This window comes from Scyliorhinus torazame, chromosome 14 (assembly GCF_047496885.1).
Source record: "Scyliorhinus torazame isolate Kashiwa2021f chromosome 14, sScyTor2.1, whole genome shotgun sequence".
In the NCBI taxonomy this organism is placed as follows: Eukaryota; Metazoa; Chordata; class Chondrichthyes; order Carcharhiniformes; family Scyliorhinidae; genus Scyliorhinus; species Scyliorhinus torazame.
Window position 1 is genome coordinate 159,273,566 of NC_092720.1, and position 72,089 is coordinate 159,345,654.

The following is a 72,089-nucleotide window of genomic DNA, read 5'->3' on the forward strand; positions in this document are numbered from 1 at the left end:
CCTCACCGGCTGAATAACCACAGCATTCTGGGATAGAGAATTCCAAAGATCCAAAATCCTCTGAGAGATATAATATTCCCCTCGTTTCAGTCTTTAGTGACTGCCCCTTACCCTGAGACGGGGGCGGGATTCTCCCCTACCCTGCGGGACGGGGGGATCCCGGCGGGACGGAGTGGCGTGAACCACTCCGCCGTCGGGCTGCCCCAAAGGTGCTGATTCCTCCACACCTTTAGGGGCTAGGCCCACCTCGGAGTGGTTGGCGCCCCGCCGGCTGGCGTGGAAGGCCTTTGGCGCCATGCCAGCCGGGGCCGAAGGGACCCTGCCTGCCTGTGGGAGTCCGCGCATGCGTGGGAACGTCAGCGGCTGCTGATGTCATCCCCGCGCATGCGCAGGTAGGGGTCTCCTTGTGCATCGGCCATGACGAAGGCTGACGGCCGCACGTAGGAAAAGAGTGTCCCCACGGCACAGGCCTGCCCACGGATCGGTGGGCCCTGATCGCAGGGCAAAACATTAGAGCAGAAGAACAGTAAACAGTTTATGGTGTAAATAGTGTTCTTTATACAAACACACAGAGTATGAAGAACAGATTGAATGAACTCCAACCACAAATTCAACTTGGGGGTTACAGCATGGCAGCCGTTACAGAGACGTGGCTGCAAGATGCTCACAACTGTAAAGGGTGACAAAGCAGAGAGTAAAATCCACAAAAATGGAGCATGAAAATAAACTCGCATTGAGATGAAAATCATCACATAAAACCTTTACAATTATATTGGGGAAAGGAGTGTGGTCAGTGGGAATGTGGTCCCTTGTTACCTGATAATGATTTTGTTGTCAATGACAATAAGGAGATGACAGACATGCTGAATAATTTGTTTCAATATTTGCAATAGACGAAGAGGTCAACATGCCAGAGATCCCAAGAAAACTATTATTGAACCAGGAGCAGGGACTCCAGTGCAGGATTGAGGTAGCGCTGCACTGTCAGATGGGTTAAACATAGAACATACAACAGTACAGCATAGAACAGGCCCTTCGGCCCTCGATTTTGTGCCGAGCCTTCTCCCAAACCAAGATCAAGCTATCCCACTCCCTGTCATTCTGGTGTGCTCCATGTGCCTAGCCAATCACCGCTTGAAAGTTCCTAAAGTATCTGACTCCACTATCACAGCAGGCAGTCCATTCCACACCCTAACCACTCTCTCAGTAAAGAACCTACCTCGGATATCCCTCCTATATCTCCCACCCTGAATCTTATAGTTATGCCCCCTTATAACAGCTACATCCACCCGAGGTAATAGTCTCTGAATGTCCACTCTATCTATCCCCCTCATCAGCTTATAATCCTCTATTAAGTCACCTCTCATCCTCCTCCGCTCCAAAGAGAAAATCCCTAGCTCCCTCAACCTTTCCTCATAAGACCTATCCTGCAAACCAGGCAGCATCCTGGTAAATCTCCTTTGCACCCTTTCCAATACTTCCACATCCTTCCTATAATGAGGTGACCAAAACTGCACACAATACTCCAAATGTGGTCTCACCAGGGCCATGTACAGTTGCAGCATAACCCCGCGGCTCTTCTTCTCATGCCCCCTGTTAATAAACGCTAACACACTATAAGCCTTCTTCACGGCTCGATCCACTTGAGTGGCAACCTTCAGAGCTCTGTGGACATGAACCCCAAGATCTCTCTGTTCCTCCACATTCCTCAGAACCCTGTCGTTGACCCTGTAATACGTATTCAAATTTTTTCTACCAAAATGAATCACCTCGAACTCATGTAGTTAGACTGCAATCTGACCCTCAGGTGAATATAAAAGATCCCATGACACTACATCGTACAAGAGCAGGGGAGTTATCACTGATGTCTGGTCAATATGGATCCTGCAATCAACATCACAAAAACAGATTATCCCGTCCTCATCACACTGTTGTCTGTGGGGTCTTGCTGTGTGATTTTTGGCAGCCACATTTTAAAAATGTTTTTATTGATTTTCATCTCTTTTGGTACATAATTCCGTCATCTCTGACAAAATCAGAATTTGCATTTTAACATATTTGCTTCTTGTGGGGGAAGGGGTTTGGAGGGGGGAGGGCAGTGGTTCGAGACCCCCGAGCAGAGTGAAAAAACAAAAATTGCTTATTGTCACAAGTAGGCTTCAAATGAAGTTACTGTGAAAAGCCCCTAGTCGCCACATTCCGGCGCCTGTTCGGGGAGGCGAGTACAGGAGTGATTTCAGAGGCTGATGAAGTGGTTCGAGGCTGAGAATGTAGTTCCTGGGGTGGAGCCCTGAGACGAGTGTACATACATACGTGTATCGAATTGGAACTTTTTGGCTGTCTACCTGTTTCTTTCCCCCCCCTCCCCTGTGGCTGCGGTCTTATCTGGCCATCCTGCCCTGTTTGGGCACTTTGTGATGGGCCTGGCGTGCAGAGCCCAGCGAGCTGTTTTTGGCCCTGTACCCTCTCTCTTGTTTTCGGGCCCCTCCTCCACAGCTATGCCGCTTGCGTTCTGTGGTCTGCCTGTAGAGTCTGCCCCACTCCTTCCTGCCCCCCCCCGCCCCACATTGTTTCACACCCTCACCCTTCCTTTACGTTTTTGTGGCATTCCTGTAACCCCCCCCCCCCCCCTTTTCACGCTCTATTGGCTGCTGGCGACACACAGGTCTTTTGGGCATGGCTTCACCTTCACTGGCAGGGGGGTGGGCACGGGAGCAATTGGTCAGAAGGTGAGAGCATTGAGGGAGAACTAGGGAATAGGGACAGTGTGGCTCTGATGCAGAGCAGACAGGGAGAGGTTGCTGAACACAGCGGGTCTGGTGGCCTGAAGTGCATATGTTTTAATGCAAGAAGTATTACGGGTAAGGCAGATGAACTTAAAGCTTGGATTAGTACTTGGAACTATGATGTTGTTGCCATTACAGAGACCTGGTTGATGGAAGGGCAGGATTGGCAGCTAAAGGTTCCAGGATTTAGATGTTTCAGGCGGGATAGAGGGGGATGTAAAAGGGGTGGCGGAGTTGCGCTACTGGTTAGGGAGAAGATCACAGCTGTACTACAGGAGGACACCTCAGAGGGCAGTGAGGCTATATGGGTAGAGATCAGGAATAAGAAGGGCGCAGTCACAATGTTGGGGGTTTACTACAGGCCTCCCAACAGCCAGCGAGAGATAGAGGAGCAGATAGGTAGACAGATTTTGGAAAAGAGTAAAATCAACAGGGTTGTGGCCATGGGAGACTTCAACTTCCCCAATATTAACTGGGACTCACTTAGTGCCAGGGGCTTAGACGGGGCGAAGTTTGTAAGGAGCATCCAGGAGGGCTTCTTAAAACAATATGGAGACAGTCCAACTAGGGAAGGGGCGGTACTGTACCTGGTATTGGGGAATGAGCCCGGCCAGGTGGTAGAAGTTTCAGTCGGGGAGCATTTCGGGAACAGTGGCCACAATTCAGTAAGTTTTAAAGTGCTGGTGGACAAGAATAAGAGTGGTCCTAGGATGAATGTGCTAAATTGGGGGAAGGCTAATTATAACAATATTAGGTGGGAACTGAAGAACCGAGATTGGGGGCGGATGTTTGAGGGCAAATCAACATCTGACATGTGGGAGGCTTTCAAGTGTCAGTTGAAAGGAATTCAGGACCAGCATGTTCCTGTGAGGAAGAAGGATAAATACGGCAATTTTCGGGACCCTTGGATAACGAGAGATATTGTAGGTCTCGTCAAAAAGGAAAAGGAGGCATTTGTCAGGGTTAAAAGGCTGGGAACAGGCGAAGCCTGTGTGTAATATAAGGAAAGTAGGAAGGAACTTAAGCAAGGAGTCAGGAGGACTAGAAGGGGTCACGAAAAGTCATTTGCAAATAGCGTTAAGGAAAATCCCAAGGCTTTTTACACGTACACAAAAATCAAGAGGGTAGCCAGGGAAAGGGTTGGCCCAATGAAGGATAGGCAAGGGAATCTATGTGTGGAGCCAGAGGAAATGGGTGAGGTACTAAATGAATACTTTGCATCAGGATTCACCAAAGAGAAGAAATTGGTAGATGTTGAGTCTGGAGAAGGGTGTGTAGATAGCCTGGGTCGCATTGAGATCCAAAAAGACGAGGTGTTGGGCGTCTTAAAAAATATTAAGGTCGATAAGTCCCCAGGGCCTGATGGGATCTACCCCAGAATACTGAAGGAGGCTGGAGAGGAAATTGCTGAGGCATGGACAGAAATCTTTGGATCCTCATTGTCTTCAGGTGATGTCCCGGAGGACTGGAGAATAGCCAATGTTGTTCCTCTGTTTCAGAAAGGTAGCAAGAATAATCCAGGGAACTACAGGCCGGTGAGCCTTACTTCAGTGGTCGGGTCACACTTGGAGTATTGTGTTCAATTCTGGTCGCCACACTACCAAAAGGATGTGGAGGCTCTAGAGAGGGTGCAGAAGAGATTTACCAGAATGTTGCCTGGTATGGAGGGCATTAGCTATGAGGAGCGGTTGAATAAACTCAGTTTGTTCTCACTGGAACGAAGGAGGTTGAGGGGCGACCTGATAGAGGTCTACAAAATTATGTGGGGCATAGAGAGAGTGGATAGTCAGAGGCTTTTCCCCGGGGTAGAGGGGTCAATTACTAGGGGCATAGGTTTAAGGTGAGAGGGGCAAGGTTTAGAGTAGATGTACGAGGCAAGTTTTTTACACAGAGGGTAGTGGGTGCCTGGAACTCGCTACCGAGGAGGTGGTGGAAGCAGGGACGATAGTGACATTTAAGGGGCATCTTCACAAATACATGAATAGGATGGGAATAGAGGGATACGGACCCAGGAAGTGTAGAAGATTATAGTTTAGTCGGGCAGCATGGTCGGCACGGGCTTGGAGGGCCGAAGGGCCTGTTCCTGTGCTGTACATTTCTTAGTTCTTTGTTCACCCCCGCAATCTTGGACATTCAAAGAAGGTTGTCCAGAACCCGAAAATGTCTGGAGCAGGCCTGAAGCATGTTGGTGTGGTTGGCCAGGTCTCCCTGGCGCCAGTCACATTTTCCTCCACCTCCTCTAAGAAACTGTTCATTCAGGTTCTGGTTAGGTGTACTCTGTGCACCACCTTTAGCTGGCTGAGGCCTGTGCATGTGGGGTGGAGTTTGTTCTGTTTAGTGCTTCGATTCAGAGTCTCCTCCCCGACTTCGATCCCTTGTTCTTCCTCCCATTTTTCTCCCATCTAGTGGGGGGAATGTGCCTCCTCCAACAGTCACCTATACACGTTCCTGTAGATCCCTCTCCCTAAGTCGTCCGTATCCAACAGTTCCTCTACCTGTGAGTGTCTGGGCGTCCCTGGGTACGTCATTGTTTTCCTCTGGAGGAAGTTTTTACTTTGTATATCCTGTGAGCAGTTGAAACCTCTCCGCAAGTTCTTCCAGCGTTGCTACTCCATCATCTGTCTAAAAGTCACTAACTATCAATGTCCCCCCCAGTCCTGTCCCCACCTTTTAAAGGTGGTGTCCATTGTTGCTGGCGTGAACCCCGAGGTTGTTGCAGATGGGGGCCGCGGACATTTCAGTCAGTCCGAAGTGTTGCCTCAATTAGTACCATGTCCGGAGCGTGGCTACCACCACTGGGCTGTTTGAATGTTTGGCTGGCGGGGATAGGAGGGACGTCCCCATGCAGGAACTTTCCTCCATCTTCACCCACTCTCCTCCCGCTCCTTCGCCCATCCCCTCACTCTCTCTGCTGTGGCCAGCCAATGGTAGAATTGTAGGTTTGGGAGGGCCAGGCCTCTCCTGCTTCTTTTCCTTTGTAGGACTCATTTGTAATCCTCGGGTTCTTCCCAGCCCTCCCTTCCCCCAGCACAAACACCATGATAGGTTTGTGCACCGTGTTGAAAAAGGCCTTGAGAATGTAGAGGTAGGGATCTGAACAGGAAGAGGAACCCTGGCAGTATCTTCGTATTGATCATCTGTACCGTGTCCCACTTCTGCAGGTCCTTTTTAACATCCTCCACCAGGCTGGACAGGTTCCATCCTTGTCCAGTCATGGGCAATTTGGATCCCCAGGTAGTGGAATTTGTATTGGGCTTGTTTGAACAGCTTTCCCTCCAGCTCTGCCCCTCTCCCTTGCTGGTTCACCTGCAAATTTTCACTCTCGTTCAGGTTGAGTTTGTAGCCAGAGAAGGCTCCAAACTCTTTCAGTAGCTTCATGATTATTTCCATGCTTGGTTCGGGGTCTGAGACATAGAGGAGCAGGTCACCGCATAGAGTGAGACTCTCTGCTCTCTGCGCCTTGTCTGGATACCTCTCCAAACTTTTGGCGCTCTGAGGGCGATCGGCAGCGGTTCGATTGCTATGGCAAACAGAAGCGGGGTCAGCGGGCATCCCTGTATTGTGCCTCTGTGCAGCTGGAAGTATTTAGAGCTGGTGGTATTAGTCCGCACGCTCGACATGGGAGTGCTGTACAGAAGTTTCACCCAGGCGATGAACCCTGAACTAAGCTGGAACCCCTCCAGTACCTCTTTGAGATATTTCCACTCCACTCTGTCAAAGGCCTTTTCTGAGTCCAGGGAGAGGATTACCTCTGATGTTCTCTCCCTGGGTGGGGTCATTATCATGTTCAGCAGGCGCCTGATGTTTGATGTTAGCTGCTTACCCTTGACAAAGCCCGTATGGTCCACTACAACCATCTCTGGCACACAGTTCTCCAGTTGCCTAGCCGGGATTTTGGACAGGATTCCCGCGTCTACATTGAGCAAGACGCATATTTAGGACTCGCACACTTTGTCTTTCCTGGGTATCGGTGATATTGAGACCTGTCCCCTTACTAGCGAGTCTGCGAACATCTCTCGCTAGTGTGGGTCCAGTAGTGAATTTTTTGCAGAGGTCCGCTAGGAATCCATTGGCGCCTTGCCCGCCTGCATCGAGTTGATGCTCTCCATGACTTCCCCTAGTTCTAGATGTGCTCCCAGTCTCTTTTCCTATTCTCCCCATAACTATCATGTCCAGTCCATGAAGGAACTCTCTCATCCTCGAGTCCCCCTTGAGAGGCTCAGAGGTGAACAGCCCCTCGGCTATCAGCCTGCTATTCTTGTCCCTGATCTGTTCTATTTGCCTCATGGCTGCCTGCTTTCTCAGCTTGTCGGCAGGTGGCTGGCTTTGTCTTCTTGTTCACAAAAGGTCCCCTTGTGCCTGGCGGAGTTGGTGCACTGCATTCCTAGTGAAGAGCACGTCAAAGTCTAGAGTCCTCAACTGTTCCTTATACGAAAAGTTCTTCATTCTAGGGATCATTCTTGTGAACCTCCTCTGGACCCTTTCCAAGGCCAGCACATCCTTCCTCAGATACAGGGCCCAAAACCGCTCACAATACTCCAAATGGGGTCTGACCAGAACCTTATACAGCCTCAGAAGTACATCCCTGGTCTTGTATTCTAGCCCTCTTGACATGAATGCTAACATTGCAGTTGCCTTCTTAACTGACGACTGAACCTGCACATTACCCTTAAGAGGATTGGGAACAAGGACTCCCAAGTCCCTTTGTGCTTCTGATTTCCTGAGCATATCCCCATTTAGAAAATAGTCTCTGCCTAAATTCCTCCTTCCAAAGTGCATAACCTCACACTTTTCCACCTTGTATTTCATTTGCCACTTCACTGCCCACTCTCCTAGCTTACCCAAATCCTTCTGCAGACCTCTTGCTTCCTCAATACTACCTGTCCCTCTACAGATCTTTGTATCATCTGCAAACTTAGCAACAGTGCCTTCAGTTCCTTCTTCCAGATCATTAATGTATACTGTAAAAGTTGTGGTCCCAGCACAGACCCCTGAGGCACACGGCTGCCATCCTGAAGAAGACCCCTTTCTCCTCACTCTCTGCCAGTCAGCCAATCCTTTATCCATGGCAGGATCTTACCCTTAACACCATGGGCCCTTAACGTCTTTAACAGTCTCCTATGCGGCACCTTGTCAAACGCCTTCTGGAAATCTAAATAAATCACGTCCACTGGTTCTCCTTTGTCTAACTTTCTTGTTACCTCCTCAAAGAACACCAACAAATTTGTCAGACATGACCTCCCTTTGACAAAGCCATGCTGATCTAACCCTATTTTACCATGCACTTACAAGTACTTCACGATCTCATCTTTAATAACAGACCATAAAATCTTACCAATGACCGAAGTCAGGCTAACCTATAATTTCCCATCTTCTGCCTCTGTCCCTTCTGAAACAGTGGTGTTACATTAGTCACATTCCAGTCCTCTGGGACCCTTCCTACCTCCAGTGATTCCTGAAAGATCACCACCAATGCCCCCACAATTTCCTCATCTATCTCGTTTAGGCCCCTGGGGTGTAGTCCATCCGGTCCAGGTGACTTGTCCACCTTTAGACTTTTCAGTCTCCCAGAACTATCTCCACAGTGATGGCCACTCTACTCACCTCTGCCCCCTGATTCTCCTGGAGCTCTGTCATCCCACTGGTGTCTTCCACCATGAAGACTGATGCAAAGTAACTATTTAGTTCATCTGCAATTTCTTTGTTTCCCATTATTACTTCTCCAGCCACGTTTTCCAGTGGTCCAATGTCTATTTTTGCCTCTCTCTTACCTTTTACCTCGAAAGAAACTCTTCCTATCTTCTTTGAAATTACTAGCTACCTTGCACTCATCTTCTGTTCCACTGTCTTCCCTTCTAGTCTCCTTTTCCAATCAACTCTGTCCAGCTCCTCCCTCATGCCTTTACAGTTACCCTTATTTAATTGTAATACTGTTACATCTGACTCCAGCTTCTCCATCTCAAACTGCAGGGTAAATTCCATCATATTGTGGTCACTGCTCCCTGAGGGTTCCTTCACCTTAAGACCCCGAATCGTCTGCCTCATTACACATCACCAAATCCAGAATTGCCTATTCCCTGGTGGGCTCTAGCACAAGCTGCTCCAAAAAACCATCTCTTAAACATTCCACACATCCCTTTTCTTGGGATCCACTACCAACCTAATTTTCCCAGTCCACGTACATATTGAAGTCACCCATGATTATTGTGATGTTGCCTTTTTTACATGCTTTCTCTATCGCCTGATTTATTTTCAGCCCCACATCCTGACTACTGCTCGGGGGCCTGTACATAACTCCCATCAGGGTCTTTTTACCGTTGCGATTCCTCAACTCTACCCACACAGATTCCATGCCTTCTGATTCTATATCATTCCTTGCTATCGATTTAACTTCATTCCTTACTAACAATGCAACTCCGCCTCCTTTGCCCATCTGCCTGTCCTTTTGATACATATCCTTGTATATTTAGATCCCAGCCCTGATCCTCTTGCAGCTAAGACTCTGAGATGCCCACAACATTATACTGGCCAATTTCAATGTGCACAACAAGCTCATTTACCTAATTCCGTATACTGCGTGCATTAAGGTACAATACCATCAGTCCTGCATTTACCACCTCCTTTTCACACTTGTCACCTTTCTTGATCTGCCTGAGGGTGATGTTCTATTATTTTTGTTCTCTATTTCCCCTTCAGTTATGACACCTTCTAAGCTAACGCTCTGGTTCCCACCCTCTGCCATATTAGTTTTTTTTAAAAAAAACATTTTATTGAGGCATTTATAATTTTATAATAATAACAGTAAGCAGTACAAATACAAATATAAACATATTGCACAGACCGCCTCCCTCCCTCACAAGTCCCACCTCCTCTAAACAATAATCTAACTCCCCCCACCCCCCCAGCTCTGCTGACAATGTTTCCTCCAAAGAAGTCAACAAACGGCTTCCATCTCCAGACAAACCCCAGCATTGACCCTCTTAGGGTGAACTTCATTTTCTCCAGTCTGAGAAACCAAGCCATGTTACTAAGCCAGATCTCTGAATTTGGGGGCTTCGAGTCCCTCCACGCTAACAATATACATCTCCGGGCGACCAAGGAGGCAAAGGCCAAGACGTCAGCCTCTCTCACCCCCTGGACTCCCGGATCTTCCGACACTCTGAAAATGCCACCTCTGGACTCGGCACCCCCTTGTTTTTAACACCGTGGACATGACATCTGTAAAACCCTGCCAAAATCCCCTAAGCTTCGGACATGCCCAAAACATATGGACATGGTTTGCTGGCCCTCCCGCACATCTCGCACACCTGTCCTCTATCCCAAAAAACTTGCTCATCCGGGCCACCCATGTGTGCCCGGTGAACGACCTTAAACTGAATCAGGCTGAGCCTGGCACATGGTGAGGGCGTGTTGACTCTGCTTAATGCATCAGCCCAAAGACCTGCCTGTATCTCCCCCCCTAGCTCATCTTCCCATTTGCACTTTAGCCCCTCTGTCTGCGTTTCCTCCTACTCCATGAGTTCTTTTTAAATATCCAAAACCTTTCCCTCTCCCACCCCTGTTCTGGAAACCACCCTGTCCTGTATCCCCTGTGGCAGTAGGAGTGGAAAGGTGAAAACTTGCCTTCGCAAAAACTCCCTCACCTGCAGATATCTGGATCCATTTCCTGCTGGCAGTTCAAATTTCTCCTCTAAATCCTTCGAACAGGAGAAGCTCCCATCTATAAATAGATCCCCTATCCTCTCAATCCCTTCTCTCTGTCATCTCCGAAACCCTCTCATCCAGCCTTCCCAGTACAAACCGTTGGTTATTGCCGATTCGAGCCCAGACCGATGCTCCCTCCACTCTCACATGCTTCCTCCACTGCCCCCAGACTCTCAAGGCCGCCACTACCACTGGGCTTGTGGAGTACCGGGCCTGCGAGAATGGCAGAGGTGCCATTGCCAATGCCCCCAAACTTGTGTCCTTGCATGATGCCGCCTCTACTCGCTCCCATACCGATCCCCCGCCCCCCCCACTACCCACTTCCTTATCATGGCTACATTTGCCGCCCAGTAATAGTTGCTAAAGTTCGGCAGCACCAACCCACCCTCCCCTCGGCCACGCTGCAGCAACACTTTCTTCACTCGCTGGGTTTTACCCACCCACATTAAACTCGGAATCACCTTGATTACTCATTTAAAAAAGGCCCTTGGGATAAAGATGGAGAAAAACAAACAGAAACTCGGGAGGACCGTCATTTTCACAGTCTGTACTCTCCCTGCCAGTGACAGCGGGAGCATGTCCCACATTCAAAAGTCCTCCTGCATCTGTTCTACTAGCCGGGTCAAATTTAGTTTTATATAACAGCCCCCAGTCCCGTGCCACCTGGATTCCCAAATAACGAAAGCTCCCCCCGTACCACTCTGAACGGCAGCTCTCCCAATCTCCTCTCCTGCCCCCTTTCCTGGATTTCAAACATTTGCTTTTCCCCATATTCAATTTGTACCCCGAAAACTGGCAAATTCCCCATAAATCCTCATAATCTCACCCACCCCCCCTAACGGGTCGGAAATATATAGGAGCAGGTCGTCGGCGTATAGCGAGACCCTGTGTTCTACCCCCCCCCCCCCGGACCAACCCCTTCCAGTCCCTCGAAGCTCTTAGTGCCATTACCAGTGGCTCTATGGCCAAAGCGAACAGCAGTGGAGAGAGGGGGCATCTCTGCCTAGCCCCCCGGTGCAATTCATAAATGTCCAACGTCAACTGATTCGTTCGGACACTCGCCACCTGTGCCTGGTACAACAACCGGACCCAATCAATAAAGCCCCAACCCGAACCGCCCCAACACATCCCACAAATAGTTCCATTCCATTCGGTCGAAGGCCTTTTCTGCCTCCATTGCAACCACAGCTTCCACCTCCCTCCCCTCTGGGAGCATCATGATCACGTTTAAAGGACGTCTACCATTGGCCGATAGCTCTCTGCCCTTAACAAACCCCGTCTGGTGCTCCCCTATCACCTCTGGGACACTCTCTTCTATCCTTGAGGCCAAGATTTTAGCCAAGAGTTTGGCGTCAACATTCAATAGGGAGATTGGGCTGTATGACCCACATAGCTCAGGGTCCCTCTCCCGCTTCAGGTTCAATGAGATCGAGGCCTGGGACATTTTCGGGAGAATGAGGCTCCCTTGCCTCATTAAATGTCCTCACCAGCAGTGAGCCCAGCATCTCAGAGACCTTTTTGTAAAATCCCACTGGTTAGCTGTCCGGTCCCGGGGCCTTACCCGGCTGCATGGCTTCCAGCCCCTCTGCTATTTCTTCAATCCCGAATGGAGCTCTCAATCTCCCCACCAACCCTTCCTCCACCCTCGGAAACTCCAGCCCTCCCAGAAACTGCCTCATCCCTTCCACCCCAGCTGGTGCTTCCGACTTATATAGCCGGTTGTAAAACCCATTAAATGCCCAGTTCACCCCTGCTGGGTCCAAGACCATATTCCCTCCTCCGTCCTTCACTCTTCCTATCTCCCTGGCTGCCTCCCATTTTCGGAGCTGGTGTGCAAGCATTCTGCTGGCCTTCTCTCCATACTCATATATCGCCACCCTTCGCCCTGCTCACCTGCTCCACCGCCTTCCCCGGAGACAACAGACCAAACTCCATCTGTAACTTCCGTCACTCCTTCAATAACCCTGCCTCCGGGGCCTCCGTGTATCTCCTGGCTACCTGGAGTATTTCCCCAACCAACCTATCTATCGCTGCTCTCTCCACCTTCCTCCTGTGGGCCTGTACCGGTATAAGCTCCCCTCTAACCACTGCCTTCAGCACTTCCCAAACCATTGCTGTCGAGACTTCCCCCATGTCGTTTATTTCCAGATAGCTCTGGATTGACTCCTTCACACACCCGCACACCCCCTCGTCCGCTAACAGTCCTATGTCCAATCTCCATTGCGGTTGCTGGCCCCCCTCCTTGCACACCTGTAAATCCATCCAATGTGGGGCATGGTGCGACCCAGCAATCGCCGAATACTCGGTATCAACCACCCCCGCCAGTAGAGCCCTGTTCAGGGTTAAATAATCGATCCGGGAATATACTTTATGTACACGCGAAAAGAAAGAAAACTCTTTTGCTCTTGGCCGACCAAACCTCCATGGGTCTACCCCACCCATCTGCTCCATGAACCCCTTTAGTTCCTTCGCCATTGCTGGCACCCTCCCTGGCTTTGAGCTTGACCGGTCCAACCTTGGATCAATGACCGTATTAAAGTCCCCCCCCAATGATTAGCTTGTGTGAATCCAGGTCCGGGATCTTCCATAACACCCAAGTTCTAAACTCCGCATCATCCCAGTTTGGTGCGTAGACATTTACGAGCACCACCGGTGTCCCCTCGAACTTCCCGCTGACGATGATACACCTGAACCCCCCCCCCCCCATATCCGCAACTATTTTCCCGGCCTCTCACCCTTTTATTAATCAGGATCGTGACCCCCCCTAGTCTTCGAGTCCAAGCCCGAGTGAAATACCTGCCCGACCCACCCTTTCCTCAATCTGGTCTGGTCTGTTACCCTCAGGTGTGTCTCCTGTAGCATTGCCACACCTGCCTTTAATCACCTCAAATGCACGAACACGCGAGCCCTCTTAACCGGCCCATTCAGCACTCTAACGTTCCACGTGATCAGCCTGACCGGGAGGCATCTCGCTCCCCCCACTACCTGCTGATCCATCACCCTTCTTCGGCCAGCCTCCAGCCTGTGCCCCGCAGGCCCGCTCTTCGGCGCCCTCCGTCCGCGACCTCCCATTTGTCTCCCAGCAGCAATCCCACCCCTGTCAGCAAAGCAATCGCCCTGCCTCCCATTACCAGCAGAACAATTCCAACCCCCTTTAGTAAACATCATCTGCTCACCCACCACTTCGCTTCCGTGAGCTAGCCCGCCCAACTAGCCTGGTAGCTCCCCCCATGGTGCCAAACATCCTACCCACTATTGTTCCCCCCCTGCCCCGCTCGGACATACATATTCAAAAAACACAGTTCCAACAAACACAAAGTGAAGACAAAGAAGATCCAGCCACCTATCCCCCACCAGCACAGGTTAATTTTCAAAACTGAACAACAGCTCCAGAATCAATATAAAAAACATTTCACGCACAGTTCAAAAGCGAGAATAACTTTAACAAAATCGATACAGCATGTCCCGCCCAAGAGTTCAGTGTCCTCAGTCACCTGCCAGCCCTTTACTTTTAGTAAAGTCCATCACCTCATCCGGTGACTCAAAATAGAGTTCCTGATCTTCAAAAGTGACCCATAAACGAGCTGCATACAGCAGTCCAAAGTGCACATTCTTCCTGAAAAGGGCCGATTTTACTCGGTTGAATCCCGCTCTCCTTTTGGCCAGATCCGCACCCAGGTCCTGGTAGATGCGCAGCTCGCTGTTCTCCCACTTGCAGCTCCGGGTCTGCTTGTTCCACCGCAAAACTTGTTCCTTATCCAGGAACCGGTGCATTCGCACCACCATCGCCCTCGGCGGCTCGTTCACACGCACTCTCCTCGCAAGCGTTCTGTGCGCTCGAACCACTTCCAAGGTCCGAGCAAACGCCCCATCACCCATTAACCTTTCGAGCATATTTGCCACATAGGCCCATTGTAGAAGGGACTTTAGTTGGCAGAGTAGCTGCCTTAAGACTCTGTATTTATTTTAAACCAGCTGCTTGACTATATTTTATGGAAATAGGCACTTGGCAAAGCATGATGGATATTTTGCCTTATTTTCTAGTCAGGAGGTTCTGTATGAAACAGTCAGAAGGTCATACAATGTAAATAAGCATAGAGAGGCACATTGTTTTGCTGACAACAATTATTATTTTTCTTAAGCGAGGAACTCAAGGCCTGCCCGTTACTTCTGTCTTTCTGCTTATCTAAAGAATGTATTTTGTCCGAGATATTGCTTACTGTAACATATAAATTGCTAGTCTTACCTCAGTCAAGTGGGGACATTTGGAATGACTTTGGTCTATCTAATCCCCCCCACGCACTTTGTGTTAAATAAAGGACCTTTCGCGAAAACTCGAAGCGCTGACTATTATTTTCTTCAACACCCTTGCATCCGTTCCCTCGCAGCGCTCAGGGAGGCCGACAATCCTCAAGTTCTGCTGGCAGGGCGTGTTCTCCAGGTCCTCCACCTTCTCCTGCAGCCTTTTCTGCTGATCTTTCATCAGCCGCACCTCTAACTCAAGCGCAGTTAGGTGTTCCTCGTGCTCGACCACCTTCTCCTCAACCTTCTGGATCGCCCGACCTTGGGCTTCCAGCCCCTGCTCCACCCGGTCAATCTATGCCGTGATCGGGTTTAGACCTTCCTCCTTTTGCTTGGCGAAACCCTCCTGAATAAATGTCACAAGCTGCTCCGTTGACCATTAGGCCGCTGAGCCAGTACCCTGCACCTCCGCCATGTTTTTCTGTGCTGTGGGCTTTACACGTGCCTTCTCTGCTCGATTTTTCCTTCTTATACGACCACTTCTGGTCCACGTCTCCTTATACCGGGGTGGGATTCCTCCTCACTGTCCCATCCACTCCCGATACAAAAAAGGTACAAAAGGTCTGTCACGAGCGGGAGCCACCAAATGTGCGACCTCCTACTCCATGGCCGCCACCGGAAGTCCCTACCATATTAGTTTAAATCCTCCCGAGTGACACTAGCAAACCTCCCAGCCAGGTTCTTGGTGCCCCTCGAGTTTAGATGCAACATGTCCTTGTACAAGTCACACTTGCCCGGAAGAGATCCCAGCGGTCCAGAAATCTGAAACCCTCCCTCCTACACCACTGGTTTAGCCACGTGTTAAACTGCTCTAGCCTCCTATTTCTAGCCTCACTGGCACGTGGCACAGGGAGTAATCCTGAGATTACAACCCTCGAGGTCCTGCTTCTTAGCTTACTGCCTCACTCCCTGAACTCCTTCTGCAGGACCTCATCACTCTTCCTGCCTGTGTCATTAGTACCTTTGTGTACTATGACCTCTGGCTGTTCACCCACCCGTTCAGGATGTCCTGTGTTCTTTCACAGAAGCACATTTCTAAGCAGCAGGGGCTGTTTAGCACACTGGGCTAAATTGCTGGCTTTGATGACAGGCCAGCAGCACGGTTCAATTCCTGTAACAGCCTCCCCGAACAGGTGCCGGAATGTGGCGACTAGGGGCTTTTCACAGTAACTTCATTTGAAGCCTACTTGTGACAATAAGTGATTTTCATTTCATTTCATTTCATCTTTGCCCCTTACTATAGAGTTCCCTATAACTATCGCTCTCCTGCACTTTGCCTTCCCCGGCTGAGCCAGTTGTGGTGCCGTTGTTCTGGCTGCTGTTGTTTTCCACTGACAGGCTATCTCCCCCCCGCAACAGTATCAAAACGATATACCGTTAGAGAGGGGAACAGCCACAGGGGATTCCTGCACTGACTGCCTGCCCATTCTAGCAGTCACCCATCTGTCTGCCTGCACCTTGGGTGTGACCACATCTCTATAACTCCTGTCGATGATGCTTAGTGCCACCTGCATGCTCCTAAGTGCATCCAACTGCAACTCCAACCGAACCATGTGGTCTGTGAGGAGCTGCCATTGGCTACACTTGCTGCAGATGTAGTCGGCTGGAACGCTGGAGACGTCACAGATCTGCCACATCTCAGTTAGAGCACTGCACCCCATTGATTGACATTTAAGCACTAATTCATTAATTTGAAATTAACAATTGAATTATTGCAATTAACTACATGGCCCCGTGCTAGATTTTTACTGTAAAATTAAATGCTAAATACTAATCTCTGCCCTCAGCTTTAGCTACTCCACGATCTAGTTAATCAATTAGATTTGTTTTGCAATGTTATATTTTTTCAAATGTAACAGATTCCCAACCAGCCAATCAGGTCACAGCTTTGATGTCACTTCAGTCCACCCCCCCCACCCCACCACCAACCCCCCCACCCCCCTCCCCACCCGCTCCGCCACAATTTGAAAAGGTATTTATATCACTTACCTAGCCAGGATGCTCTCTGATCTCTCCCAGCAGATGAACACTTACAGGCCAGAAGAAAGAAAATGGTAGGGGAGAAGCACCTCCTCCCACTCTGCACGGAATTACCTCACTGCGCCAAATTACCAAGTTTCAATGTCAATATAGTTGTCTCATTCACTCAGGATGTCACGACTTCACCCTGCGCAAGTTCTTGTCTAGCCGCCCTCTCCTTCCTGCCTCTGAGTGCTTTGTAAGCAATAGTCTCTCCCCTGATCACAGCCTTCAGTGCCTCCCAGAACATGGAGGGTGAGACCAACCCATTCTGGTTATAGGTAATGCCTATACCCTGTGCTATTGTTTCACAAAAGCCCTTATCGACATGGAGGGCCATGTCCAACCTCCATTGGGGGCACTGGACACGGCGTGTCTCCTACCTCACATCCATGTAGTGTGGAGTTGGGTCGGAGATTACAATTACAGTGTATTCTGCTCTTACTACCCCTGGAAGCGCTGATTTCCCCACTCCAAGGAAATCAATCCGGGTATTTACTTTGTGTACCTGGGAAACAAGGAGAGAACCCCTTCTCCCCGGGTGTGTGAACCTCCACGAGTTCCATTGCACCCATCTGCTTCATGGTGTCTAACTCCTTTGCCATGTGTTTGATCTGTCTGTCCGTGGGTCCTGTACAGTCAAAGTCCCCTCCCCGACCCATGATGAGTTGGTGTGTGCCGATGTCGGGACTTCCGTCATGGTCTTCTTTATGAATTCCGTGTTGCCCTAGTTGAGACCGTACATGTTGACCTGGACCACAGGTGCCCCTTCTAGGACACCGATGACCGTGATGTACTGTTTCCTTGGACTGTAACCGTCTTTGACACTGTAAACACCGCTGTACTCTTACTGAGCAGTAGGGCTACCCCACGAGCTTTCATCCCATATCAAGAGTGGCATGTCTGTCCCACCCAGCCCTTTCTTACCCGGTCAGTTCTTTACCCTCAGGTGTGCCTCTTGGAGGAAGTCTATGTCGACTGTCAGGTGGGTGAAGACTCTGGTACTTTTCTTTTTTTTTCAGAAAACATTTTATTGAATCATTTATAATTTTAACAATTTAACATTCTAAACAACAGAGCGGTCCGACACACGCAAAACCCCACAGTAACATACACAACTTCCCCCCGCCTCAACTCCTAGCTACCCATATATTAGATTCCCTGCCCTTATTCTTCACTGGCATGCCTCCCCTCCCACCCCCCCCCCCCCATTCCTCCTCCCCTTCTGCTGACGGTCAGTTTTCCTTAAAGAAGCCGATGAACGGCTGCCACCTCCGAGCGAACCCCTGTATGAACCCCTGAAGGCAAACTTAATCTTCTCTAGCCTGAGAAACCTTTCCATGTCACTGACCCACAGCCCAACTTTGGAGCCTCCGCGTCCCTCCATCCCAGCAAAATCCGTCTCTGGTCCACCAGGGAAGCAAAGGCCAAAACGTTGGCCTCTCTTCCCCCTGGGCTCCCGGATCTTCCGACACTCCAAATATTGCCACCTCTGGATTCGGAGTCACCCTCCCTTCCAGGACCTCTGACGTGACATCTGAGAATCCCTGTCAAAATCCCCTCTGCTTCGGACACGCCCAAAGGGTCATATGAGCCCCTGTGGACCACCTTGAACTGGATCAGGCTAAGCTTGGCACACGACGAGGATGCATTGATGCTCCTCATGGCATTTTCCCATAGCCCGACTTCCAACACCCCTCCCAACTCGTCCTCCCACTTCCTCTTCACCTCCCCGATTGGACCCCTTTGCACTACATCAATTCCTTATATATTTCCGAGACCCTCCCCTCCCCAACCCCTGTTTTAGACATCACCTTATCCTGTAGTCCCGTTAGAGGGAGGCGAGGGAAGCTTGGAGCCTGCCTCCGGCCAAAGTCGCGGACCTGCAGGTACCGGAATCCGTTCCCACCTGGCAACTCAAACTCCTCCTCCAGCTCCACCAGGCTCGGGAAACCTCCTCAGTGAAGAGATCCCCAAACCTCTCAATCCCTGCCCTCTGCCACCTCCGAAAGCCTCTGACCAGCACCCCCGGAGTGAACCGGTGATTGTCACAGATTGGTGACCACGCCTACGCCCCCTCCAGCCTCATGTGCTGCCTCCATTGTCCCCACACTCTCAGGGCTACCACTACTACTGGGCTTGTGGAGTACTGAGCCGGCAAGAACGTCAGAGGTGCCGTTAACAGAGCCTCCAGACTCGTGCTCTTACACAATGCCGCCTCTACCCGCTCCCAGACCGACCCCTCTCCCACTATCCACTTCCTAACCATCAAAATATTGGCCGCCCAGTACTAATTAATAAAGTTTGGAAGGGCCAAGCCTCCCTCCCCGCGCGTCGCTCAAGAAGAACTTTCTTCACCCTCGGGGCTTTCCCAGCCCGTATAAAATCCGAGATCGCCGCGTTCATCTTCCTAAAAAATACCTTAGGGATGAAGATTGGGAGACACTGAAACACAAACAGCAATCTCGGGAGGACTGTCATCTTCACAGTCTGTACCCTCCCCGCCAGTGACAGCGGGAGCATGTCCCACCTGCCGAAGTCCCCTTTTATTTGCTCAATCACCCTGCCCAAATTTAGTTTATGGAGCTGACCCCAGTCCCTTGCCACCTGAATCCCCAGGTAGCCTGGGTTGGACTCCTGCGCCCGCAGACGCTTGATGCTCGCCGACATCCTCTCTTGCGTCCCCTGGCTCTCTGACTGCTCTGCATTGTGGGCGGGACTGGATGTTCCAGAAGCCCGGGACCCGCCTGGATGACAGCTAGTTCCTGGGATCGGCCTGCCCTCTGACTGCCTGGCCCCTTGGCTATTCGTACCTCCACCTGCTCTACCGGATCAGCTGTGTGGTGTCCCTGGAGCCTCTTCATTAATGTACCCAACCGAGGTGAGTGGCTCTGGGATGGTGGAGGGTGTTGGAGACAGCTGTGACCGAAAATCACTTTCATTGTTGACGGATTTTGCAAAACCATTCGGTTACCAGCAGCACTTTGCGATTACTGGAACTCAGTAGAAATTTAAGTTAAAACTTCTCAGGTGCGTATAAGAATTGTTTTATTTGTCTTCTATTGATTACAATTTGAAAGTCATTTAAAAGGCAATTCATAGACAATTTGAAGCTTTCAAAGAATCACAGAAATTATCTTCTTTCTTAGGCAAACAGCTCGACAATAACTGAAAAGTCTGAAAATGAAAGATGAATACAGGGAGACAGTGAATTGAAAAAGAGAGAGAGAGCTAATCTTCAGCTTTAAACCAACAAAACCAAAACCAACAAACTACCAGCAAAACCTACCCGACAAATCTACCTAAACTGACCCAAACCTACCTACAAAATGGCGGAACGAAACTCTACAGTTATCATGGGCGGGATTTTCCCCTACCCGGCGGGACAGGGGGTTCCGGCATAATGGAGTGGCGGGAACCACTCCAGCATCGGGCCACCCCAAAGGTGCGGACGTCTCCGTACCTTTAGGGGCCAAGCCCTCACCTTGAGGGGCTAGGCCCGCGCCGGAGCGGTTTCCGCTCCGCCGGATGGCGGGAAAGGCCTTTGGCGCCACGCCAGCCGGCGCCGAAAGGTCTTCGCCGGGCGACGCATGCGCGGGAGCGTCAGCGACTGCTGACATCATCCCCGCGTATGGGCAGGGGAGGGGGTCTCTTCCGCCTCCGCCATAGTGAAGACCATGGTGAAGGCAGAAGGAAAAGGGTGCCCCCACGACACAGGCCCGCCCGCGGATCGGTGGGCCCTGATTGTGGGCCAGGCCACTGTGGGGTTGGGCCGTCGACCGGCGCGGCGCGATTCCCGCCAGCCCCCGCCGATTCTCCGACCCGGTGGGGAGTTGGAGAATCGTGCCCACTGTTTCATGTCTGTCTTAAGTCATCTAATCACACCCCAATATAATCTTAATTGGTTTGGGTTAGACGCAAACACATTTGATTTGACGGCAAGCTATTGTAACAATCTTGTTTGGCTATTGTAACAATGGAGACTTCATGTTACTTGTCATGCAATGCAGGACAATGATTTGTAAAATGTAAATCAAATCTGTTTTAATCTAGTAAAGTGAATTATGCTGCTTCTATGAAATTGTTATGTTTTGAGAAAGTTGGAATCAAATATGTTTGATTCGATGTTTTGTAAACTGTCCATTAAAATGTTTCAGCCTCATAAGTTATGGAATGTGGTTCAGGCTGTTATCACGAGTGGCCCGAAATCAGAACAATAGAGCCTTTACTCCTGCCATCTCGTTGCCATGGAATTCAGCCTTTGTCCTTGAAGAAATGTAGTTAAAAGTGTTTATTTTATCAGACTTTGGTGTTTCTTTAAAACTATGTAAAATGAATTTGCAGAATATGTGTTTTTTTTAAAATCCTTAATTTAAAACTGGGGCTTAATATTAATGCTTAAACAGTTATCTTTTACCTATATTAGGTGTATTAGAAATATCTGGTTTCTACAGTTCGGCCCTTTGATAAATCGAAAGATTAAGTGAGATATATCAGAATAAGGTAAAATACATCATTAATACGGTAGGATAGGTAAAAGCGCAAAGAATAACTCATTCATCTTGTCATTGCAGTTTCAAACAATAGAATGGACACTTAGCATTGCAACAAGCATTTCAAAATAATTATTATAATTCTTAAAGAATAACAATTAATAAATTAATCAAGTTTGATACTACTGATTCAGTATTAATAAATTATACAATATGTTAATAATACAGTCAAATAGTTGATTGATCAGCAACATTTCAACAATAGTATTTCATCTCAAATTCCTCAATTGGGGTGCAGTTGGGTTAGTTTGAATCATTCTGATAGTTGGTCCCCTGTGTTTCGCGAATAATTCTTTGATACACTTAGCACATTGGTATGTTATGTAAATGATGAATACAGCTACACAGGAGAATAGGATTATTCTTATTGTGGACATTCCAGTGTGTCCAAGCCACCCGCAAATTTTATCCCCGAGAGAGATAACTTGGGGTGGATCAAGTTTTTGATTTCTTTTTGGATATGTAATGCCAAATCTTTAACTTCTTTTGAGTTATCTGAAATGAAAGTGCAACATTCTGCACCAATCAGGGCGCAGGTGCCACCTTTTTCGGCTAGCACATAGTCAAGTGCCATTCAATTATGTAATACCACGGTTCGAATTGCTCGCATTCCGTTAGAAATTGTATCCAGGGCAGTGGCGGTGTAATCGGCTATGTTTTGTATGATGGTTGTTATTTTATTTAACTCGTTCTCCATCCTTATTTCCCAATAGAAAGGAATGATTCTAGCATAAATTGCATCTCTTAAGGTAAAGGAACGTTTATTTATTCGAGCAGCTGCTTCTGAAACATGAGGGAGATTAGTCCCATGACGAATGGCGGGTACAATGTATCCTAAATAGCAAGATCCTGACCACGATCTTGGGCACCAGGGATCTGCTTTTATCATCACAAATAAAACTAGTTCCATCATAAGCAGAATATAAGTAAATATATTCTAAGAACCATTGGTCTGCGAAAGTTTTATTATTTTTGAGGTTAGGTATGCCTGTTATCCTTGAGGACCGCAGAATTCTTTGTAAGCGATCATTTGTACATTTATAAGCTGTGTTAACATCTACATAATTAGTACAAACACTATTACCCATTTGTATCCCTTTATGGTTCTTACTGATGAGGCAAATTGATTCTTTTTGTTAAATATTAGCTGGGAGGTTAAGATGTTGAGGTTTTTTGTCAGGGTTATATTTAAGTTGGTGCCATCCTGAAAAGGTGTTTAGTGGATAGCCTGCAGATTTCCATAAGTTAACAGATATTTGGATGTGAACCTGGTACAACATTTACAAAGCCAGTCAAGTAACTGAAAATGAGTATTACGGTTAACATTTTACAGATCTTAACATTGATATACTGATTGAAAATTGAAATCATGATTTCATAATTCAAACAAATTAAATTATTCTACAATAAAAAGTTGAGCATATGATCTAGTAATAAATGGTATAATGATTATCAAAATTGATTATGTAATTTATTAATAAATTATTAATAATAATTCACTAATAAATGAATAATAATGAAACTTTGCATTGGATGTGAATTGTCAAGTCTTTGACATCTTCTGGATTATACACAAAAGCTTGTTGAAAGGGTTAATTTTCTTGCAGAGACAAAAAGGGGTGTATAGTGGGTGGATAAATTGGAATGATGCCATTTGCATCTCTAAACGTTTTTTTTATATTTATCACTCAAATGGACTGGGAGTAAAAGTTGGATTGCTGCTAAATTCCTGTTATCAAATGTCTTTGAACGATCTGTTCTTTTGGAATATAGATTCGCTTTTAATCAGAGTTGCTTTTTTTTAAAAAACAGCTTTCACATTGTTTGAAGTTTTATTTTACAGGCTAATTTTAAACATTTATTTTTAAATATCAAACACAATAACTTATTAAATATATAACTGAACCAATCTTGCGCTGTCTCTTGGTTTTCTGTAGATGAATTCGTCGATTCTATTAAAGAAAGCACAACTAACAAGATATGTTAATTTCTTAAAATTAATAAAGCAACATTCAGAATAATGACAGTTTTCTCAAGTTGACAGTTCTTGGCAACTTTTTAACGATACGGTTTGGTTTCTTTAGCTGCTTTGATGGCAGCTGTTCTGTTCTGAGTAAGTTCCCTTTTGCCTTTGGAAATTTTTTGTCCCAAGTAAACAACTTCTTTCTGGGCAATTTGTGCTTTGGCAAGGCTAGCTTTGTGACTATTAGTACTGAGATGATTCAAGACCACCCGTAGGTCTTTGTCATGATCATCTTTATTGATGGAGGTTATCAGAACATCATCTTCATACTGGATAATGGAGGAAGGCAGAACAGGCAGTTGCCTGAGATGATTCTGTAGAGCCATGTGGTAAACAGTTGGGCTATTGTGATACTGTTGCTGATTAACTGTAAAAGCAAACCATGGTTGTACTTGCTTAGCAAGTGGTACTGACCAGAAGCCGTACTGGGTGTGTCTTGTTGGTACACGTTATGTGGTTGACCACGAGGTGGAAATGTATTGCAGTGAACATTGTCTACTTCATTATCATCTCTTGAACCAATCCGTTGTTTAGATTAGCATTTTGGCAACCAGTGTCCTACTCTACCACAGAAAAGACATTGTGGTATTTTCTTACGTGATTTTAATGGAGCAAGGGTACATGTTTGCCCTGACGCTGGTGGTGGAATTGTAGTTACTGCTGATATTCCTGCAGGTGCTGCAACAGCCGCCAGTGGAGCAGCAGGTAACATGGGCTGGATTTGAGCAATAGGCTGCATGGGCTAGATTTGAGCAATAGGCTGCATTTGAGCAGCTGCAGTGTTAAACGTTGCCTGATAGTGCAAACCACGATCTATCTGAATGCATCGGTCAACTATGTCTCGTTATGTGTCAGCTGTGGCCCAAGCTGGTAAAACCAAATTCAAGGCAGCAGAAACTTCAGGTTTAATACCGCTATAAAAGCGGTTTTTAATGGACTTAAAGTGCTTACGTCCCATGTGTCAGTTTCCTGTGCGAGTGTCATTCCTGAATATTCCATCCAAGTATGTAAAAATCTTTCCTCAAAATCCTGAATATCTTCATTATGTTTTTGAATGCAAGATGTGATCTTAGACCTCGGGGGGCGAAATTCTAATAGCCAATTCTTGACTGCTAGCCAACCAGCTTCTAAATTTAGCAAATCGTCTCCAAGGGCAACTTCTACTTCAGTTCTAAGGGTTGAAATTACACGAGTACCTAGCATGATAGTCAGAATTTGTACTCCATCAAATGGGTGGAGACTGTAAGTGGATTGTAATCTGTGAATTCCATCCCATATGGTCAGACCACCCTTTTTAGCGTGTGGAAGATCTTTGGACCATTCGTCAATTTTTGTAGGAGCTGATGGTTCATGAATCCATTGATGATCAAATATGTTTCTAGTTACAGTTTCACCGTCTTCTTCTATTTTTTTGCTTCCAACTCTTACCCGTTTACGTTTTAAAGGGGCTAGTCAAATAAATTTAGTATTTTGCATTGTAGGAACACTATCTTCGTCTGATTCATCTGACAGAGGAGCTGATTTATTCTTGACACTTGATCTCGGCTGTGCAATTGCCGATTGTGCCACTAGGTGGGGTGCTTGGGTTGCTTTCTGAGTTTGTGCTGTTTGTTCAAAATTCTGCACTGAAAGACTGTCTGTCAAAAACTTGCAGTGTTCAGTGACGTTGTTTATATCTCTTTCTAAAGCACATCTCTCTTCGATTAGCTTGCAATTTTCAAGTTCAATTCACTCAGTTTTTAATTGCAACTGTTGGTATTTTGACTCCACTTCAAATACTTGATTTTGGAATTCTGCTATTTGAAAAGATAACTGCTGGAGTTCAGAGGTTTTGTTTTGCAATTCTGTTCTAATTTCATCATAATGCTCAAGTTTGGATTTTGCATCTCACAATTCTTCAACAACCGCAATTAGTTGGTCTTTAGTGGACCTACACTCATTTTCTTGCTGGATGCATATTTGTCCCATAATTGCCAGGGACCATTTTACACATTCTCACCGTGCAATCGTGTGCATTTTCCCCATGCTCTCTTGATATTATCGAAGGACCACTGTCCTCGGGGGATATCATATTTGATTCCATTTTTGTGGCAACTTCAGACAGTCCAAATTGTCTACAAATAAAAGATCCAAGATCATCCAATATATCGTCAATAGAGTCATCCGATCCAGCGCGACCTCCCTTGCACGTTGTGGGAAGTTGAAGATTCTGAATCTATTTTAGGAGTCATGTCTGCCATAATCCCGGCCGTACACCCAATTTTTTGGTCGTCAACTCATTTTGTGTATCTGTGTAAACTACCGTGACTATTTTTTCAGTCCCGTTTTATCATAGATTATCATAGAATTTACAGTGCAGAAGGAGGCCATTCGGCCCATCGAGTCTGCCCCGGCTCTTGGAAAGAGCACCCTACCCAAGGTCAACACCTCCACCCTATCCCCTTAACCCAGTAACCCCACACAACACTAAGGGTAATTTTGGACACTAAGGGCAATTTATCACGGCCAATCCACCTAACCTGCACATCTTTGGACTGTGGGAGGAAACCGGAGCACCCGGGGGAAACCCACGCACACAGGGGGAGGACGTGCAGACTCCGCACAGACAGTGACCCAAGACGGAATCGAACCTGGGACCCTGGAGCTGTGAAGCAATTGTGCTATCCATAATGCTACCGTGCTGCCCTTTTTTATTTTAGTTTCAACGACCAGCACCTGATTGATTTAACAGTCTATAAAAATGTCCTTTCCAGGGGTCGAAGCACTGATTGATGCGGCTTTAAGACTTTTAATAGGTGAGAAAGATATTTCTTACCCTAGTCTAGCCGTGGGTTCCGACTGTCTTCCGGGCCTCCTCTGATTATTTCCGTAGCTTCCGTCGTCGCCTGGGCCTCCTCCGAAGGTCGTATCAGAACTCCTCCCCTTTTGCCGACTATGTCAGTTGAAGGATTTTGCAAAACCATTCGGTTACCAGCAGCACTTTGCGATTACTGGAACTCAGTAGAAATTTAAGTTAAAACCTCTCAGGTGCAAATAAGAATTGCTTTATTTGTCTTCTATTGATTACAATTTGAAAGTCATTTAAAAGACAATTCGTAGACAATTTGAAGCTTTCAAAGAATCACAGAAATTATCTTCTTGCCTCGGCAAACAGCTCGACAATAGCTTTAAAAGTCAAAGTCTGAAAATTAAATATGAATACAGGGAGACAGTGAATTGAAAAAGAGAGAGAGAGCTAATCTTCAGCGTTAAACCAACAAAACCAAAACCAACAAACTACCAGCAAAACCTAGCCGACAAATCTACCTAAACTGACCCAAACCTACCTACAAAATGGCGGAACGAAACTCTTCAGTTATACTGTTTCATATCTGTCTTAAGTCATCGAATCACACCCCAATATAATCCTAATTGGTTTGGGTTAGACTCAAACACATCTGATTTGACGGCAAGCCGTCCATCTTCAATATGTAACATTACTTCTAATTGTTGCATATCTGCATTCTTGTGTATGTTAAAGAATGCGATATGGTGCGTTATCAAAGCCAGCAAAAACTGGTTGTATGCTGGCTTGGCTATTGTAACAATGGAGACTTCATGTTACTTGTCATGCAATGCTGGACAATGACTTGCAAAATGTAAATCAAATCTGTTTTAATCTAGTAAAGTGAATTATGCTGCTTCTATGAAATTGTTATGTTTTGAGAACGTTGGAATCAAATATATTTGATTCGATGTTTCATAAACTGTCAATTAAAATGTTTCAGCCTCATAAGTTCTGGAATGTGGTTCAGGCTGTTATCACTGGTGGCCCGAAATCAGAACAATAGAGCCTTTACCCCTGCCACCTCGATGCCATGGAATTCAGCCCTTGTCCTTGAAGAAATGTAGTTAAAAGTGTTTATTTTATCAGACTTCGGTGTTACTTTAAAGCTATGTAAAATGAATTTGCAGAATATGTGTTTTTTTCTTATCCTTAATTTAAAACTGGGGCTTAATATTAATGCTTAAACAGCCATCTTTTACCTATATTCGGTGTATTAGAAATATCTGGCTTCTACAATCATCCGACCCGAGCTCTGGGCTGTCCTGGCTCCTGGGCAGAGGGTTGGTGTCCAAGCTGAGCATCACTGAGCATCAGTGCTCAGCTCTGCGGGTTATCATCTCCCCCCTGCCCTCGACAATGACCCGCTGACAGTGTCAACACAGTCACAGCACCTTGGAGTGATGTTACTCCCAGAGGGTGGGGAATGGGGGGGCATCATTAGGCACCTTTGCTCACAGGCGTAGACCTGGGGGCGCTGGGCTTGCCCCCCCCCCCCCCCCCACCCAGTGCTCAGCGAGATGTGGGGCGTGTGGCACCCTCGGCTGGGGCTGAGGGCCCAGCCACCCATCAGGACAGGGTGAGGCCCAGAGGGGGAGGCCCGTGACAGCCCAGGGTACACAGGCGTCGCTTGTCTTTCGAGCAAATGATGGACAGCACGTGTCGCAGGAGGCTCCTCCTCAACAAGCACACATTGTGGAACCTGTGCCATTCCCTCGCAGACTTGGCACCACGTGGAGAAGGAGGAAACCTGCTTCTTGTGGCCATCAAGGTCACCGTAGCCCTGACCTTCTACACCTCAGGATCATTCCAGGGCTGAAACGTGGACCGTGCGGCATCTCTCAGGCTGCAGCCCACAGGTGCCTCTGCCAGATCACAGAGGCCCTGTTTGCCTGGGCAGAAAATTATATAAACTTTGACACGGACCAAGCTCGTTAAGATGCCGGGGCAGCAGGATTCTCTGCCGTCGCCGGGAGGCACCAGATCCATGGCTGACAGACTGCACGTATGTTGCCTTCCGCTCACCGGGACATCTGGTCGTGCCCTCCATCAACAGAAAGGAGCTCCACTCCCTGAACATCCAGCTCATATACGACCACCTCCCTAGGATCCTGCACGTGTGTGCACACTTCCCAGGGAGTGTGCACGACAGCTACATCCTGGGGCAGGCAGACATTTCTGCCCTCTTCGAGGACCACCCCAGAATGGGCGGATGGCTCTTGGGGCATAAGGGATATTCACTTAGGACCTGGCCAATGACACCAGTACAGAGGCCGGGGGACCGACGGGGGAACCGTATACAACAAGCCCCATGTGGGCTGTCATTGAGCGGTGTATCAGACTGCTCAAAATGTGGATCCGATGCGTCAACCGCTCCGGTTGTGCACTGCAGGACAACGCCCGGCGGGGTAGGGTGTGAGGCAGTGGGGGGCGGTGATAACTCTCCCGTGCAGCCCGGTGTAGGTCGACCTTCATGCGGCACAGGTGCTGACCCTCGTAGTGACACTGCCCGAGCTGACGGCCGCTGCCACTTCCTTCCAGGCAGCACTGGCTGCCCTGTGACTGACTCTGCGGGATCCCCAGGTGAACAGGACATCCCTCCTGGCCTTGGCCACCTCTAGGAGCCTCCACAGGTCTGCTCCCCGACCATGGGGCCGTACTCTTGGTGCCATGGCTGCGAGCTTAGTTGGGTTGGCTGAGCAAGAGCAGCTTATGTGCTACTCTACCTTGTTCGTGGGGGGCTGGCGAGCGCAGTCCCAGCAAATCAGCTTGCGAGCCTGGATTTGCGGCATTAAGCCAGTGGGACCCCTTAAGTGGACCGATTAACGGTGTATTGTGGTGATGGTCTTGCCGGGTCGAGCGCCGGGATGATAGTGGCAGTTCCCCCTTTTCATTGAATCGCGCCCTCAGTCTCACACACAACGAGGATGAATTCACCCTTCACAATACCATATCCCAGCAGCAACCCCCCCCCCCCAACTCCTCCTCCCACCTGCGACTACTTCCGCCAAAGCTCTCCCTCTCCCTATCAACTCCCCGTAATTGTCCGTCACCCTGCCCTCCCCTAGTTCCTCCTAGTAAAGAATATCATCCCGTAGCACTGGGAACAGCAGCCCGGGAACTAAGCATAGAACATAGAGCATGACAGCGCAGCACAGGCCCTTCTGCCCTCGATGTTGCACCGACCGGTGAAACCACTCTAAAGCCCATCTACACTATTCCCTTATCGTCCATATGTCTATCCAATGACCATTTGAATGCCCTTAATGTTGGCGAGTCCACTACTGTTGCAGGCAGGGCATTCCACGCCCTTACCACTCTCTGAGTAAAGAACCTACCTCTGACATCTGTCTTATATCTACCTCCCCTCTATTTAAAGCTACGTCCCCTCGTGCTAGACATCACCATCCGAGGAAAAAGGCTCTCACTGTCCACCCTATCTAATCCTCTGATCATCTTGTATGCCTAAATTAAGTCACCTCTTAACCTTCTTCTCTCCAATGAAAACAGCCTCAAGTCCCTCAGCCTTCCCTCATAAGATCTTCCCTCCAGACCAGGCAACATTCTGGTAAATCTCCTCTGCACCCTTTCCAATGCTTCCACATCCTTCCTATAATGCGGTGACCAGAATTGCATGCAATACTCCAAATGCGGCCACACCAGAGTTTTGTACAGCTGCAACATGACCTCATGGCTCCGAAACTCAATCACTCTACCAATAAAAGCTAACACACAATACGCCTTCTTAACAACCCTCTCAACCTGGGTGGCAACTTTCAGGGATCTATGTACATGGACACCGAGATCTCTCTGCTCATCCACACTACCAAGAATCTTACCATTAGCCCAGTACTCTGTCTTCCTGTTATTCCTTCCAAAATGAATCACCTCACACTTTTCTGCATTAAACTCCATTCGCCACCTCTCAGCCAAGCTCTGCAGCTTATCTATGTCCCTCTGTAACTTGTAACTTCCGCACTATCCACAACTCCACCGACTTTAGTGTCATCTGCAAATTTACTCACCCATCCTTCTACTCCCTCCTCCAGGTCATTTATAAAAATGACAAAGAGCAGTGGCCCCAAAACAGATCCTTGTGGTACACCACTAGTAACTGGACTCCAGGTTGAACATTTCCCATCAACGACCACCCTTTGTCTTCTTCTAGCTAGCAAATTTCTGATCCAAACTGCTAAATCACCCTGATTCCCATGCCTCTGTATTTTCTGCAACAGCCTACCGTGGGGAACCTTATCAAAGGCTTTACTGAAATCCATATACACCACATCAACTGCTTCACCCTCATCCACCTGCTTGGTCACCTTCTCAAAGAAATCAATCAGGTTTGTGAGGCACGACCTACCCTTCACAAAACCATGTTGACTATCTCTAATCAAATTATTCCTTTCCAGATGATTATACATCCTATCTCTTATAAACCTTTCCAAGACTTTGCCCACAACAGAAGTAAGGCTCACTGGTCGATAGTTACTGGGGTTGTCTCTACTCCCCTTCTTGAACAAGGGGACAACATTTGCTATCCTCCAGTCTTCTGGCACTATTCCTGTAGACAAAGATGACTTAAAGATCAAAGCCAAAGGCTCAGCAATCTCCTCTCTAGCTTCCCAGAGAATCCTAGGATAAATCCCATCCGGACCAGGGGACTTATCTATTTTCACACTTTGCAGAATTGCTAACACCTCCTCCTTATGAACCTCAAGCCCTTCTAGTCTAGTAGCCTGTATCTCAGTATTCTCCTCGACAACATTGTCTTTTTCCTGTGTGAATACTGACGAAAAATATTCATTTAGCACCTCTCCTATCTCCTCTAACTCCAAGCACAACTTCCTACTGCTGACCTTGACTGACCCTACTCTTACCCGAGTCATTCTTTTATTCCTGACATATCTATAGAAAGCTTTAGGGTTATCCTTGATCCTGCAGCCACCTAAATTGGCCAACTCCCAATTTAAAATGGCGAACGGCAAAGGCTGATGGGAATGTCAGCCAACAAGACAGAAACCAGCAGCTGCAGGTTTGCTGTGCATTTACCTCTCAAAGGTCAGACAACATCGATACCAGCGACCATCAGCATAACAAAGTAACAGCCATCTGCATACTGATGAGCAATCCCCGGGAACAATAAGTAACATTTTGGACACACAAAGCAAAGCCAGACTCCTCGGCGCCAACAGGAGCCAACACAAAGGAGGTGAACGAGCACCTCAAGAATGCCCATCGATCAGGGAACCGCTCCAGTATTGGAGAAATCGAACCAAGCGATTGGGACAAAGTCCAATCACTTGGGACCAGGTACAGGGTCTGCCCCGAAAGGCGGGAAGCCCCTGGGGATATAAGAGTTAAACCCCAAGTTCAAATCGCTCTCTTCTTCACCTCTGCGTCCTGCCCGGGTCACCCAGCAACACAAACCAACATTGACCGTGACCGGTGCAGTGACGGCCGACAGAAGTAAGTCTTAATTCAACGCTTGCTACAAGATAGGCGCTCCTAGCTGCCAATCCGTAGCAACTTCGAATCCCGCAGACTCAGAACCCGAACGAAAGGCCATTTGTTCCCCTGACCTGGTGGGCCAGCCCGAAGTTAAGTACAGGCCTGTTAGTTGTAGAAGTAGCTTAGACGTAGAAAGACGTGCATGAGTAGCGATTACTGTGTGTAATAAATGTGCTTTGATTTGAATCTTACTAATCGGTGTATTGGATTATTGATCATTACTCGGACTTGAACCTCGTGGCGGTATTATAAAGATACCTGGTGACTCGAGAGCAAAGGTAATAAAACAGATCAATTGAACCAAGGAGAAAGTTAGCAATCCTACCTGCCAAAGACTTCTCATGTCCCCTCCTGGCTCTCTCTTTAGGTCCTTCCTAGCTAACTTGTAACTCTCGAGTGCCCTAACTGAACCTTCATGTCTCATCTTTACATAAGCATCCTTCTTCCTCTTGACAAGTGTTTCAACTGCTTTAGTAAACCACAGTTCCCTCACTCGACCACTTCCTCCCTGCCTGACAGGTGCATACTTATCAAGGACACGCAGTAGCTGTTCCTTGAACAAGCTCCACACTTCCATTGTGCCCATCCCCTGCAGTTTTCCTCTCCATCCGATGCATCCTAAGTATTGCCTCATCGCGTCATAATTGTCTTCCCCCCAAATGTAACTCTTGCCCTGCAATATATACCTATCCCTTTCTATCACTAAAGTAAACGTAATCGAATTGTGGTCACCTACTTCCAAATCTAACACCTGTCCTGGTCCATTACCCAGTACCAAATCCATTATGGCTTTATCTCTCGTTGACCTATCTACATACTGTATCAGGAAACCCTCCTGCACACATTGGACAAAAACGGACACATCTAAAGTACTCAAACTATAGCGTTTCCAGTCAATATTTGGAAAGTTAAAGACCCCCAGAACAACTACCCTGTTACTTTCGCTTCTATCCAGAATCATCTTTGCAATCCTTCCCTCTCCATCTCTGGAACTTTTCGGAGGCCTATAGAAAACCCCTAACAGGGTGACCTCTCCTTTCCTGTTTCTAACCTCAGCCCATATTACCTCAGTAGACGAGTCCTCATCAAATGTCCTTTCTGCCACCATAATACTGTCCTTGACTAACAATGCCACCCCTCCCCCCCTTTTACCACCTTCCCCGACTTACTGAAATACTGAAGCAATCCCCTTTCTCACAAACTGTCTATCTTACACGTACCAGACCCCATTCCCTTTTTGGAACTGATATTATCACATGTACCGAAGTACAGTGAAAAGTATTTTTCTGCAGCCAAGGGAACGTACACAGTATGTACACAGTAGATAAAAAGAATAATCAACAGAGTACATTGACAAATGGTACATTGACAACCAGTGATTGGTTACAGTGTGGAACAAGGGGCCAAACAAAGCCAAATAGATGAGCAAGAGCAGCATAGGGGATCGTCAATAGGGTTCTTACAGGGAACAGATCAGTCCGAGGGAGAGTCATTGAGGAGTCTTGTAGCTGTGGGGAAGAAGCTGCTCTAATGTCTAAATGTACGGGTAGCAAGCTTGTGTGATGCGTTGGGCTAAGTTCACCACATTTTGCAATTTCTTGCTGTCTTGGACTGAGCAGTTGCCATGTCAGGCTGTGATGCAGCCGGATCGGACGCTGTCTATGGCACATCTGTAGAAGTTTGTGAGAGTCGATGCAGACTTCCGAATTTCTTTAGCTTCCGTAGGAAGTAGAGACATTGTTGGGCTTTCTTGACTGTTGCATGAACGTGAGTGGACCAGGACAGACTGTTGGTGATGGTGACCCTGAGGAACGCTACGTTGTATAAGAGGAGGGGAGTTATCGCTGATGTCCCACATTGACCAGGACATCAGCGATAACTGCCCTGCTCTTTTCCAACATAGTGTCATGGAATCTTTTACATACACCTGAGATGGTAGTCGGGGTCTTGGTTTAACTCATCTGACAGTGCAGCACTCCCTCAATCCTGCACTGGAGTGTCAGCCTCAGCTTTCAAGTCTCTGGAGTGAGATTTGAACCCACAACCTTCTGACACTGAGACAAAAGTGCAAACCAAGCCACGGCTGACAATAATGTTTCTGTTGTGTTAAATTCAGTTTTTAAAGGGTTCAGTTTCAAGCCTGTGTACAGAATGGAATTACTGAAACTCTTCCCGACCCCAATCCCCTCCCGCTGAACCCGACTAGGGAAGAGAATCATGGAAAGGGGAAGATTTCTTTGGATACGCCGAAATCTTCCCCTTTCCATGATTCTCTTCCCCAGTCACTGAAACTTCCCTTCCCGCAATTCTCCTATTCTCTGCACCTTCTAACCATTTTGGAATTCTTGTTAACTCCTCTGTGCCCTCCTCAAAACCCCTTCCCTTGCTGACAAACTATCTGTCAGAATCCTCCCTACATGTCACCTTCACAAAACATCTCCACACCCAGCAGAGCTTTTCCATACATGCATTAACTCTTCTCACCGACTAAAAACCTCCCCACCCACTGAACCCGCTGCTCCACCCCAGGAGCTACATTCTCAGCCCCCGAACCACTTCATCAGCCTCTGAAATCAGTGCTCTGCCCCAGAATCCCTGTCCACCTGCTGAATCTCTTACCCTCCCTCTGAATCCTTTCCCCATCTCCTGAATCAACTCCCAGCTCCTGAACCAGTTTTTCCGAAATCTTAAACCTCCTCCAGACGCTCAGCTCCTTCTCCACCCCCCGGTGTTTGTGGGATATTTTGAACTGTGAATGGTCAGAGTGCTGGCACTGTGGGACTCCAGTCTTATCTCAGTCCATTTCTGAATCGGTTATTCTGAACCTTCAGTGTTTCCCTGCACTGACCTCACGTTCCCATTTCCTGGAATTCCCACATCTGTTCTGTAGTAGACACCACTCGGAGTATATTACATGTATTACGGCACTGTCCCTATGTTATAGGTACAAGGGTAAATCTCGGCATGCTGGCTCCGCCCAGTAGGTGGTGTATAAATATGTGTGCACTCCGTGCTGCAGCCATTCTGGTGGCAGCTACAGGAGGCACAACATCTTTGCTCAATAAAGCCTTGATTATTCCACTACCCTGGTCTTTGTGGTAATTGATAGTCACAGCCCCATTGCACCCCGCCCACCTTGTTTACAGACACCCTGATCCTTAAGAGAAACAAGACAGGGATATGAAGCCGTGATCAATGCAGTAAGTTTTATTTCTGATTACACCACATTATTCAGACAGCAGTAATATAGGGTCAGGGGTTAGGGGAGTGAAGCAATCAAACAGAGTCTGTTTCCCAGTAATGAAGCGTTCATTCAGTGAGAATGTGGAGATCTCGGGCGGGAGAGAATCCATCAATAGCTTTCCCACGCCGATTTCCTGATCTCCCATCCCCCATATCGCGCCGCCTGCCGAAAACTACGCCATCGCAGACCGTACTCCCACGGCTGCTCCTCCCCCATAACCACGCCATCGCAGACCGTACTCCCACGGCTGCTCCTCCCCCCCATAACCACGCCATCGCAGACCGTACTCCCACGGCCGCTCCCCAGTCCCTCTCCCCGCCATTTCCTCAGCATCTTTCACATCATCCCTTCCAGTCAGGACGCTTTCACCAGGATGAATCCCAGTCCCGGCGCTGCCGTGCTCTGAAATTAAACAAAACATGAAGAATGAATTAAAAGCTGGTTCCGCAGATGGAGGGAGAATAACGAGAAACCATGAAGCAGAGTCTGTCGGTGTCACTGGGACTGATCCGGGGCCGCACAGCAAGGTAAGTTCTTCTGTATTCAATAAAATCCCAGAGTTCCCTCCCTCCCTCCCACTCCCTACCCTGTACAGACTCCCTCCCTCCCTCCCACTCCCTACCCTGTACAGACTCCCTCCCTCCCTCCCACTCCCTACCCTGTACAGACTCACTTCCTCCCACTCCCTACCCTGTACAGAATCCCTCCCTCCAACTCCCTACCCTGTACAGACTCACTCCCTCCCTCCCACTCCCTACCCTGTACAGACTGGAAGTAGCGTTCCAAAGTCTTAACGCGTACCCATCCGATCACGCGACCCCTCGTGGACCCCCAACCAAAGAATACCCCAGGCCTGTGCCGCACGGCTGCCCGCACACCATGGGTTTCTACCCTGTTATTTCTGCGGCCAGCCCCAACACCCGCGCTAGCGCTGCCCGGCCCGTAACGCGAACTGCAGCGACTGCGGAAGAAAAGGACATTTCGCTAAATTTTGCCTGGCCAGGTCCAAAATCTCTAAATCGCTGGCCCGACGCTCAGTATCACAGGCCCACAGATCCCGCAGTGTGGCAGTGTGTCTGCCGACTCCGCCCCCTGCGGACGCGTCATCAGCCTGGTGCTGTCCGTGGGGGCAGCCATCTTCCAGCCCACACAGCGTGTGCGACTCACGGGGGCCGCCATCTTGGCCATCCTCACCCACGGAGCCCACCACGTGCGATCCATGGGGGCCGCCATCTTGGACGCCATCTTACTCACCGCCCGGCATGTGCGACCGATGGGGGCCGCCATCTTGGCAGCCATCTGCAACGCCGCCCGACACGTGCGACCAATGAGGGCAGCCATCTTGGAACTGCCCCAGCACCTCCGACTACGCCGGCTACCCGCAACTCAGCGCAGTCACCCTTCACCAGTCATGACCCAAACACGACTCCGGAGCTCCATGATGACCGTCCGGGTAAACGGGCACGAAACGCCTTGCCTCTTCGACTCCAGGACCATAGAGAGCTTTATTCATCCGGACATGGTAAGACGCTGCTCCCTCCCAATCTTCCCGGCGCATCAAACCATCTCCCTCGCCTCCGGGTCGCACTCGGTGCAAATCCGGGGTGCACAACCGCAACACTCGCAATACAGGATGCCGAGTACGCCAATTTTAAATTATATATACTCCCCGACCCCTGCGCTCCTCTCCTATTGGGACTGGATTTCCAATGTAACCTCAGGAGCCTAACCCTGAAGTTCGGCGGGCCCCTACCCCCACTCACCGTATGTAGCCTTGCGACCCTAAGGTCGACCCTCCCCCACTCTTCGCAAATCTCACCGCCGACTGCAAACCAGTCGCCACCAGAAGCAGGCGGTACAGCATCCAGGATAGAACTTTTATCAGGTCCGAGGTCCAGCAACTCTTGCGGGAGGGAATCATCGAGGCAGCAATAGCTCCTGGAGAGCCCAGGTGGTGGTCGTCAGGACCGGGGAAAAGAACCGGATGGTTGTAGATTACAGCCAAACCATAAACCGGTACACACACCTCGATGCGTACCCCCTTCCCCGGATTGCAGACATGGTAAACCAGATTGCACATTACCGGGTGTTCTCCACGGTGGATCTGAAGTCTGCGTACCACCAGCTCCCAATCCGCCCGGAGGACCACCACTACACGGCTTTTGAGGCAGACGGCAGCTTCTTCCACTTCCTCCGGGTCCCCTTTAGCGTCACAAACGGGGTCTCAGTCTTCCAAAGAAGGATGGATCGAATGGTGGACCAGTACGGTTTGTGGGCTACATACCCGTACTTGGACAAAGTCACCATCTGCGGCCATGATCAGCAGGACCACGATGCCAACCTCCAGAGATTTCTCCAAACCGCCCAAACCCTTAACCTCACTTACATCAAGGAGAAATGCATTTTCCGCACAACCAGACTAGCCATCCTCAGCTACGTCGTGGAAAAGAGGGTTCTAGGACCCGACCCCGACCGTATGCGCCCACCACTGCCCCAAGGCCCTGAAAAGGTGCCTCGGGTTCTTTTCATATTACGCCCAATGGGTCCCCAACTATGCGGACAAAGCCCACCCACTAATCAAGGCCACCATCTTCCCACTGACGGCCGAGGCCCGCCAGACCTTCAGCTGCATCAAGGCGGACATAGCCAAAGCCGCAATGCGCGCGGTGGACGGGTCCGTCCCCTTCCAGGTGGAGAGCGACGCATCAGAGGTCGCCCTGGCCGCTACCCTCAATCAGGCAGGCAGACCGGTAGCGCTTTTATCACGAACCCTCACCACCTCTGAAATTCGACACTCCTCAGTCGAAAAGGAGGCCCAAGCCATCGTGGAAGCCATACGGCACTGGAGGCACTACCTTGTCACCGCCCAACGATCGGTAGTGTGGTGATGTCTGTAGGTGCATGCACACAAGGGGTTAATGGGTAGATAGCAGCATCACATGATCACCAGAGGGCTGGACCAACAGGGGTATAAAGGGCAGCCACACGGGGTCTCTGTCTCTCTCTCGGGTGTGCTGTGAACAGGGAAACATCAGAATCACATAGATAGTTAGTGGAGTTACATTTAGTTACAATTGTTAAATCTTGTTATCCAATTCCTAGTTCCCATGTTAAGGTAAAGAACTCACGCATTAACAGTTATAGTTACTCAATAAACCTTTGTTGTTACTGGACGAGTTCGAGTTTTCTTCAACAAGATTCAGAGGACCTCACCATCAGCCAAGGATTGAGCAACATGTGTTATTGACCACGCAGGTAACACTACATGGTACCATGGAGTGTGTTGGCCTTAGGAAGCAAAGAAAAAAACTTGGATAAGATATTCGGCCAAGAAAGGCATCGCTACACGGATCTCTCGGGCACAAACCGGTAAGATGGAATCACTTCCAGAACGCCTCAGAACCTCTGGTAATCTCCAGTATAATTGGAAGATTTTCCTGCAACAATTTAATTTGTTTCTGGAAATTAAGGACATGACCACTGCGCCATATTTAAAAAATATTGCATATCTCTTAGCTGCGGCAGGGAAACCGGCCATGAGATATATAACTCATTTACCTATGCCGAAGGGGAGGACAAGAATAAGTGGGACACAAATTATTTAAAAATTCGATACCCCCTGCAAATCGGAGGTGAATGAAACATTTGAACGCTTCAAGTTCACCAGGCGTATACAAAGACCAGGAGAATCATTCAGCTGCTTTCTCACTGACTTAAAGCTGCTGGCCCAATCCTGTAATTATGAGACCCTCCGTGACTCCCTCATCAGAGACCAGATTGTCAGAGGCATTTCTGATGAGGGACACAGAAAATCTCTCCTTAAGCACAAAAATCTTGATCTTGAAATGGCTACACAACTATGTTCTGCTCATGAAATCACTGAAGCACAATATCAACAGTTTACTTACCGGGACCAAGGCCTCCACCACGACATTGGAGCAGTCAAAATGGTGGCCCAGGCTTCTCAAAGGCGCTCCTCCACCGGCAATCCAGCTCGCGCGAATCTGCAAGTGGCCCACACTCATGCGCAGTTCGCATGGAGACTGGAACCGGCTGAGAACGCTACTGCGCATGCGCGAATGTGCCAGGACAGTCTCATGACTTGTCATAACTGTGGACACGCCCACTTAAAAGGGCAATGTCCAGCTTATGGCAAACAGTGCCTGAGGTGTGGAAAGTACAACCACTATGCCTTCAAATGTAGAGCTGTGCTACAGATGACTTCCACGGGACAATAATTAAGACCCTGCGACGTTCGGAACGTGGCATCTATCAACCGCCAACCAATATTCAGTGATTACCTGTCCGAAAACGATGACCTTGCCTATGATGACTCCTACCGTGTGGCCACGGTCACAGTCGTGGAGGAACCTTACATCATCACGCCTCATCCAAAATGCCCGAAAGTGAACAAAAAGGGGTTTAAAGTCTCAAAACAAAAAATTATTTTCCCCAGCGACAGAATGAAGCTCGAGTCGCCACTTACAGTTAAAGATCACCGCCACAGCACCCTGAAACATACCGTTTGCAACACCCAAAGAGAAGAGCACAATGACAAATCCATAGCAAAAGATTTGTTCATTGACGATGATTACTCAGGGGATGCGTTCCTCATTGGACAAATGGAGCACCTTGACACATCCTTGACAAGAAGCGATGATTTGCTCGCTGACGAATGCCACTCAGCCATGGATCAGTTCCCCGGATCTGATGGTCATGGCAGCAGCAACATGGGTGCCAAGTCCCATACGAGTCTCATGGTGGGAGAATCCAGTACCATGACGACATGGCAGCTCGTCGACAAAATGGATGACAACCACATGTCATAAATCCTAACAGAAGGTGACGCCACGCAGAGAGCACAGATTGACTCCACTGAGGGAGTGATACTGGCCTCCTAGCGAGCTCATTGACAGGCTCCAGAATGGCCACAAGCGACGCTCCGGAGCGACAGCCGATAACGAGGAAGACTATGACGGTCTATCTGCCTTGTATGAGCAGCCAGCAGCAGACATTAAATGTCTACCCACTGTTGATCAAAGCAGTGAACAAAACCACAACAACATTCATGATTTTGTGTCTGCGCCGCAGCAATCACCCAACCCAGCTTGCAAAAAAGATGACATACGGGGTCAACACTGCAAGCACAAAAGAAAGTCTGCTACTTACGTCAACTTACTTCGACCATTCCGATGTCTCACGATGTCCTCACGGACAGCCATAAACACTGACGGTCACAATGACATAGCGACATCAACACTGCCACCTCAACGACAGGCGAAAAGATCAACCCACCTGATCAAACGCATACAGTCTGGACTCACAAAGTTTTTCATTCGAATTGGACTTTTTAAACATTGATTGACTTTGTACAGTCATTAATACCATCCCATTCTGTGCACAGCGTTACTTGTTTTATCTGTTCCCAGTTGACTTAATTCATTATGTTTGTTTAGTTTTCATTACACCTTGCAGAAAACCTGTAGCACATTAAAAAGGGGTGATCATGTGGTGCTGCTATCTACCCATTAACCCCTTGTGTGCATGCACCTACAGAGATCACCAGAGGGCTGGACCAACAGGGATATAAAGGGCAGCCACACGGGGTCTGTCTCTCTCTCGGGTGTGCTGTGAACAGGGAAACATCAGAATCACATAGATAGTTAGTGGAGTTACATTTAGTTACAATTGTTAAATCTGGTTATCCAATTCCTTGTTCCCATGTTAAGGTAAAGAACTTGCGCATTAATAGTTACAGTTACTCAATAAACCTTTGTTGTTACTGGACGAGTTTGAATCTTCTTCAACAAGATTCAGAGGACCTCACCATCAGCCAAGGATTGAGTAACACGTGTTATCGACCACGCAGGTAACACTACAGGTAGCCTTCATGTTCGATAATTCGTTGCGGGGCAAGATCAAGAATGATAAGACCTTGAGGTGGAGGATCGAACTCCCCACCTATAATTACGATACAGTATATCATCCTGGGAAGCTATCCGCGATGACCTCTGCCACCCGGGGGTCAGCCGGCTTATCCACTATATCAAGGCCCGCAACGTGCCCCACTCCACTGAGTGGGTCAGAGCCATGACCAGGGACTGCCAAATCTGTGCGGAGTGTAAACCGCACTTCTATCGACCGGATAATACCCACCTGGTAAAGGCATCCCGGCCCGTTGAGCGCCTCAGTATCGATTTCAAAGGGCCCCTACCCTCCAACAACCACAACACATATTTCCTCAACATCATCGACGAGTTCTCCCGCTTCCCCTTTGCAATCCCTTGCCCCGACATGACCACAGCCACCAACATTAAAGCCGTACACAGTGTCTTCATCTTGTTTGGTTTCCCCACGTACGTCCACAGTGACCGGGGCTCATCATTCATGAGCGTCGAACTGCGTCAGTACCTCCTCAGTAAGGGCATCGCCTCGAGCAGGACTACCAGTTATAACCCCAGGGGAAACGGGCAAGTGGAGACGGAGAACGCAACGGTCTGGAAGACCGTCCTCCTGGCCCTACGGTCTAGGAATCTCCCAGTCTACAACTGGCAGGAGGTCCTCCCCGTCGCACTCCATTCTATTAGGTCCCTACTTTGCACAGCCACAAACGAGCCCCCTCATGACCGCCTATTTGTTTTCCCCAGGAAATCCACCTTAGGGGCCTCGCTTCCATCCTGGCTGAAGACACCGGGGCCCGTGGCACTCCGCAAGCATGTAAGGAGCCATCAGTCCGACCCCTGGTCGAGGGTCCAGCTCCTGCAACCCCCAGTACGCATACATCGAACACCCCGATAGCCGACAGGATACGGTCTCCCTCCGGGACCCAGCACCCGCAGGTTGCAGTACCACCGCCACCCCATCCTACCCCGCCCAACCAACGCTGACCAGTGCCCCCGCCCCTACATGGCTCCCGCACCCCCTACCACCCGCCATTCCCCCTTCACCGACCGACAGGAATGAAGCTCCAGAAGACACGCGCCCAGAGTCCACCTCTGTACCCGCACGGATGCCGGCACGGATGAGTTCGACGCCCGGGCGAGCAGCAATACAAGAGCTTTGGCAATCACAGCGCACAATCCGTGCGCCAGACAGGCTGAACTTATGAACCCATCACCCCCACCGGACTTCATTTTTTTAACAGGGGGTGAATGTGGTGAATGTATTACTGTAACAATTCACCATGTTTTTATCTGTACTACGCTGTGGCCCTTGTGGGCTACACCAATAGGCCATTGTATAGTATTACCCATAATGCAACATTTTGGGGCCTGTGTGGGCTCCTCCCCTTGAGGGGAGGTGTAAAGAGCAGTCGACCTGTAGGCGGCTCACACTAACAGATCAGTCACAGGCAGGCACTGTTCTAGTTGATTAAAGCCACAGTTTACTACTACTCCCGTTTCGAGTGATGGTTGCATCAAAGGGAGAGAGGGGAGGGAGGACACGGAGAGGCACAGCCGTCGTGGAGCATACCGCTGGCAAGGGAAACGACAGGCTACGCTACCCCTGGCAGCAGGAACAGGTGACAGAGCCAGAGTCCCCACGGTGCCGGGCACTGACAGCACCATGCGTGGGATGGGCAGGGGGATATGCGGGGACAGGATCCACAGAGCCAACCAGGGGTACCGTGTAGCCCATTGGAAGTGTTTGGGCATGGGGGTACTCACCATTGTAACATATCTGCCTTTCACCCCCTGCAGACAATGGATATTGGAATACAACCAGCAATGGTGGCCTTCCTGCTCGTCGCTGCAGCCCTGGGGGATGCTCTGTGGCTGTACGAGCTAGAGCTGATCGACGAGGACCAAGCTGCAGCAGTGGAGCGTGTAGCAGCAGAGCATGCAGCCGGGGAGCTTGCCCCAGAGGAACAGGACACAGCCGCCCAGGATGGAGAGCTGGCTTCCCATCAGGCTGAGGAGGAGGAGGTGCCAAAGAGGCATCACATGAGGCCCCGTGTGTACCGGCACGGCCTGTCGTTCAAGTACCTGCCGGACACGGCATGTCGTTGAAGACTTCAGCTGAGCAGGGAGACAGTGCGACATATCTCCCAGATCATGGCACACCTGGCACCACGGTGAAATGGGGAAGGACACCCGCTCCCGATGGCCATCAAGGTTACAGCCGTCCTGAACTTCTGCATAATGGACTCCTCCAGGTTCTGAGTGGGTTCCTATCTGGGATTTCACAGAGGTCGGTGCACAAATGCATCGGCGCCATCGTGGAGGCCCTGTGTGCCCGGCCGGCACATCCATTTAAATGTGGACCGAGCCCACCAGGATATCTGGGCAAGGGTTCATCACCAATGCCGATATGCCCAGGTCCAGGGGGTGATCGAAGGGATGAATGTGCCCCTACCAGCACCTGCAGTAGACAGGTCGCTCTACACAAACCAAAGGGCTTCCACTTGATGAACGTGCAGCTGAAATGTGACCATCATATGCGCCCAATACCCAGGCAGTGTGCACGACGAGGCACACTCGACAATTCCTGACATGTTGAAGATGCGCCCCTCTCCCCCGAATTGGGGGGGTGTCTCCTGGGCAACAGGGATATCCACTGCGGGCATGGTTGAGGACATCTATCCAGAGACCACAGACCGATGCGGTGACCGACTACAACGACGCCCATGCAGCGACCAGGAGTGTGATCGAACGGTGCTTTGGCCTCCTGAAGATACGGTTCAGGTACCTGAACCACTCTGGAGGGGCCCTCCAGTATGATGCTGAGATGGTCGCCCGCATTGTGGTGGCCTGCTGAGTCCTCCACACCATTGCACAGCAGAGAAGCGATGTGCTGGAGGAGGATGAACGCCAGACCTCGTCCGACGAAGAGGATGCAAGAGAGGGGAGGATGGGCTGGACATGGGGCCCAGGTAGTCACAGGAGACGCACAAAGTGTGCGCCAGTGCCAATTCGCATGGGACGCTGTGATCGTCTCCAGGTTCACCGACTAACCGAGGGAGTGGTGACTGGCAAGGGAACGGACACTGCATCCCTCCCTCACACTACACCCGACCGCACCCCACCACACTGTGCCCCGCCTGCAACCCCCTCCGTGATACATACCTGCCGCACTATGGCGTGTGTGCCCTGGGTTGCCAGTAACAGTGGGATGGAGGGAGCAGCATTTTCCACCGTCCACCTGACTCCTGCACATGCGAGCTGGCCAGTCCATCACACGGTGCCATCGGATCCCTGGGGTGGTGCTGGTGGGGATGGTCGGGTGGGGGAGGGGGAGGAACCCAGCCCACAAAGTCTGCCCATTCCCGCCCCCCTGCACCCCCTCTCTATTGTCAGCCCGGACCAGCCCATCCCTCACACCCATCTGACAGAGCACCGAGGCAGGTTGTAACAGTGTTACCAGGTGTTTAATGTACACAAATATACACAGATACATGCCCTAGCCCCTATAACTAAACTATGCCCTGCACCCGTGACAGCTTAACTGGTGTCTACCTAGGGCCTTATGGTCTCTGATGCTACATCTACGTGGATCCTCAGACAGTAGGAGTGGAGGCACCCCCGTCACCTGGCACTGCCAGTCGTGGAGGCCCGCTTGGTCTTGAGCCACAGAGCACAGGGAGCGGACGTTCGCCTTCTGGGACTGCACCACAGCACGCTGTGAATGCGCCAGCTCCCTCTGGGAATGGGCACCTCCCTCTGTGTCTGCGCCACGTTGGCCAGCGTCTGGGCAATGACACTGATGTTCCCAGCCATGCCCTGCTGTGACTGGGCCACGATCAGGAGAGTTGCTGCAATTTCCCGATGGCTCTGGCACATGGATGCCTGTGAGATGCCAACCCTGCCCTGGGCCTCAGAATGCCCCAGGTCTTGGACATGCTGATCCATTGCCGCAACTGTCACCCCCAAAGCCTCCACCGTGGACGTGTGGTGTTGGTCGAGGTGGCACGCAGGGTTGGCTCCTGCTCCTGCACACAGTTGGACTGTTCACCTGCACCTGCAGGTGCTGGATGGTCACCGACACCCCACATGTATTCCCTGTCTCTGTGACGGCATCTCCACTATAGATGGACTGTCCAGTCCAGAAGCCAGAAAGCCATCTGGACGGCAGCTAGTCCCTGGAGTCGGCCCGCCCTCTGACCGTCCGCCCCCTCGGGAGTTGTTACCTCTGCCTGATGTTCCAGAGTAGCTGTGTGGTGCGCAGCAGGGGGTGTCCCACGAGCCTCTTCACTAAAGTGCTGAAACGAGGTGAGTGTCTCTGGGATGTTGGAGAGTGTTGAAGACGCTGTGATGGGAAACCTTTGTCACCCTCCGACTCAAGCAGCGGGGTGTCCTGCGTCTCGTGTCGAGGGCTGCCGTCCATGCTGCTGTCACCATCACTGCTCGGCACATGGGGGGGGGGGGTGTCAGGGGCCACAGGTCCAGCGGTCCCCCTCCTGTTTTTCCCCTTCCCGGCGATTATGGGCGGCCTTCCTTTTTTGGGGGGGGGGGGGGAACAGAAAAAAAATAATGTTAGACACACCGACACACACACAGCCCAGGGGACGGGTAGCTGGTGTTAGACAGACCGACACACACAGCCCAGGGGACGGGTAGCTGGTGTTAGACAAACTGACACACACAGCCCAGGGGACGGGTAGCTGGTGTTAGACAAACTGACACACACAGCCCAGGGGACGGGTAGCTGGTGTTAGACAAACTGACACACACAGCCCAGGGGACGGGTAGCTGGTGTTAGACAGACTGACACACACAGCCCAGGGGACGGGTAGCTGGTGTTAGACAAACTGACACACACAGCCCAGGGGACGGGTAGCTGGTGTTAGACAAACTGACACACACAGCCCAGGGGACGGATAGCTGGTGTTAGACAGACTGACGCACACAGCCCAGGGGACGGGTAGCTGGTGTTAGACAAACTGACACACACAGCCCAGGGGACGGGTAGCTGGTGTTAGACAGACCGACACACACAGCCCAGGGGACGGGTAGCTGGTGTTAGACAGACCGACACACAGCCCAGGGGACGGGTAGCTGGTGTTAGACAGACCGACACACACAGCCCAGGGGACGGGTAGCTGGTGTTAGACAGACCGACACACAGCCCAGGGGACGGGTAGCTGGTGTTAGACAGACCGACACACAGCCCAGGGGACGGGTAGCTGGTGTTAGACAGACTGACACACACAGACCAGGGGACGGGTAGCTGGTGTTAGACAGACCGATACACACAGCCCAGGGGACGGGTAGCTGGTGTTAGACAGACCGACACACACAGCCCAGGGGGCGGGTGGCTGGTGTTAGACAGACCGACACACACAGCCCAGGAGACGGGTAGCTGGTGTTAGACAGACCGACACACACAGCCCAGGCGATGGGTAGCTGGTGTTAGACAGACCGACACACACAGCCCAGGGGACGGGTAGCCGGTGTTGGACAGACCGACACACACAGCCCAGGGGACGGGTAGTTGGTGTTAGACAGACCGACACACACAGCCCAGGGGGCGGGTGGCTGGTGTTAGACAGACCGACACACACAGCCCAGGGGACGGGTAGCTGGTGTTAGACAGACCGACACACACAGCCCAGGGGACGGGTAGCTGGTGTTAGACAGACCGACACACACAGCCCAGGGGACGGGTAGCTGGTGTTGGACAGACTGACACACACAGCCCAGGGGACGGGTAGCTGGTGTTGGACAGACCGACACACACAGCCCAGGGGACGGGAAGCTGGTGTTGGACAGACTGACACACACAGACCAGGGGACGGGTAGCTGGTGTTAGACAGACCGACAAACACAGCCCAGGGGACGGGTAGCTGGTGTTAGACAGACCGACACACACAGCCCAGGGGACTGGTAGCTGGTGTTAGACAGACCGACACACACAGCCCAGGGGACGGGTAGCTGGTGTTAGACAGACCGACACACACAGCCCAGGGGACGGGCAGCTGGTGTTGGACAGACCGACACACACAGCCCAGGGGACGGGTAGTTGGTGTTAGACAGACCGACACACACAGCCCAGGGGACGGGTAGTTGGTGTTAGACAGACCGACACACACAGCCCAGGGGACGGGTAGCTGGTGGCCTCAGTGGCCAGGGCACCCTGCCACGGCAGCCAATATGGGTGTCAGCGAGTGGCCGCCTCCGGGTTGGGCGAGGTGGGGCAACGGGTGTGTGGGACGGGATTAGTGCGAGGGGCACAGTGCTGCCTCCTGACCCTGGCCGCCCTGAGGAGGTCGCGCAGTCTCTTCCGGCACTGCTGGCCGGTGTTGCTGACGGCACTGAACGCCTCTGCCAGTTGTGCCCAGGCGCGGCGAACGGCGATGACTGGCAGCCTCCGTTCCTGGCTGGGGTACGGGGTCACCCACCTCTCCTCCACTGCGTCCACGAGGGTCTCAAGCTCGGCATCACTGAACCGTGGTGCTGCTGTCCTCGCTGCCATCTTGTTGGCTGGGATGGTGTGTGTGGGGAGTGAAGTGAGTATAAACGGCTGCAGTATGTCAGCCTCCTGAGTGTCAATCGTGAACCCGGCGAATCCTTCACCGTTTCTCATTAGAATCGATTGTGTTCCACGTGGTGCCGGTGCGAGCCCCTTAACGTAGCCGAATCGGTCCAGGTGCGGCGTCAGTTTTGGTGTTGTGAAAGTCCACGGAATGGATTCGCCGCAGCCCCGCGCTGAAATCGCGATTGGCGCGGGGGCGGTGAATCGACTTTTATGCCCGATCGGGCCCGGCACCGCTCCCACGAATCTCCGGTCCCCGGAGAATCGCTCTCCCACAAATCAGGACGCGTGGCTGGGGGGCCATTGCCAGACGCCCTCCCAGCGATACTCCGGTCCCGACTGGCCGAGTTCCCGACGGCGTGGCTCTAACCACGATTGGCCAGTCGGGTCTCTCATGTGGCGGCTGTGGACTCAGTCCATGGCTGCCCTGGTGTGGGCCGGTGGATCAAGCACCGGGGGGGAGGCCTTTTGTGTGGCCGGGGCAGCGATCGGGCGGGTCAGATGAAGCGGCGCAGGGCAGATCGGTGGGATCTTGTTTCTTGGTCCTGGTCTGCGGTCCGAGTCGGCCATGGAGCTCTGCGCGGCCGCTTGAGGCCGCCGTGCGCGGACATGAACCGGTAGTGCGGGGCCGTGTCCGCAGCTAAAGCTGCAAGACTCACTCTGGGACCCTGCCAGCCCTCTGAAGGGGAGTGAATGGCTCAGTATTTAATTTCAGGAAAGTCTGGAGTGAAACGCCAGCGTTTTTAAAAAGAATTTTAAAAATATTTTTATTCTCCTCCTTTTTCACATTTTCTCCCACATTTACACCCATCAACAATGAACAATAATCAGCAAGATATGTCAATCCCCATAATAACAACAATCCCATCCGCCCACCAACCCCCAAACATCAGCCCGCATGTTTACATAAACAAATGACAAAAAGGAATCAGGAATTACCCGTCGTCACCCTTATTCTACACAGCCCCCCTCCCCCCCCCCACCGCCCCCCCCCAACTAATGTTCGATGTTATCCAGTTCTTGAAAGTGCATAATAAATAGTGCCCATTACTTGTAGAACTCCTCCGAGCTTCCCCTCAGTTCGAACTTAACCTTCTCAAGGGTCAAGTATTCCAACAGGTCCCCCCGCCATGCCAGGGCACTGGGTGGCGAGGCTGCTCTCCATCCCAGCAGGATCCGCCTTTGGGCGATCAACGAGGTGAAGGCTATGATATCTGCCTCTGCTCCCGTTTCTAACCCTGGCTGGTCCGACATCCCAAATATGGCAACGCCAGCGTTTTTAAGCCAGTGTGGCGATTAGTCGCATTTTGAAGAATCTAGCCCCACGAATGATGCCTCGGCATCAACACTTTGTCTCAGGAACAGAGAATCCAGCTGTCAGTTTCCCAAAGGCGGGAAGTTAGTTTGGAATCTTATTCTCCGAATTTCACAGGAATTTAAAGGCGGCTCGAGTGTCCTGTGGAGCAACGTGGGGAAACAAATTTGAATCTTATGAATGCTCATTAAAAGGTCAACACATCGGAATCTTCTCTAGTGCTATAGTGAGAGTTTGGTGACTGAGGGAGTACAAGGCTTCATTTTTATCTAAAGCATAGTCTTTCTTTTATTTAGTTAATTAACTTAAAAGTTGCTGTTTGGTTTAGAAGAAGGTGAATTTTCAATCAGCTTCAAACAAAGGTTCTACTTGTAGGTACTTGCAGCTGGACCTTGTTAATTAGTTAATTTGATTAGGCCAGTTTTCAGAGGCTAGATTCACAGTATAAAAGTGATCCCCTACAGTGCAGACTTTGTTTGCACTGAGTGCTGAATTTGGTGCATTTGAGTGCTATAGTGAGAGTTTGGTGACTGAGGGAGTGCTGAATTTGGTGCATTTGACTGCTATAGTGAGAGTTTGGTGACTGAGGGAGTGCTGAATTTGGTGCATTTGTGTGCTATAGTGAGAGTTTGGTGACTGAGGGAGTTAGGTGAGGAGGGAGTAAGGTGCTCCTTTCATTTAATTTCCACAAAGAGCGAGAAGGGAGCCAAGATTTTACAGAGAGTGCAGCTGACTGGGAGCAGAGTCGGAGGGCGGAAGCCCAGTTGGTCCACAGGGCAGCTATATTCTGTAAGGTAAGAGGGGATGGAGGCTAGGCCAGTTGCATGCTCCTCCTGTAGGATGTGGGTGGTGAGCGATACCACCGGTGTCCCCGCTGTCTATACCTGCGGGAAGTGCACCCAACTCAAGCTCCTCAAAGACCTGGAGCTGAAGCTGGATGAACTCCGGATCATCCGGGAGGCAGAGGGGGTGATAGAGAAGAGTTACAGGAAGGTAACCACACTCAAGGTACAGGACAAGAGTAGCTGGGTTACAGTCAGGGGAAAGAAAACAAACAGGCAGACAGTGCAGGGATCCCTCGTGGCCGTTCCCCTTCAAAACAAATATACCGTTTTGGATGCTGTTGGGGGGGATGACCTACCGGGGGAAGGCCCTAGCGGCCAGGTCTCTGGCACTGAGTCTGGCTCTGGGGCTCAGAAGGTAAGGGGGGAGAATAGAAAAGCAATAGTAGTAGGAGATTCAATGGTTAGGGGAATAGATAGGAGATTCTGTGGTCGCGAGCGAGACTCCCGGAAGGGATGTTGCCTCCCGGGTGCCAGGGCCAGGGATGTCTCGGATCGTATCTTCAGGATCCTTAAGGGGAAGGGGGGCAGCCAGAAGTCATGGTGCACATTGGTATCAACGACGTAGGTAGGAAAAGGGGTGTGGTGGTAATAAACGAGGCTAGGAATAGGGAGAGAGTGCAGCTGAACGCGTGGCTGCAGGAATGGTGTAGGAGGGAGGACTTCAGGTATTTGGATAATTGGAGCGCATTCTGGGGAAGGTGGGACCTGTACAAGCAGGACGGGTTGCATCTGAACCAGAGGGGCACCAATATCCTGGGAGGGAGGGTTTCTAGTACTTTTCGGGAAGGTTTAAACTAATTTTGCAGGGGAATGGGAACCGGATTTGTAGTCCAGCAACTAAGCTAGCCGATATTCAGGACGCCAAAGTGTGTAGTGAGGCAATGGGAAATGGGGAAGGGAACACTGACAAAGGAGAGTAGTTGCAGGCACGGAGATGGGTTGAAGTGTGTATACTTCAACACAAGAAGCATCAGGAATAAGGTGGGTGAACTTAAGGCATGGATCGGTACTTGGGACTACGATGTGGTGGCCATCACGGAAACTTGGATAGAAGAGGGGCAGAAATGGTTGTTGGAGGTCCCTGGTTATAGATGTTTCAATAAGATTAGAGAGGGTGGTAAAAGAGGTAGGGGGTGGCATTGTTAATTAGAGATAGTATAACAGCTGCAGAAAGGCAGTTCGAGGAGTATCTGCCTACTGAGGTAGTATGGGTTGAAGCCAGAAATAGGAAAGGAGCAGTCACCTTGTCCATTTTGCAAGGACAAATATGAATGCGGAATACAGAGTTAACGGTAGAGTTCTTGGGAATGTGGAGGAGCAGAGAGATCTTGGGGTCTATGTTCATACGTCTTTGAAAGTTGCCACTCAAGTGGATAGAGCTGTGAAGAAGGTCTATGGTGTGCTAGCGTTCATTAACAGAGGGATTGAATTTAAGAGCCGTGAGGTGATGATGCAGCTGTACAAAACTTTGGTAAGGCCACATTTGGAGTACTGGGTACAGTTCTGGTCGCCTCATTTTAGGAAGGATGTGGAAGCTTTGGAAAAGGTGCAAAGGAGATTTACCAGGATGTTGCCTGGAATGGAGAGTAGGTCTTACGAGGAAAGGTTGAGGGTGCTAGGCCTTTTCTCATGAGAACGGAGAAGGATGAGGGGCGACTTGATAGAGGTTTATAAGATGATCAGGGGAATAGATAGAGTAGACAGTCAGAGACTTTTTCCCCGGGTGGAACAAACCATTACAAGGGGGCATAAATTTACGGTGAATGGTGGAAGATATAGGGGGGATGTCAGAGGTAGGTTCTTTACCCAGAGAGTAGTGGGGGCATGGAATGCACTGCCTATGGAAGTAGTTGAGTCAGAAACATTAGGGACCTTCAAGCAGCTATTGGATAGGTACATGGATTACGGTAAAATGATATAGTGTCGATTTATTTGTTCTTAAGGGCAGCACGGTAGCATTGTGGATAGCACAATTGCTTCACAGCTCCAGGGTCCCAGGTTCGATTCCAGCTTGGGTCACTGTCTGTGCGGAGTCTGCACGTCCTCCCCGTGTGTGCGTGGGTTTCCACCGGGTGCTCCGGTTTCCTCCCACAGTCCAAAGATGTGCAGGTTAGGTGGATTGGCCATGATAAATTGCCCTTCGTGTCCAAAATTGCTCTTAGTGTTGGGTGGAGGTGTTGACTATGAGTAGGGTGCTCTTTCCAAGAGCCGGTGCAGACTCAATGGGCCGAATGGCCTCCTTCTGCACTGTAAATTCAGTGACAATCTATGATTAATCTAGGACAAAGGTTCGGCACAACATCGTGGGCCGAAGGGCCTGTTCTGTGCTGTATTTTTCTATGTTCTATGTTCTACTTGTTATGCACAAGGGTGTTTATTGTTCAATACAGGTCTCCACTCTCCTGATGGTGCAGCAACCCCCACCCCTCACCCCCCCAACCACCGCTCAGCCACTATCTACCCCGTTCCCCCGTCCCCTTGTTCACAGTTATCCTCAATGTGCCTGGCCCTCCTAGCTCTTCCACTAGTAATGGTGATTCCCCAGGATGCACATCTGAGGTGGAGGCAGCCAACAGCTTACTGCGTCCCGTGGCCATCTATGCCCCTGGCGAGACTCCTCTGGGGGCTCTGAGGCCGGAGGGCCCCGGATCACTTGTCCACGGCCCATGCACAGCTGTGCCACCCTGTCCCGTGTGCTGACCCCGAGACGTGGCCTTATCAGGGGGGTGCAACTCGGGGGAGCCACCGCCCCATGGGACGCGTCCGGGTTGGCACACAGCACCTCCTCCTCCCAGTCAGTGCCCATAGGGCCCTGGGGTTCACCTTGGCACGGAGGGGCAGATGGATTGAGCCCAGGCTGCCCCCCACATCTGGCACTGCCAGCCCTGGCAGTTTCCCTTGGTCCATACCTTCATGTCGACGTCCTCGGCAACGCTCCTCAGTGACTGGGACAAGCTCAGCAGCACCTCGGCCATTGCCATCTGACAGCGGGACATGTCCCGCAGAACCCCATCAGGTTCGGCCTGGTACTGGGTGACATCCCCCAGTGAGGCAGACATACTGCCGAGACCCTCATGGCCGTCACCGACTGTGCGATGCCTTCAACACCTTCACACAGGTGCTGATGCCGTGCACCAGGCTCCCCTCTGAGGTCACTACCCTAACAGTGTAGGCCTCGGTGACACTCATTGCCGGTCCCATCTCCTGTGCCCGTAGCCTCTGGGACTCCTCCAATCGGCTATGGATCTGCTGGAGTGAAACTGAGATCTCCCCTGAATGTCCCGGCTGCTCCCTATCGTCTCCATCAGCTCCGAGTACCTCTGTATCACAGGCTCAGCATCAAGCTGAAACCCAGCTGGGTCCTGGGATCCAGCAGCGTCTGACTGCTGTCTCACCCGGGGGTTCCTGTCTCCACCTGATGTGCATCAGCAGCAGTTGTGTGGTGCTCACCAGATTGTGCCCCAAAGCCTGACCACTAACATGTCCCACCGAGGTGTGTGTATCTGTGTTGGTGGAGGGTGGGGATGACAGCTGAGCCACAACTATAACAGTTGCAGCCTCAGAGCTCTTCCCCGAGGTGTTCTGCTCAGAGTCAGGAGAGGGGGCCGCCCGGGATGGGCCGGTGCTGCCGGCTGGAGGACCTGAGGGAGAGTGGACAGGTGGTCAGTGGGAGGGGAGGGGTGGGTCAATCAATAAGGCAATCAGTGCTCACGTTTGACAGGCCCTCCGTGTAGACCCGGTGGCTCCTCACCTCTGCAGCGTCCGCCAGCCTCCGTGTTGGTGACCGCCCTGTCCTTGGCCACCCCAGTCACTTCCAGGGCCCGCCCTTCAAAGGAGGTGAGGATTCCCAAGTCCGGCACCCCACCGCAAGTCTGGGCTCTCTCCCGCCGATTATGGGAGAACTGTTCCTGGAGGGACACAGAGGGAGCATCGTTAGCCACATGCGCGGTTCACAGTTGTCGGGGAGGGTGTGTGAAGGGAGGGTTGGGATGGAAGGAGTGTTGAAGGGGTGGGTGGAGGGAGGATTGAATTGGGAGGGTTGGAGGGAGGGTTGAAGGGGTGGGTGGAGGGAAGATTAAAAGGGGAGGGGTGGAGGGAGGGTTGAAGGGGTGGGTGGAGGGATGAAGGGAGAGGAATGAAGGGAGCGTTGGGGGTTGCCTGGGGCGATGCTTCCTTGGGTGGTTGGGGGGTGCGGCGATGGTGTCTACTCACTCGTGCTGCCCGATGTAGGTCGTTGACTTTTTCCCTACACTGGACACCAGTCCTCCTGGCCACAGTGCCCGAGCAGACTGCTGCCGACACCTTATCCCAGGCAGCACTGGCTGCCTTGTGGCTCACCCTCCAGGACCCTTGGGCGAACAGGACATCCCTCCGGGCCTTTATCGGGTCCAAGGACCTCCCCAGATCAGCATTGGGGCCGGTCCCCTCGGTCCGATTGTTGTGAGCTGGCTGGGTTTGGGCTGAGCAGATGCTGCTTGACCTTGTTGGCGGGGTTGCTGAGCACGGTCCTGGCGAATCAGCTGGCGCGCCAGCATTTGGGGCAAGAAGCGTTAAGTGGACCAATTAACATAGAATAACGTTGCCGGCCTTGCTGGGCCGACGCGGGAAACGCGTGACATTTCCCGCTCGCTGGCGCACTTAGAAAATTGAACAAAAGAATCGCACCCTGAGTGTTGACACCGCCGCAGAATTCATGGACTTTCCCGACAGGCAAACTGGCGCGGCACCTGGACTGATTCCGCTACCCCCCAGTTGGTGAACCCGGAGGTGATCAGAGCATCCAGTGCACATTGGCTCTGGTGCACATTGGCCCTGGCACACATGCCGTGCAGTCTCCTGTCACTGCCTGCGCTCCATATTCTGCCCACCCTCGTCCTCACCCACCTCCTTCTCATCAGACGAGGCCTGGCGTTCATCCTCCTCCCCCAGCACATCGTCCTCCTGCTGCTCGATGTTGTGGAAGATGCAGCAGGCCGTCACAATGTGGGCAACCCTCTCAGCGTCGTACTGGAGGGCGTCTTCAGGACATCGAAGCACCACTCGATCATACTGGTCGCTTTGTGGGCGTCGTTGTAGCATGTCTCCGCGCTGGTCTGTGGCCTCCGTAAGGTCCGGTGCCCCCCTGTAGCTGGTACTGTGGCCGTTATCCATGGGCAAGGCGCGTGATGCCCTGCCGGCGGCCAGTTGTGGGGGGGGAGCGGGTACGGTGGAGGGTGGGGTGCGGGGGTGGGGGCTGGGGTGATGGGGTGGGTGAGTGGGACTGGGACGTGGGGGTGGTGGAGTGGGGGTTGGCGCTGGGGTGATCGGGTGGGTGAGTGGGACTGGGACGTGGGGGTGGTGGAGTGGGGGTTGGCGCTGGGGTGCGGGAGGGCGTGGGTTGGGAGTGTGGGGGCTGGTGCGGGTTTGGGAGCACCCATATAGCCTGTGTCACTCTGCAGAACCAGGGGCGAATGTAAGTGGTCAGTAGTAGGTCCATGCTTGGACACTGCCCTAGTTCCGTGGGGGGTTAACACCGCCCCCATGTCCCTCTATCCGTTGTAGTGATCTCTGTCTCTCATTGTGCATGATCAATCTATGTAAAGCTATTACAGGCAATTGAATACAAGATATCTCACTATGAGGACCTATATCAATAGTTTTCCCACTCTTTCTAGAAGGACTCGAGGAGTGCAGAGAGAACAGACGTCGGAAAGCTAGTGAGAAGAAGTTATTAGTAATCAAAGTATTGTAGTGTATAATTTAATTAGTGATATCTACAATCATTTATGTGTTTTACTAGTTGAGTATTAGGTAAAAAGAACTCACAATATCTCTGTTTAGAGATTAAAAAGAGCTAGGATTCAAATTTAAAAAATAGGTCCTCAAGGGTCATAATCTCCAGATTACTGCCCGAGCCACGTGCAAATTGGCATAGGGAGGCAAGGGAGGCAAGAATAAGGGAAGTTAACACGTGGCTGAAAGAGTGGTGTGGGAAAGAGGGGTTCCTTTTCATGGGACACTGGCATCAGTTTTGGGACAAGAGGGACCTATACCGTTGAGATGGTCTCCACCTGAACCGAGCTGGGACCAGTGTTCTGGCAAAAAGAGTAAATAGGGTGGTCAATAGGACTTTAAACTAGAGATTGGGGGGAAGGGAAAGTCAGGGAACCAAGAGGTGAAGTAATCAGTGGGAAGCGTAGCTGCTTAGGAATACAAAAAAGCACAAAAAGACAGAACTCAGGAGAGGTTACGATAGTCCCCATCCCACAAAATATGACACAGTGTATGGAAAGGCTCAGTAAACCAAGGTCCACCACACGAAGAAAACAAAAAGGGACGGTCAATAGAGAATTAAAGGTGCTATATGTAAATGCGCGCAGTGTACGGAACAAGGTAGATGAGCTTGTGGCCCAGATTGTGACTGGCAGGTATGATGTGGTAGGCATCACAGAGACGTGGTTGCAGGGGGTTCAGGACTGGCATTTAAACATCCAGGGATTCACAACCTATCGAAAAGACAGAGAGGTGGGCAGAGGGGGCGGGGTTGCCTTGTTAATTAGGAATGAAATTAAATCAATAGCACTAAACGACATAGGGTCAGATGATGTGGAGTCTGTGTGGGTAGAGTTGAGGAACCACAAAGGCAAAAAATACCATAATGGGAGTTATCATAGATTATCATAGAATTTACAGTGCAGAAGGGGGCCATTCGGCCCATCGAGTCTGCACCAGCTCTTGGAAAGAGCACCCTACCCAAAGTCAACACCTCCACCCTATCCCCATAACCCATTAACCCCACCCAACACTAAGGGCAATTTTGGACACTAAGTGCAATTTATCATGGCCTATCCACCTAACCTGCACATCTTTGGACTGTGGGAGGAAACCGGAGCACCCGGAGGAAACCCACGCACGCACGGGGAGGATGTGCAGACTCCGCACAGACAGTGACCCAAGCCGGAATCGAACCTTGGACCCTGGAGCTGTGAAGCAATTGTGCTATCCACAATGCTACCGTGCTGCCCACTCTGTACAGGCCTCCTAAAAGTGGTCAGGACCAGGGGCACAAAATGCACCACGAAATAGAAAGTGCATGTCAGAAAGGCAAGGTCATAGTGATCATGGGGGACTTCAATATGCAGGTGGACTGGGTAAATAATGCTGCCAGTGGACCCAAGAAAAGGGAATTCATTGAATGTTTACAGGAGGGCTTTTTGGAACAGCTTGTGATGGAGCCCACAAGGGAACAGACCATTCTGGACTGTGTTATGTAATGAGCCAGACTTGATTAAAGATCTTAAAGTATGGGAACACTTAGCAGACAGAGATCATAATATGGTAGAATTCAATCTCCAATTCGAAAGAAAGAAGGTAGAATCAGATTTAAAGGTGTTACAGTTAAATAAAGGGGCATGAGGGAGGAACTGAAGAAAATCGACTGGGAGCAGAGCCTAGTGGGAAAGACAGTAGAACAGCAATGTCAGGAGTTTCTCGGAGTAATTGAGGACACAGTGCAGAGATTCATGCCAAAGAAAAGAAAGGTTATCAGAGGGGGGATTAGGCAGCCATGGCTGACAAAGGAAGTGAGGGAATGCATCAAAGCAAAAGAGAAAGCCTATAATGTGGCAAAGAGTAGTGGGAAGTCAGAAGATTGGGAAGGCTACAAAAACAAACAGAGGATAACAAAGAGAGAAATAAGGAAAGCGAGGATCAAATATGAAGGTAGGCTAGCCAGTAACATCAGGAATGATAGAAAAAGTTTCTTTAAATACATTAAAAACAGACGGAAGGCAAAAGTAGTCATTGGGCCGCTCCAAAATGACGCTGGTAACCTAGTGATGGGAGACAAGGAAATAGCTGAGGAACTAAATAAGTACTTTGCGTCAGTCTTCACAGTAGAAGACATGAGTAATATCCCAACAATTCAGGCGAGTCATGGGGCAGAGTTGAATATGGTTGCCATCACAAAGGAGAAAGTGCTAGAGAAACTAAGAGGTCTAAAAATTGATAAATCTCCGGGCCCAGATGGGCTACATCCTAGAGTTCTAAAGGAGATAGCTGAAGAAATAGTGGAGGTGTTAGTTATGATCTTTCAAAAGTCACTGGAGTCAGGGAAAGTCCTAGAGGATTGGAAAATCGCTGTTGTAACCCCCCTGTTCAAGAAGGGAACAAGGAAAAAAATGGAAAATTATAGGCCAATTAGCCTAACCTCGGTTGTTGGCAAGATTCCAGAATCCATTGTTAAGGATGAGATTTCTAAATTCTTGGAAGTGCAGGGTCGGATTAGGACAAGTCAGCATGGATTTAGTAAGGGGAGGTCGTGCCTGACAAACCTGTTAGAGTTCTTTGAAGAGATAACAAATAGGTTAGACCAAGGAGAGCCAATGGATGTTATCTATCTTGACTTCCAAAAGGCCTTTGATAAGGTGCCTCGCGGGAGACTGCTGAGTAAAATAAGGGCCCATGGTATTCGAGGCAAGGTACTAACATGGATTGACGATTGGCTGTCAGGCAGAAGGCAGAGAGTTGGGATAAAAGGTTCTTTTTCGGAATGGCAACCGGTGACGAGTGGTGTCCCGCAGGGTTCAGTGTTGGGGCCACAGCTGTTCTCTTTATATATTAACGATCTAGATGACGGGACTGGGGGCATTCTGGCTAAGTTTGCCGATGATACAAAGATAGGTGGCATGGAGGAGGTGGGGAAGCTGCAGAACGATTTAGACAGTTTAAGAGAGTGGTCCAAGAAGTGGCTGATGAAATTCAACGTGGGCAAGTGCACTTTGGAAAAAAGAATAGAGGCATGGACTATTTTCGAAACGGTGACAAAATTCATAATGCTGAAGTGCAAAGGGACTTGGGAGTCCTAGTCCAGGATTCTCTAAAGGTAAACTTGCAGGTTGAGTCCGTAATTAAGAAAGCAAATGCAATGTTGTCATTTATCTCAAGAGGCTTGGAATATAAAAGCAGGGATGTACTTCTGAAGCTTTATAAAGCATTAGTTAGGCCCCATTTAGAATACTGTGAGCAATTTTGGGCCCCACACCTCAGGAAGGACATACTGGCACTGGAGCGGGTCCAGCGGAGATTCACACGGAGGATCCCAGGAATGGTAGGCCGAACATACGATGAACGTCGGAGGATCCTGGGATTATATTCATTGGCGTTTAGGAGGATGAGGGGCGATCTAATAGAAATTTACAAGATAATGAATGGCTTAGATAGGGTGGACGTAGGGAAGTTGTTTCCATTAGCAGGGGAGACTAGGACCCGGGTGCACAGCCTTAGAATAAAAGGGAGTCACTTTAGAACAGAGATGAGGAGAAATTTCTTCAGCCAGCGAGTGGTCTGTGGAATTCATTGCCACAGAGGGCGGTGGAGGCCGGGACTTGAGTGTCTTTAAGACAGAAGTTGATAAATTCTTGATTTCTCGAGGAATTAAGGGCTATGGAGAGAGAGCGGGTAAATGGAGTTGAAATCAGCCATGATTGAATGGTGGAGTGGACTCGATGGGCCGAATGGCCTTACTTCCGCTCCTATGTCTTATGGTCTTATGTTCTTTTGGTCTTATTCATGTATATGCTCAAAAATGAATTTATTTTTTCAAGAAGACTACTGCTCATTTCAACAACTCGGCTGGGTCAAAAGAGTAATATATTTACTACAGAAAGTAATATAACACCCGTCACCCCCTGCCCTCCTTCATCCAGCCCGGCCTGTGTCAGGAGCGGCAGCCCACGCTCGCACCTCTCATGTCCTCCCTCCTCTCTCCCTCTCCAGCATCAGCCACGGCGCCTGTTTCTCAACTTTTAGAAGCAGAAGTGAAACTCGCCTTCGGGAATTCGCCCGATGGGGCCAGAGAATCGCGGAGACCCGGGACAATACCGGGTCAGGCCCACTAATGATATGCCAACGGTGTCTACTGTACATGCAGAGTGGAACGCTTTGACGCCGCTGGCGAGGAACCGGAGAATTGCAATTTGACGTTCAACCGGAGCCCACCACAATTTTGGCGTCAAAACTAATTCTCCGCCGAACCACATTACCCGATTCCGGTGTCAGCCGACCGAGAATCAGGCCCAGGGTCTCTTTGTGCGGACAACCTCCTGTTGTACATTTCCAACCCAGTAGAACATTTTGAAAGGATCATGGAGGGTTTTGGCTGTTTCTCAGGATAGAAATTGAACATGGGGAAAAACGAGGTGTCCCTGATAAATGCCAAGGGGCAGGAGAGGAGGTTGGTGGAGTTGCCGTTCCGGGTGGTGGGGGAGAGTTTCCGCTATCTCAGGATACTGGTGGTGTGGAGTTGGGCCCAACTGCATAAGTTGAGCTTGGTGCGATTGGTGGAGGATATGAAGGCGGACTTGATGAGGTGAGATGTGTTAACCTTGCCTTTGATGTGGAGATGCCAGCGTTGGACTGGGGTGAGCACAGTAAGAAGTGTTACAACACCAGGTTAAAGTCCAACAGGTTTGTTTCGAATCACTAGCTTTCGGAGCACTGCTCCTTCCTCAGGTGAATCCTGTGGAAGCACTCACCCTTCTCAGGGCTTCTCTCCACACCCCAGACCCCAACTCCACCCTCAACTCTTCCTCCCACTTGCTCTGATCCTTCCCCAGGAGTGCCTCCTTGTCCACCAGCTCTCCATATAAATCCGCCACTCTCCCCTCCCTAGTGTCAGCCCCCCACCTCCGATGTGAATCCTGGGGACACATCTAGATGTATCTGTGGAGCAGGGAAGGCTAAGAACGTTGAGGATCACTGAGCCTCCCGGGGAGGGGGAGGGGGGAGGGGCATGGGTAGAGAGGGGTGAGGGGAGGAGGTGGTTGTTCGGGGAGTGGGGTGGCACCATTGGGTGAATGGGGCATTGTTGGAAACTTGTGTCACATTAAACACCTTCCGCCAGTATAGCACCTCTGTCACTTTCTTCCGCAATGCAGGCCGACCTCTGAACCCTTGGCCCATCTCCCCAGGAATCCCCCCACCAGGCACACCACGTGCAGGTGATGGGTGTGAGCGAGCACTCAGCAGACAGGCAGGGGTCAGACTATGGCATAGATTGAGGAGCATCAGTGCTCAGCTCTGCGGGTCATCATCACTCCCCTGCCCTCGACAATGACCCGCTGACAGTGTCAACACAGTCCCAGCACCTTGGAGTGATGTTACTCCCAGAGGGTGGGGAATGGGGGGGCATCATTAGGCACCTTTACTCACAGGCGGAGACCTGGGGGCGCTGGGCTTGCCGCCCCCCCCCCCCAGTGCTCAGCGAGATGTGGCTGATGTGGCACCCTTGGCTGGGGCTGAGGGCCCAGCCACCCATCAGGACAGGGTGAGGCCCAGAGGGGGAGGCCCGCGACAGCCCAGGGTACACAGGCGTCGCTGGTCTTTCGAGCAAATGATGGACAGCACGTGTCGCAGGAGGCTCCTCCTCAACAAGCAGACATTGTGGAACCTGTGCCATTCCCTCGCAGACTTGGCACCACGTGGAGAAGGAGGAAACCTGCTTCTTGTGGCCATCAAGGTCACCGTAGCCCTGAACTTGTACACCTCAGGATCATTCCAGGGCTGAAACGTGGACCGTGCGGCATCTCTCAGGCTGCAGCCCACAGGTGCCTCTGCCAGATCACAGAGGCCCTGTTTGCCTGGGCAGAAAATTATATAACCTTTGACACGGACCAAGCTCGTTAAGATGCCGGGGCAGCAGGATTCTCCGCCGTCGCCGGCAGGCACCAGATCCATGGCTGACAGACTGCACGCATGTTGCCTTTCGCTCACCGGGACATCTGGTCGTGCCCTCCATCAACAGAAAGGAGCTCCACTCCCCGAACATCCAGCTCATATACGACCACCTCCCTAGGATCCTGCACGTGTGTGCACACTTCCCAGGGAGTGTGCACGACAGCTACATCCTGGGGCAGTCAGACATTCTGCCCTCTTCGAGGACCACCCCAGGTTGGTTCTTGGGGCATAAGAGGTATTCGCTTACGACCTGGCTAATGACACCAGTACAGGGGCCGGGGACCGATGTGGAAACCTGTTGCAACAAGGCCCATGTGGGCTGTCAGTGAGCGGTGTATCAGACTGCTCAAAATGTGGTTCCGATGCGCCGACCGCTCCGGTGGTGCACTGCAGGACAACGCCCGGAGGGGTAGGGTGTGGAGGTGTGGGAGCGGTGACAACTCACACGTGCAGCCCGGTGGGACTGGGTGCTGGCCCTCCTAGTGACACTGCCCGAGCTGACGGCCGCTGCCACTTCCTTCCAGGCAGCACCTGCTGCCCTGTGACTGACTCTCCGGGATCCCCAGGTGAACAGGACAGCCCTCCTGGCCTTGACCACCTCTATGAGCCGCCACAGGTCTGCACCCCGAATCATGGGGCCGTACTGTCGGTGCCATGGCTGCGAGCTTAGTTGGGTTGGCTGTGCAAGAGCAGCTTTTGTGCCACTCTACCTTGTCCGTGGGGGGCTGGCGAGCGCAGTCCCAGCAAATCAGCTTGCGAGCCTTGATTTGCGGCATGAAGCCCGTGGGACCCCTTAAGTGGACCGATTAATGTTGTATTGTGGTGATGGTCTTGCCGGGTCGAGCGCCGGGATGATAGTGGCAGTTCCCCCTTTGCATTGAATCGCGCCCTCAGTCTCACACACAACGAGGATGAATTCACCCTTCGCAATACCATATCCCAGCCGCAACCACCCCCCCAACTCCTCCTCCCACCTGCGACTACTTCCACCAAAGCTCTTTCTCTCTCTCAACTCTCCATAACTGTCCGACACCCTGCCCTCCCCTCTCTCCTCCTCAGACAGAATATTATCCCTATGCACTGGGGACAGCAGCCCGGGAACGAAGCAATCTCCTTACTGCCTTACTTGCAGGTACCGGAACCCATTCCCTTTTTGGAACTGATATTGTCACATGCAGCAAATTACAGTGAAATGTACTTTTCTGTGGCCAAGGGAACGTACACAGTACGTACATTGTAGACAATAAAAGAATAATCGACAGAGTACATTGACAAAAGGTACATCGACAGTGATTGGTTACAGTGCGGAACAAGGGGCCAAACAAAGCAAATACATGAGCAAAGCAGCATAGGGCGTCGTGAATAGTGTTCCTACAGGGAGCAGATCAGTCTGAGGGATACTCTTCTGAGGCAGCGGGAGGTGTATACCGTCAATGTGGGGGTGGCAAGCTTGTGTGATGCATTGGGCTGAGTTCACCACACTGAAATTTCTTGCTGTCTTGGACTGAGCAGTTGCCATGTCAGGCTGTGATGCAGCCGGATCGGACGCTGTCTCTGGCACATCTTGAGAAGTTTGTGAGTGTCGATGCAGACATGCCAAATTTCTGTAGCTTCCGGAGGAAGTAGAGACATTGTTGGGCTTTCTTGACTGTTGCATCAATGTGAGTGGACCAGGACAGACTGTTGGTGATGGTGACCCTGAGGAACACTATGTTGTATAAGTGGAGGGGAGTTATCGCTGATGTCCCACATTGACCAGGACATCAGCGATAACCGCCCTGCTCTTTTCCAACGTAGTGTCATGGAATCTTTTACATTCACCTGAGATGGTAGTCGGGGTCTTGGTTTAACTCATCTGACAGTGCAGCACTCCCTCAATCCTGCACTGGAGTGTCAGCCTCAGCTTTCAAGTCTCTGGAGTGAGATTTGAAACCACAATTCTGACACTGAGACAAAAGTGCAAACCAAGCCACGGCTGACAATAATGTTTCTGTTGTGTTAAATTCAGTTTTTAAAGGGTTCAGTTTCAAGCCTGTGTACAGAATGGAATTACTGAAACTCTTCCCGACCCCAATCCCCTCCCGCTGAACCCGACTAGGGAAGTGAATCATGGAAAGGGGAAGATTTCTTTGGGTACACCGAAATCTTCCCCTTTCCATGATTCTCTTCCCCAGTCACTGAAACTTCCCTTCCCGCAATTCTCCTATTCTCTGCACCTTCTAACCATTTTGGAATTCTTGTTAACTCCTCTGTGACCTCCTCAAAACCCCTTCCCTTGCTGACAAACTATCTGTCAGAATCCTCCCTTCATGTCCCCTTCACAAAACATCTCCCCACCCAGCAGAGCTTTTCCATACATGCATTAACTCTTCTCACCGACTAAAAAACTCCCCACCCACTGAACCCGCTGCTCCACCCCAGGAGCTACATTCTCAGCCCCCGAACCACTTCATCAGCCTCTGAAATAAGTGCTCTGCCCCAGAATCCCTGTCCACCTGCTGAATCTCTTACCCTCCCTCTGAATCCTTTCCCCATCTCCTGAATCAACTCCCAGCTCCTGAACCAGTTTTCCCGAAATCTTAAACCTCCTCCAGGCGCTCAGCTCCTTCTCCACCCCTCGGTGTTTGTGGGATATTTTGAACTGTGAATGGTCAGAGTGCTGGCACTGTGGGACTCCAGTCTTATCTCAGTCCATTTCTGAATCGGTTATTCTGAACCTTCAGTGTTTCCCTGCACTGACCTCAGGTTCTCATTTCCTGGAATTCCCACATCTGTTCTGTAGTAGTCACCACTCGGAGTATATTACATGTATTACGGCACTGTCCGTATATTATAGGTACAAGGGTAAATACCGGCATGCTGGCGCCGCCCAGTAGGTGGTGTATAAATATGTGTGCACTCCGTGCTGCAGCCATTCTGGAGGCAGCTACAGGAGGCACAACATCTTTGCTCAATAAAGCCTTGATTATTCCACTACTCTGGTCTTTGTGGTAATTGATAGTCACAGCCCCATTGCACCCCGCCCACCTTGTTTACACACACCCTGATCCTCAAGAGAAACAAGACAGGGATATGAACCGTGAGCAATGCAGTAAGTTTTATTTCTGATTACACCACATTATTCAGACAGCAGTAATACAGGGTCAGGGGTTAGGGGAGTGAAGCAATCAAACAGAGTCTGTTTCCCAGGAATGAAGCTTTCATTCAGTGAGAATGTGGAGATCTCGGGCGGGAGAGAATCCATCAATAGCTTTCCCAGGCCGATTTCCTGTTCTCCAACCGACTCACCAACACCCGACCCCAATGGCCCCACCCCCGCCACTACCCTGACCCCCATGGCCACCCTGCCCCCCGCGGAACTCCCTCCGAACCAACCAGCGACATAAAGACGCCATCATGGACCGTACTCCCACGGCCGCTCCTCCCCCATAACCAGGCCATCCCAGACCGTACTCCCACGACCGCTCCCCAGTCCCTCTCCCGGCCATTTCCTCAGCATCTTTCACATCATCCCTTCCAGTCAGGACGCTTTCACCAGGATTAATCCCAGTCCCGGCGCTGCCGTGCTCTGAAAGTAAACAAAACATGAAGAATGAATTAAAAGCTGGTTCCGCAGATGGAGGGAGAATAACGAGAAGCCATGAAGCAGAGTCTGTCGGTGTCTCTGGGTCTGATCCAGGACCACACAGCAAGGTAAGTTCTTCTGTATTCAATAAAATCCCAGAGTTCCCTCCCTCCCTCCCACTCCCTACCCTGTACAGACTCCCTCCCTCCCACTCCCTACCCTGTACAGACTCCCTCCCTCCCACTCCCTACCCTGTACAGACTCCCTCCCTACCCTGTACAGACTCCCTCGCTCCCACTCCCTACCCTGTACAGACTCCCTCCCTCCCACTCCCTACCCTGTACAGACTCACTCCCTCCCTCCCACTCCCTACCCTGTACAGACTCCCTCACTCCCACTCCCTACCCTGTACAGACTCCCTCCCTCCCTCCCACTCCCTACCCTGTACAGACTCCCTCCCTCCCACTCCTGACCCTGTACAGACTCCCTCCCTCCCACTCCCTACCCTGAACAGACTCCCTCCCTCCCTCCCACTCCCTACCCTGTACAGACTCACTCCCTCCCTCCCACTCCCTACCCTGTACTGACTCACCCTCCCTCCCACTCCCTACTCTGTACTGACTCCCTCCCTCCCACTCCCTACCCTGTACAGACTCCCTCCCTCCCTCCCACTCCCTACCCTGTACAGACTCCCTCCCTCCCTCCCACTCACTACCCTGTACAGACTCCCTCCCTCACTCCCACTCCCTACCCTGTACAGACTCCCTCCCTCCAACTCCATACCCTGTACAGGCTCCCTCCCTCCCTCCCCTGTACAGACTCCCTCCCTCCAACTCCCTACCCTGAACAGATTACCTTCCTCCCTCCCAATCCTACCCTGTACAGGCTATCTCCCTCCAACTCCCTACCCTGTACAGACACCCTCCCTCCCTCCCACTCCCTACCCTGTAAAGACTCCCTCCCTCCCTCCCACTCCCTACCCTGTACAGACTCCCTCCCTCACTCCCACTCCCTACCCTGTACAGACTCCCTCCCTCCCTCCCACTCCTACCGTGTACAGATTCCCTTCCTCCCTCCCACTCCTACCCTGTACAGACTCCCTCCCTCCAACTCCCTACCCTGTACAGATTCCCTTCCTCCCTCCCACTCCCTACCCGGTACAGACTCCCTTCCTCCCTCCCACTCCCTACCATGTTCAAACTCCCTCCCTCCCACTCCCTACCCTGTACAGACTCCCTCCCTCCCTCACACTCCCTACCCTGTACAGACTCTCTCCCTCCCTCCCACTCCCTACCCTGTACAGACTTCCTCCCTCCCACTCCCTACCCTGTACAGACTCCCTCCCTCCCTTTCACTCCCTACCCTGTACAGACTCCCTCCCTCCCACTCCCTACCCTGTACAGACTCCCTCCATCCCTCCCACTCCCTCGACTGTACAGACTCCCTCCCTCCCTCCCACTACCTACCCTGTACAGACTCCCTCCCACTCCCTACCCTGTAGAGACTCCCACCCTCCCTCCCACTCCCTACCCTGTACAGACTCCCTCCCTCCCTCCCACTCCCTTCCCTGTACAGACTCCCTCCCTCCCACCCCCTTCCCTGTACAGACTCCCTCCCTCCCACCCCCTTCCCTGTACAGACTCCCTCCCTCCCTCTCACTCCCTACCCTGTAGAGACTCCCTCCCACTCCCTACCCTGTACAGACTCCCTCCCTCCCTCCCACTCCCTACCCTGTACAGACTCCCTCCCTCCCTCACACTCCCTACCCTGTACAGACTCCCTCCCTCCCACTCCCGACACAGTACAGACTCACTCCCTCCCTCACACTCCCTACCCTGTACAGACTCCCTCCCTCCCACTCCCTACACTGTACAGACTTCCTCCCTCCCACTCCCTACCCTGTACAGACTCCCTCCCTCCCTTTCACTCCCTACCCTGTACAGACTCCCTCCCGCCCACTCCCTACCCTGTACAGACTCCCTCCATCCCTCCCACTCCCTCGCCTGTACAGACTCCCTCCCTCCCACTCCCTACCCTGTACAGACTCCCTCCCTCCCTCCCACTCTCTACCCTGTACAGACTCCCTCCCTCCCACTCCCTACCCTGTACAGACTCCCTCCCTCCCTCCCTCCCTCCCACTCCCTACCCTGTACAGACTCCCTCCCTCCCTCCCACTCCCTACCCGGAACAGCATCACTCCCTCCCTCCCACTCCCTACCCTGTACAGACTCCCTCCCTCCCTCCCACTCCCTACCCTGGACAGACTCACTCCCTCTCTCACACTCCCTACACTGTACAGACTCCCTCCCTCCCACTCTCTACCCTGTAGAGACTCCCTCCCTCCCCCTCTCTACCCTGTACAGACTCCCTCCCTCCCTCCCACTCCATACCCTGTACAGACTCCCTCCCTCCCTCTCACTCCCTACCCTGTAGAGACTCCCTCCCTCCCACTCCCTACCCTGGACAGACTCCCTCCCTCCCTCCCACTCACTACCCTGTACAGACTCCCTCCCTCCCTCCCACTCCCTACACTGTACAGACTCGCTCCCTCCCTCTCACTCCCTACCCTGTACAGACTCACTCCCTCCCTCACACTCCCTACCCGGAACAGCCTCACTCCCTCCCTCCCACTCCCTACCCTGTACAGACTCCCTCCCTCCCTCCCACTCCCTAATCTGTACAGACTCACTCCCTCCCTCACACTCCCTACCCTGTACAGACTCCCACCCTCCCACTACCTACCCTGTAGAGACTCCCTTCCTCCCTCCCACTCCCTACCCTGTACAGACTCCCTCCCTCCCTCCCACTCCCTACCCTGTACAGACTTCCTCCCTCTCTCTCACTCCCTACCCTGCAGACTCCCTCCCTCCCACTCCCTACCCTGTACAGACTCCCTCCCTCCCACTCCCTACCCTGTACAGACTCCCTCCCTCCCACTCCCTACACTGTACAGACTCCCTCGCTCCCACTTCCGACCCTGTACAGACGCCCTCCCTCCCTCCTACTCGCTACCCTGTACAGACTCCCTCCATCCCTCCCACTCCCGACCCTGTACAGACTCCCTCCCTCCCTCCCACTCCCTACCCAGTACAGACTCCCTCCCTCCCACTCCCTACCCAGTACAGACTACCTCCCTCCCTCCCACTCACTACCCTGTACAGACTCCCTCCCTCCCACTCCTTACCCTGTACAGACTCCCTCCCTCCCACTCCCTACCCTGTACTGATTCCCTCCTTTCCACTCCCTACCCTGTACAGACTCCATCCCTCCCTCCCACTCCCTACCCTGTACAGACTCCCTCCCTCCCTCCCACTCCCTACCCTGTACAGATTCCCTCCCTCCCTCCCTCCCACTCCCTACCCTGTACAGACGAACTCCCGCCCTCCCACTCCCTACCCTGTACAGACTCCCTCCCTCCCACTCCCTACCCTGTACAGACTCCCTCCCTCCCTCCCACTCCCTACCATGTTCAGACTCCCTCCCTCCCTCCCACTCCCTACCCTGTACAGACTCCCTCCCTCCCTCACACTCGCTACCCTGTACAGACTCCCTCCCTCCCACTCCCTACCCTGTACAGACTCCCTCCCTCCCTCCCACTCTCACTACCCTGTACAGACTCCCTCCCTCCCTCCCACTCTCACTACCCTGTACAGACTCCCTCCCTTGATCCCACTCCCTACCGTGTACAGACTCCCTCAATCCCTCCCACTCCCTACCCTGTACAGACTCCCTCCCTCCCTCACACTCCCTACCTTGTACAGACACCCTCCCTCCCTCCCACTCCCTACACTGTACAGACTCCCTCCTTCCCTCCCACTCCCTACCCTGTACAGACTCCTTCCCTCCCTCCCACTCCCTACCCAGTACAGACTCCCTCCCTCCCTCCCACTCCCTACCCTGTACAGACTCCCTCCCTCCCACTCCTGACCCGTACAGACTCCCTCCCTCCCTCCCTCCCACTTCCTACCCTGTACAGACTCCCTCCCTCCCACTCCTGACCCTGTACAGACACCCTCCCTCCCACTCCCTACCCTGTACAGACTCCCTACCTCCCTCCCACTCCCTACCCTGTATAGACTCCCTCCCTCCCTCCCACTCCCTACCCTGTACAGACTCCCTCTCTCCAACTCCCTACCCTGTACAGGCTCCCTCCCTCCATCCCACTCCCTACCCTGTACAGACTCCCTCCCTCCAACTCCCTACCCTGTACAGATTCCCTTCCTCCCTCCCACTCCTACCCTGTACAGACTCTCTCCCTCCCACTCCCTACCCTGTACAGACTCCCTCCCTCCCTCCCACTCCTACCCTGTACAGATTCCCTTCCTCCCTCCCACTCCTACCCTGTACAGACTCCCTCCCTCCAACTCCCTACCATGTTCAAACTCCCTCCCTCCCTCCCACTCCCTACCCTATACAGACTCCCTCCCTCCCTCCCACTCCCTACCCGGTACAGACCCCCTTCCTCCCTCCCACTCCCTACCATGTTCAAACTCCCTCCCTCCCTCCCACTCCCTACCCTGTACAGACTTCCTCCCTCCCACTCCCTACCCTGTACAGACTCCCTCCCTCCCTTTCACTCCCTACCCTGTACAGACTCCCTCCATCCCTCCCACTCCCTCGACTGTACAGACTCCCTCCCTCTCTCCCACTACCTCCCCTGTACAGACTCCCTCCCTCCCTCCCTCCCTCCCACTCCCTACCCTGTACAGACTCCCTCCCACTCCCTACCCTGTACAGACTACCTCCCTCCCTCCCACTCCCTACCCTGTACAGACTCACTCCCTCCCTCACACTCCATACCCGGAACAGCCTCACTCCCTCCCCCCCACTCCCTACCCTGTACAGACTCCCTCCCTCCCTCCCACTCCCTACCCTCCCTCAAACTTCCTACCCTCCCTACCCTCCCTCCCACTCCCTACCCTGTCCAGACTCCCTCCCTCCCTCCCACTCCCTACCCTCCCTCAAACTTCCTACCCTCCCTACCCTCCCTCACACTCCCTACCCTGTACAGACTCCCTCCCTCCCACTCCCTACACTGTACAGACTTCCTCCCTCCCACTCCCTACCCTGTACAGACTCCCTCCCTCCCTTTCACTCCCTACCCTGTACAGACTCCCTCCCGCCCACTCCCTACCCTGTACAGACTCCCTCCATCCCTCCCACTCCCTCGCCTGTACAGACTCCCTCCCTCCCACTCCCTACCCTGTACAGACTCCCTCCCTCCCTCCCACTCTCTACCCTGTACAGACTCCCTCCCTCCCACTCCCTACCCTGTACAGACTCCCTCCCTCCCTCCCTCCCTCCCACTCCCTACCCTGTACAGACTCCCTCCCTCCCTCCCACTCCCTACCCGGAACAGCATCACTCCCTCCCTCCCACTCCCTACCCTGTACAGACTCCCTCCCTCCCTCCCACTCCCTACCCTGGACAGACTCACTCCCTCTCTCACACTCCCTACACTGTACAGACTCCCTCCCTCCCACTCTCTACCCTGTAGAGACTCCCTCCCTCCCCCTCTCTACCCTGTACAGACTCCCTCCCTCCCTCCCACTCCATACCCTGTACAGACTCCCTCCCTCCCTCTCACTCCCTACCCTGTAGAGACTCCCTCCCTCCCACTCCCTACCCTGGACAGACTCCCTCCCTCCCTCCCACTCACTACCCTGTACAGACTCCCTCCCTCCCTCCCACTCCCTACACTGTACAGACTCGCTCCCTCCCTCTCACTCCCTACCCTGTACAGACTCACTCCCTCCCTCACACTCCCTACCCGGAACAGCCTCACTCCCTCCCTCCCACTCCCTACCCTGTACAGACTCCCTCCCTCCCTCCCACTCCCTAATCTGTACAGACTCACTCCCTCCCTCACACTCCCTACCCTGTACAGACTCCCACCCTCCCACTACCTACCCTGTAGAGACTCCCTTCCTCCCTCCCACTCCCTACCCTGTACAGACTCCCTCCCTCCCTCCCACTCCCTACCCTGTACAGACTTCCTCCCTCTCTCTCACTCCCTACCCTGCAGACTCCCTCCCTCCCACTCCCTACCCTGTACAGACTCCCTCCCTCCCACTCCCTACCCTGTACAGACTCCCTCCCTCCCACTCCCTACACTGTACAGACTCCCTCGCTCCCACTTCCGACCCTGTACAGACGCCCTCCCTCCCTCCTACTCGCTACCCTGTACAGACTCCCTCCATCCCTCCCACTCCCGACCCTGTACAGACTCCCTCCCTCCCTCCCACTCCCTACCCAGTACAGACTCCCTCCCTCCCACTCCCTACCCAGTACAGACTACCTCCCTCCCTCCCACTCACTACCCTGTACAGACTCCCTCCCTCCCACTCCTTACCCTGTACAGACTCCCTCCCTCCCACTCCCTACCCTGTACTGATTCCCTCCTTTCCACTCCCTACCCTGTACAGACTCCATCCCTCCCTCCCACTCCCTACCCTGTACAGACTCCCTCCCTCCCTCCCACTCCCTACCCTGTACAGATTCCCTCCCTCCCTCCCTCCCACTCCCTACCCTGTACAGACGAACTCCCGCCCTCCCACTCCCTACCCTGTACAGACTCCCTCCCTCCCACTCCCTACCCTGTACAGACTCCCTCCCTCCCTCCCACTCCCTACCATGTTCAGACTCCCTCCCTCCCTCCCACTCCCTACCCTGTACAGACTCCCTCCCTCCCTCACACTCGCTACCCTGTACAGACTCCCTCCCTCCCACTCCCTACCCTGTACAGACTCCCTCCCTCCCTCCCACTCTCACTACCCTGTACAGACTCCCTCCCTCCCTCCCACTCTCACTACCCTGTACAGACTCCCTCCCTTGATCCCACTCCCTACCGTGTACAGACTCCCTCAATCCCTCCCACTCCCTACCCTGTACAGACTCCCTCCCTCCCTCACACTCCCTACCTTGTACAGACACCCTCCCTCCCTCCCACTCCCTACACTGTACAGACTCCCTCCTTCCCTCCCACTCCCTACCCTGTACAGACTCCTTCCCTCCCTCCCACTCCCTACCCAGTACAGACTCCCTCCCTCCCTCCCACTCCCTACCCTGTACAGACTCCCTCCCTCCCACTCCTGACCCGTACAGACTCCCTCCCTCCCTCCCTCCCACTTCCTACCCTGTACAGACTCCCTCCCTCCCACTCCTGACCCTGTACAGACACCCTCCCTCCCACTCCCTACCCTGTACAGACTC